Source organism: Volvox carteri (genome assembly GCF_000143455.1).
Source record: "Volvox carteri f. nagariensis unplaced genomic scaffold VOLCAscaffold_8, whole genome shotgun sequence".
NCBI lineage: Eukaryota > Viridiplantae > Chlorophyta > Chlorophyceae > Chlamydomonadales > Volvocaceae > Volvox > Volvox carteri.
This window is the reverse complement of record NW_003307551.1, coordinates 466,864-519,232: the sequence shown is the minus strand read 5'-3', so window position 1 is coordinate 519,232 and position 52,369 is coordinate 466,864. Positions and strand designations below refer to the sequence as shown.

At 53.2% G+C, this 52,369-nt stretch overlaps 5 protein-coding genes across 5 annotated transcripts; 4 read left to right on the top strand and 1 right to left on the bottom strand.

Annotated features, from left to right (window-relative positions):
* Positions 1 to 1,641: 1,641 nt before the first annotated feature.
* VOLCADRAFT_88173 (uncharacterized protein) lies at positions 1,642 to 7,617 on the bottom strand (the record flags this gene model as incomplete). Its single annotated transcript, XM_002947803.1, has 7 exons — positions 1,642 to 1,689; positions 3,620 to 3,967; positions 4,102 to 4,195; positions 5,500 to 5,571; positions 5,848 to 6,064; positions 6,124 to 6,351; positions 7,605 to 7,617. The coding sequence occupies 7 exons, from the start codon at positions 7,615 to 7,617 to the stop codon at positions 1,642 to 1,644; spliced, it is 1,020 nt and encodes a 339-aa protein (XP_002947849.1).
* A 1,362-nt stretch (positions 7,618 to 8,979) lies between these two features.
* Positions 8,980 to 14,638, top strand: VOLCADRAFT_88172 (uncharacterized protein; the record flags this gene model as incomplete). The annotated part of the gene is made up of 12 exons (XM_002947957.1): positions 8,980 to 9,016; positions 9,285 to 9,387; positions 9,419 to 9,487; positions 9,611 to 9,642; positions 9,916 to 10,044; positions 10,503 to 10,667; positions 11,590 to 11,640; positions 12,944 to 13,072; positions 13,465 to 13,629; positions 13,692 to 13,758; positions 13,966 to 14,042; positions 14,499 to 14,638. The coding sequence occupies 12 exons, from the start codon at positions 8,980 to 8,982 to the stop codon at positions 14,636 to 14,638; spliced, it is 1,164 nt and encodes a 387-aa protein (XP_002948003.1).
* A 10,413-nt stretch (positions 14,639 to 25,051) lies between these two features.
* Positions 25,052 to 27,159, top strand: VOLCADRAFT_88171 (uncharacterized protein; the record flags this gene model as incomplete). The annotated part of the gene is made up of 3 exons (XM_002947956.1): positions 25,052 to 25,684; positions 26,313 to 26,630; positions 26,782 to 27,159. The coding sequence occupies 3 exons, from the start codon at positions 25,052 to 25,054 to the stop codon at positions 27,157 to 27,159; spliced, it is 1,329 nt and encodes a 442-aa protein (XP_002948002.1).
* A 6,599-nt stretch (positions 27,160 to 33,758) lies between these two features.
* Positions 33,759 to 36,493, top strand: VOLCADRAFT_88170 (uncharacterized protein; the record flags this gene model as incomplete). Its single annotated transcript, XM_002947955.1, has 5 exons — positions 33,759 to 34,427; positions 34,554 to 34,592; positions 34,986 to 35,000; positions 35,459 to 35,776; positions 36,116 to 36,493. 5 exons carry the CDS (start codon positions 33,759 to 33,761, stop codon positions 36,491 to 36,493), a joined length of 1,419 nt encoding a protein of 472 aa, XP_002948001.1.
* A 1,986-nt stretch (positions 36,494 to 38,479) lies between these two features.
* Positions 38,480 to 43,119, top strand: VOLCADRAFT_88169 (uncharacterized protein; the record flags this gene model as incomplete). Its single annotated transcript, XM_002947954.1, has 6 exons — positions 38,480 to 38,528; positions 38,889 to 39,451; positions 39,755 to 40,072; positions 40,415 to 40,759; positions 41,913 to 42,097; positions 42,996 to 43,119. 6 exons carry the CDS (start codon positions 38,480 to 38,482, stop codon positions 43,117 to 43,119), a joined length of 1,584 nt encoding a protein of 527 aa, XP_002948000.1.
* Positions 43,120 to 52,369: the final 9,250 nt, after the last annotated feature.

Here is a 52,369-nt window from a genome sequence, read left to right as displayed (position 1 = left end):
TGAGGATCCCGGATTGGAGGCCCTACACCCCATCTCCAACCAAGCCTCGACACTAGGGTTTGAGTAACCGACTCAATAGGGGGCACCATCGCTTCCCTAGATTCTACACTCAGCGGCAACAAAAGACTAGCCGCCTGTCTCCAATTCGCTGGAATATCATCTAGAAGAGCGGCAATAGCATCCATACATTCCTGCCATTTACGATAGGTGCACAGGGATTTAGCTAGTGGGGTTTGCGGTTGGAGGTATTTATCCACTATTTGATGCCAAGCCTTGCGTATTGCTAGGCCTGCTTGGTCCGTTGCATTCATAACTCCATCCAAGGCCTCTCGCGCGCAAAGAACATCTCCCAACGTATGCAATGCTTTACAGCCCAGGAGGGCTTGATGACGAAATTCTAGTCCCGGGCGGATGTTATCTAACTGGACATTCAATTTTTTTTCTGGAAGAACAGGGTTTCCCCACAATGGCAAATTCCAACACCACGCATTAGGAACTAACGGGTGGTCATCAACATCTTCCACTGGGGGAAGGTATGCCAACGCTGTCACAATGCGCTGAACATCGTTTGGACGTGTGCGAGCCCCTTGTCGCTCGGTTGAACGTGTCGCGCATCTAAGCGTTTCTGGCTACCTTTTTATGGTTTGTAGATTGGTAATTTCCCCCGTACAATGTATCACAGAGGACTCCCAGAGGACGTCGTACACCTGGCCACATTTCTGCAGGCGTGGGAGCTGCTGTATATTCGCGAAATATAGCTTAGGTCTACGCGCTTACCTACTTACCAAATAACGAGTCTAGTGGCCCGGAAACGGTATCTGTGTCGAGAGTTATCGGTATGCAAGGTAGGCGTTTACGCAGTAGCAACGAAGATTCAAGCCCGGCAGTAAGTCGGCTACAGCGCCATTTTTCTCCGTTGTGCCATTTCGTAGATCGTTAATTTGATTTTGATAAAGCCTTTAATCGTCTGAATTGTAATCTGTTATGGATACGACTTAGAGAACGGGGCGTACCAGGCTATAGACTCACGACTATCCAAGGTTGTTACGAAGGGATAGGGTTTGCAGGTGGGAATGTGTAAGGATACTAATTATGCTTCATGGTTAGGCGGGTTATTGTGTTTGGTCGTTACAGACAGACAGGTAGACAGACAGACATAAAGACAGCACAATATACCTACAACGCGATGGAGCGACAACACTAGCTGCAACCCTAAGCGATTTGTGGCCCGAGCCGGAATTGAATCTGCAATCATTCGATCACAAAGTTTTAGGGAGATACAAAAAATTGTGGGTAATTTATTTTCAGTTGTCGCGTGAAAGCGTGCTTGCTGAAGGCCTTCATGAGAACACGCGCAACATACAGTTACTAACGTCATGCGATTGAGTTTTGCCGGTTGGCGGTATAATAAAAGATACAAGTTACAAGTTCCGCACGAGTGCGGGGGTGTCCGTCAAAGCCAGGAGGCCATGGACTATATATATTAAAGGTTGATTCCACCGTACAACCGACGGCGGTTTTGGGTCCTGCTACCCAGACCCCTCCTCATCCAACCACCTGACATCCGTAGAGATAAGCCAGCCACCGCCACCAATTCGGCATGCTAAACTTAGTCCATCAACTAGACCTCATCTCCACACTTCAACAGAGCAATCCGTAAGCCAGTATCTCCTGGTCAATGTCGGGCGCCTGCCCAGGATTTGAACCCACAATATTCATCTGCTAATTGTATCACCAGACCAGACCACTATAAGTTTTCGACTTCTGCTTCTAGAAGCTTGGTAGCCCAACAAAGGCAGGTGGCTGGCAGAGGTTAAGACCTGACTACTGCTCCTGGAGTATCCGGGTTCAACTCCGCCTGCCAATTCCTAGGGTGTTTAAAGAGTGTTGAAATGGGAGGTGGCTCCTCATCTTATGGACGGTGTAGGACATAATAATATCAGCTTGCGAGCCGACCAGGCACTAAGTTGCGGCGCCGTTGATCCGCTAGAATTGGTTGGATGCTGGTGGTGAGTTGCTGAACCCAACGAATACATTCTGAAGTCAGATGGGATGAATGGATTAGGGTGCCCCTCTAGCAGGGGAGAGCAGGGAATCGCCTCGGGAAGGAGGCCACTGGTGAAGCTTAACCACCCTGTAACAACATCAACAACTACAACAATAAGTCCACGTCAGGGTAAATCTGGTTGCATCACTCTGGGAAAGGTTTTCACCCGTAAATTCATGTTTACCCGTAATCACGTGGTCTTCACATGTAATTACCGGCCAAGAAAATTTGTAAACATGCTTATTATTAAGTTGCCAAAGCATTCCTTTTATAAGGAAGAACATAGGTGACATTTTCTTGGTTGCCCGTGCTGGAATCATCCACAGTTTACATTACCCGTAATCACAAGGTCTTGACCCGTAATGCCCCAAGCCATAATGCACAGCACCCGTAAAATTTCACGGGCTTAATTGCGACGAAGACGTGTTATGTGTGTGTGTGTGTGTGTTACATGGTTGGGGGTGCGTGACCCCATACCTGTAAGATTACCCATACGAGCCGAGGGCCCAAGGGTAATACTACAACGCCTAAAAGCCACGGAGGAAAGGAAAACACCGCACATCAGCCCAGACTAGCGTCTAAAGGGGGTAATTGAGTTTCGGTGAGCCCACATATGTTCCAATTTCCTCGCCAGACGTGCGGGTTCCCATTGCATGGCCTCCAACATGCTCTGTTGATGATCGAATCCTTCTTCAGCACGAATATCATTATAGGCTGGGCATTCCAATAACAGGGGTTCACATCCTCAATTCGGCTATTAGTACCACAACAGTGGCAAAACCGCTGCCCCCTGGGGGACGGGGTACTTGCCCCTTCATGCTCTTGTTTGGCCCCAAAAGCCCAGCAACCTAAAACGAAACCTGCATAACCTTACTAATATGCTTAACCAAGAAATGAAAAACCCTTAGCATGTGTTGGCACATGACGGCTGCGGCTCCCGAAAAGGGCAGCCCCATCCAGTGCTTATACTTCGCCACTGTGATCCATCTTCGTATTTGCTGAGCGCATCTGCCTGCTGCTGCTGTTCCCGGCTGCGTGGGTACCACACCACTGAAATGTCTGTGTCCGTATCCGCGCAGAGGCGATGGATCTCCGCCACTATGGGCAGGCAAGCGGCGTTGCCTTTCATCCCAACCATGCAGAATTCCGCCGGTTGGCTGTCCGTCTGGTATTGCACTGTCCGGCCGTACAACAGGTTCGGTGCCTGCTCTCACAACCAGTGCAAGCTGTACAGCAGCGCCCGCAGTTCTCTTTCTGTGCTGCTAAAGTCATTCCGCTGCAGCCGCTGGGTTTCCTGCATATGCATATGCCGCACGCAATACCTCGGCCGCCACACAGGCAGGCTTGCCTGCCTAGCTGACATGAAAATTGTCATTCATCGCTCTCGCAAGGATAGAATGCGCCTCGTCCTTGTTCCTAGGCAACCACAGCGCTCAATAAGCTTATGCGGGCTGCGTATGTTGGAAAGTGAACATGTGCATGCGAAGTGCGCGTGCGGATCGAACAGTTCAAAACCCGCTGCGCTCTTGGTTGGGTCTCAAGTTGCCGTGCATTACCGTATCGAAAGCGTACCTGCAGCGCCTGAGGGTGTAGATGATGTTGTCCTCCTCCACGACCAACAGAATGTCGTAACCCCATAATGTTGAAAGCGAAAGCCTTGACAAAGTGATGGTGCAGACCCGTGCAAAGGTTGGCTGGATGGCGAATGTAGGCGAACTGCGTGCCTTTGGGGATGGACACGGTTCCATTCTCGAAGATAGAAGCGGCGCTGCCATCCTGTGAAATAAAAAAGTCAAACTCGGCCAAGCCCTCGCTGCCGAGGATGGCAGGAATGGCTCGGTGTATCATCTCCATCCGCTCGAAGCACATGTAGATCACGGCTACTTTGCTGCGTTTGGTGAAGTCTCCAAGAAGCCCCGTCTGTGCAGCCACAGGGTCCGCGAGCAGGGAATCCATGTAGGCTGCAGCGAGCGCCGGCTGCGACACCTCATCAAGAATCTGAGCTGAGAGCTGTGCTGCCCCTCCTAAAATACTTTGCGAGATGTCCGCCGCACCTGTTGCTGCTGTGCTGGTGCCCGAACCCTCTGTTTGGTTTCCGGCTTAAGGGACATCTGCTCAAGACCCTGGTTCAACACTGCAGTTGCGAGACTGAAATTTTATAGGGGAAGATATCAGAAGCACAGCAAGAATTGATTGGCTATGGTACTATGAGCCGTGTCACCAAGGCGACTGCCATGTCGCGTGCATGGTCATCGATAGGCACCCGCCCGCCCGCCTCGCGAGAAGCAACAACACAGAGACAGAAACACCTTGTGCAAAGCATGGTAGCCCACAGAACTCAGGACAAGTCCAATATTCTTGCGGCTTCATGCATCTGCGTGACAAATGCCCATGCGCAAACGCAACTGCGACCTGACGCCAAATGAGGAGTGGCCTAGGCGAGATCATTCCGTATTTAAACACCTATGTTCATAAACACAAGATGCAAGAGATGGTATTGGGTTGCGTAAGACGAACGGTGTTTCGGTTGGTCGATCCGGGCCGGAAGCCGTTCAACTGCCGGCCGGACAGTTTGGCAGCCAGCAGAAAAATATTTTAAAAATGTTTGGCAATACTACCAAAAATAACAACCAAACTAAGCAGCACAAAGTTTGTTTGCGGAGTTGTTGATTCTTATCGAGCCGTCCTTATGACCATTGCTTGTTCATTATGAGGTTTTGAGGCTCATTAAGTAGCCTGATATCTAACAACTGAACGCATTTGATACAGGGTTCTGCCGACTTGTATGTCGTACGTACCGTATATATCCTAACGACAAACATTTTTGGGACAGCGCCCGATTTCTGTTACGTTCCAGAAATATGTGAGTGTTCATTACGCTATATTAACAGTTTAATGTTGCGACGCAGATATCCTGGGCACTGGCGTGCTGGCGTGGTAGTCTCAGTGCATTGCGATGACTGTGTTGAATCCTGTCCGGTGGCTCCCGCCCTTGAACAATTTGAAGCTATAAAACTGTAACCTTTGACTGAGGTCAGCATACGTTTTTCCAACTCAGTTTAAGCTCATAGGTTTTATAGCTCCAAATCGGGCGTGGAAACGTTTGATGAGTTGCGGCTGTCTGGTAACATGCAGGTTCAGCTGAACCCGCCGACGGTCACAGGCCATACCAACAGACCCTTCCATGCAGCAGCGCAACGAGATCGTTTTAGGAGTCGTTGTAATAAACTTAATTTGCAGAGATCAGGGTTGGCTATCGCGCAAGGCCGCGGCGGATTTCAAATTCGTAATAATTGCTTGGCGAAAGCGTCTTCGTTTGTGGCGTACTCTTCATATTAGCAATGCCATCGTGCAAATATAATGGCGTTCAAGCGATTATTCGTGCGCTTATCGGGATGATTTGATGGGGGGTTGTGGAGTCTTAGGGCCCCCCCTTTACTCATAAAACCCACCTCATCGTCCACTCGCGTGCCGGAGAATTTGAGTCAATTGACCCGTCAACCGCTAGCTCCCTATGCACACACCTGCAACACAGTGGGGTGTAGAACCTGTGTGTGTGTGGCCCAGTTTGAAAGATGCCCAATCCAAACCCCCCTCTATGTGATACCAAATACTATGAGGATAATAGTGCCCACGCTGCAAGTTAGGCAGGATATATGAGTTGCTCGAGTACGGGCACCAATCGTTTCCCTGGGGCATCTCATCTCCAGGCATATGCACGGCTAGGCGGGGGCCTAGCCACCTATTGCGACGCAGATAGACCTCATACTGTAAGACTTTCGGCTTCATCGACCACTAACTGCTTTGTTGTTCCCTTGGGCTCCTTTGAGGCTCGGTACACTAAAGTCAAGGCCTGCATTAAGGCGTGCATTAGGCTTGGACCTGAACTCCTGGTTGGACATGGGATTAAGCAGGGACGCCCTTCAAGAGTGACCCTCTTTGGACTTTTAATTGTGATGCTCGTCCATGCACTACATTCTGATGTGCACGGTATTATCGATTGCTGGCTGCGCCTTCCTGAGTGGTGGGCGGTCCTAAGGGTGTCACCGGGTGTCACTGGGTGAAGACCATCTCACCAACCTTTTTTTTGTTGACACCCGATGCATCCCTAGTGGCAATTACTAGCGCGCAAGCCCGGTACCTGCTCGGCTTAGGGCTAATGATCGCCGGGAGTAAGGCTTCACTTCCTGCATGGAGCAGTTGTCTGTCAAGGGAAAGGCGGTCGCTTGGGGCCTTGCTGCGCTGCACCACTGTAACAAGGTTACAACCATGACCAGCCCTACAAAGATCTCGACGTGCCCGTCCTATCGTAGGGGACGCAGGTGGGGGGACCCAACTTCATCAATGTGAGCATTAAACGCGCTATAACGCTAACCCAATTGTCGAGGAACAGCGTGCCTCCATGTGAGTGATCTGTGGCAGGTGCACGATATCCCAAAAACTTTACCTATCCCTATCGCGAGCTATCACTACAGAGGCCACTACAGTTCCATTTGGCTAACCTTATTCCTAGCATCTGGAACTCCTGGATGAAGAGGCCTGGCGGGACAATAATGTGCCACCTCAGGCTGGCGGTTGGGGTTGTCACTGATGGTTGGCGTGGATGGGGAAGGTCATTGCCTTTCTGGCCAGTATGGGTGCATCAGCCCCCGGAGGCCTACAAGGCGATAATTTGGATTGGCCACTATGCTGCAATTAGATAGCCTATCGGTGATAGGCTAAAATCTTTTCCTAAGCGGCTTGATGCGAGGTGGACCCTTACTAACCCAGAGGCATTCCCACTGGAATCACCGGGCGGGGTCATTAAGGTATCAAGTGACTCTGCAGGCGGAAAAGACACTGCTGCAGTTGCATGGCAGGGGATTCGCCATGGTTATGAGCTCTGTAACGGTCCTGCCGTACAACGGCGTTGTTACACCTGAAGGGAATGGGGCCACCTCCTGACAAGGAAACGCGGCGGCTGACATGGCTCACTCACACCGGGGCTGTGTTTGCCTCGGCTTTTGCACCGGTTGGCCCTGCGTTTCGGGTAAGGCTGTTGGGAGCTTGAAGCTTCAGCTTAAGTTAATAATGGATTAGGCAAAGAATTGACAAGATGCTTATTGCTTAACTAGGCAAAGAACTAAGAAGATACGTATTGCTTGGTCTTGGACCCGCTCAGTAAGGAGGTAGTGCGAGTGCAGTATCTGTGCTGCGATGGTGGTTTCTGCACGCAGTAGTTTTGGCTTGGCTGAACTTCTATGTTTGGAGATCTGCTGTTGTTTTTGTGCGTGTCCTTTTGGTGCGGTCTTGTCGGTATCGTCTGAGGATGAGGATACCTCCGAGCCTTGTGTTAAGGCGGTCCTCAACACAAATTGCGGACGCGATGTATAAGCGCTCACATGCTTGCTTTCGACTTGCAAGTCGTCAAGTACCGAGCCGTAAGGACCCGAAGTTATGCGACATATGCTGCAGAACTATATGTGCCTATATAAAGGCAAGCCTATTAATGTTTAGCTTATTAATATGGCTTACAATGTGTTATGTCTTCACGACTTTACGGCGGCTTGCAACGCACGTGAGCGCTTCATAACGTATTCCGAAAATACTTTTGAGGACCATCATAAAGGAGCGTTTAATTACTTAGATAAGTTGCGGGTCCTGGCGAACCGAGCGAAGAAACGTTTCACAAACGTTTCACAACTGCGACCGCGAATTCGAATGCGAGGAGAGGTGAAGCGACCACGAATACGGTCGCTGAGGGGAGTGCGGAGGGATTGAGGAAGATGTCGCTGCTTGTCTCGGATTCGTGCATGGCCTGTGCTTTTATATTGTTGTGCTCGCACGGCTGCGCGTGACGTGGAGATAAATAGTTCGGTCTCGCCGCTCGCCAGTCGTCCCTTAATTTGAAGCTTCCACTTCAGTTTCCCGGCGTCGTTGGCGTGTTCATCTGTTAGCAGTCCCGCACTCACGACATTGACCATCTAACCTAATGCATGCACAAGCATATTACCATATGGCTTATGATCGTACAACCAGTCATCATTTTCACATATCTCGCAGTCAGATATCCCGCAGAATGGGCTCATGTGTGCCGCAGTCGTAATATCGCTTTGATCCTTGTTTATCACAAACCTGTTCACTAGGTTTAAGGCCATTCATGGCTTTACGCGAAGCAGGTACGGCTGCTTCCCGCCACGCCCGCCCGCCACGCATGGATGGCCACCGACCATCCTCTCTCATACATTTCGCCCCGCTACATGGGCAGAACGATAAGGATAACATGCATCAAGTGGCAGGCGATATGCTTGAAGTTCAATGCAACTCTATTGAACATTCGACAAACTTGTACGACGGCGTGTATTATTAGCTCCAAATATGCGTTTACCTTTCGGTCGCGTCTTGTAGAGTATTGAGTGGTGTGAAGGACGCACGCACCAACCAGCTGTGCGCACACACGTTCCCTCTCCCTTGCGAACGGTTTCCGGTGCTCGACGCAACACACATTTTTCATCTTTCCAACCTAGGACACCTGTCGGCTTGAACGGCAATACTTTAGTTTATGAACGATAGAGCTTACTGAGAACTACGGGCGATCAGCGAAGGTACGCTTCCAAGGGTGCCGACGAGTTGGTTGGTCCTAATCACGATAAAGCACGCTTTATGAGACAGCGAGCGCTGCTATTAGATATGCATGCGTTTGAACCGGTATGCACATGTGCGCACACCACTACTGTTATGACTGCTACTACTACTTCTGCTATTCCTGCTTACTGATTATGATACGGAAGTCCCCGCCTTTATTTGCGCGACTGACTGTGCGTGTGGCAACAAAAGAACATGCATCCGTTTTGGTCTGCATGCTCAGATTCGTACGTATCATAGTTGCTTGCTAGACCTCTGCTGCTGCTAGGAGCTACCCACTACCCGCTACTGTTGCGCTGCTAGTAGCGATGGCTCGGCTAGTTTCTCTGCTACCCTGTGCTGCAGGTAAGCAGCTTGCTACCGCAAATCCACCTACACCGCCCTGCCACTCAGTTAACACACGTGCTACACCACTGCTGCTGCACTTACGGCATCCAAAGGCTCTTGCCGATATGCAGGGGTTTCGGGTTTTGTGCTTAAATGGCCCCGGAAACCTCACTGGACCATACCTGCCCTGCCTCCCGCCTTCCCCCTCCCCTTCCGTACTATTGCGGCGGCCTGCCACGCCCTCGCTCACTTCTTCTTCCTGTCGCCAACTCGCTCCTTGTCCAAGGCAAGCAGAGGAGCAGGCAACTGCCGTACCGCGATGATGTGGAAGCTAAAATGTCTGCTGCTGATAATCTCAGCACTTTTCATCTCTCAAACCTCAGCCCAAGGTACGTAACGACCCACCGTTCCCGATATCAGTCGGTTCCTATCGGTTGGCTACTTGTTCGTGGTAATCACGCAGCAGCAGCTAGGTGCCACGATTAGATGGTGCGTAGTTGAGTAATGAAACTTCTTCTTGCCGCTGGGTAGTACAGCAACCATTTTCACGGACGCGCTGACTCCATATGTCCGCATTGGTCCGCTGCTGCGCTTCTGTAATAACGCCACCAGGCCCGCCACCTCAAAGCACGAATGTTTGGCAGGTGTACACCAATCCACATTACATTGGGTGCAGGCATCGCATGGCTCATACACATAGCCACCTCGCTACATACCGGGTGCAAGATGGATTGCTCAGCGGCGCTGTCGTCCACGCGGCAGGATACATGACAATAACAAAAATAACAAAACACTTTTTATTAATAGTGATAAAAATAATAGTATAATGGCGCCGGACCGATGCTGGATCCCAATTGATCCGTTTGACGAGAAGTCTGTCTGTCCCTCACGTGATTGCTTTGCGTTGCAATCCATAGCGGAGGGATATTACATCGGCTGCTACAACGACAGGAAGAGCAACAGCAGTCGCCTGCTGCCTGTGTTCCTCGCGTACAACAAGCAATTTGTGACGCCGTTGAGGTGTGCGAGCCTCGCACGTGCTGCAGGTGCGTGGGCTAACACACTCTCCCTCCCGCCCTTGCCGCCTGGCGAGTCCTGCATGTGTCCCCGACCGAATGTAGATCTTTAGGCGACCCCTCTGTATCTCCAACCCTGCTGCGGCTTGATACGCCGGATAGCTAGACAAACGGTACCCGCGGGTACTCGCGAGAGTGAGATGCCAAGGGGATTTTACTGCAGTGCTGCCAGAGTGCCCTAAGTTTTTCAGGTTGTGCTCTTCCACGTACTAAACATTCAACTCCCAGGCGCTGTGCTGGACTCCGAATCCAACTAGCTGTGCATTAAGCCTTGCCGTTTGACAAGTGCGCTGCACAAGGGCAGTGCAGCCGTAGTGCGCTGCGACATAGCTCGTGTATCAGTAAGATAAAACACGTGGGGAAACCTCCTCTCGTTAACCTCCAATCTGGACGGTGCATGGTATTCTTGGTGCTCAATACATGCGCAGGCCTTAAGCTGTACGGTGTGCAGTTCAGGGGCCAGTGCTATGGTGGGAACGACCTGGCGCTGGCTACGTCTCTCGGCGAGAGCGCTGCCTGCACCATGAACTGCACAGGCGATAACTCCAAAATCTGCGGAGGTACCTGGTCAAACAGTTTGTACTCGCTCGTCGGTGAGTCATCAGCGAAAGTGCAAAGCTGGGGGATTTTCCATGTTCCGATTAAGAGTCAAAGTGTGGAAGTAGTTCTCTGAGGGGACATGCACCCGATAGCCCTTATACAATCCTACTTCACAAATGAACAGCCTGTCTCTAGTTCCACATCTACCTGGCTGTGCATTGGAACGATTCCGTCGCCAGCAATTCACCAAAGTAGGTCGAGCATATGCCGAACCACCAGGACGGCTAGGTGCGTGGCATATCTTCGAGATACGCTAGCTGGCTCCACTCGAGCCCGCGCCCGTTTGAGCAGGAGCTCACGTCTAGGGCTCTCACCCAGGAACTGTGAGCACTTCTGCTCACTTCAGGCAGAGTCACTACACTGCTAAACCGAGTCTGTGTATTCCGTCGCCAACCTGCCACCTGCCACCTTCTGCAGAGCTTCCACCTCCACCTTCTCCGCCATCGCCACCCCCCTCCCCAAGCCCGCCGCCGCCGCCCCCTCCACCACCACCCCCACCACCTCCTTCGCCGCCACCTTCACCACCACCAAGCCTGCCCCCCCCGCCAGGTATGGTATGTTGAGGGATTAAATTACAGCGAGATAGAGGATGTAGGTATAAACCTGCAATATCATTATTAAACAGCTGCTACCCAGCAAAACAGTGATGGATGGCTGAGTCTAGGAACACTTGACTGCTCCTGGTGAACTTGTACAGCAGGAGACAATCCATGTGGGTCGGCTGTGATCAGCCTGCTACTGGTCTGCCGCATGTCAATAACGAGCCAACCCGCACGTGGCAAATGACTGGTTCGGCAGAACAGTGATAATGCAGCAGGCAGAAACTGGCCCCATTACTTTGCCCAACCATTTTTACCGACGCGCTGACTCCATATGTCCGCACCGGCCCGCTGCTGCTCTTCTGTAATAACGCAGCAAACCCGCCACCACCAGGCCCGCCGCCTCCAAACCCAATTCCAATTCCAGGTACGTTGGGTGCAGGCATTGCTGATTACATACATACATACACAAGGGTTTGGCACTACTGGTAAGGCGCGACCATTGCCCCCGGGAGATCCCGGGATCGATACTCGTTAGGGTTAAAAGTCCTTCCGATGGTGGAAGACATTACGCCCCTAGTTGATGGACGGTGGTGACCTGGGACAAAGTTAATCTGCGAGCTGACCAGGGACGGAGATGGGCCGCTGTCGACCCGGCAGATTCCGTTGGATGCTGGTGGTGGGAGCGGAACCTGAGCGATCCACTGAGAAGTTGACTTGAGTGACTGGATGAGGGTGCCCCGAAATACCGGGGAAGGCAGGGTTTCGCAGGGTAGCTGCCACGGGCGAAGATACACCCCCCTGTTTCACACATCATACATACAGCCATGCGAGCCACCTAATGGCAGCGAGATGGATTGCTCGGTTTGCACTGTTTCACGGATCTAGTAGAGCTAGCTAGTGACAACACTGACTGGATGTGCAGCCGCAGCCAGCCGCGCTCGGGGTATTATGCACGGAACCGGATAGACGACGACAATTATGGCGATCGAACCACAGGGGGAGGTGGCAATTTCATTTACCCCACGCTTCCAAACAGGCAATCATATTCCGCGAAACCTTTTTTATAATTTTATTTTGTGCTGTACGGCATAAGTTGTGGGCTCCCAAAGTTGGTTGTACAGTGGGTTCGGAGCCTCAGCTAATGTTTTCAGGGATCCTCGGAATTTCTTAACTACCCGCCGGAAGGCAGTTATGAAATCACAGTTGTAGTTCGTTGAAAAACGTCACAGATTACGGTTACTAAATACCCGTTTAGTGGGGTTTCTGGATAACATCTGGAGCATGTGGCTCAGATGGTGTGCGAAGGCTTGTTTAGACAAGTCATGGCAACATCGGTCAGAGAGAAGAGGGATCATTCTCGAGGGTTTTGTGGTGCTTGGGATGTGGATTAGGAAGGAGGTACGAGGAGACGGTTTTTTGTGAGCGATGTGCACCACAAAGAGGCAATCCCTGGGTTTCGTTGACATCTTCAGTTGTTTCGTGGATTGAAATATATAAGGATCATTATATGCTCTTTCGCTGATGTGATTTGACAAACTTTATGTACGACGTGCAGTACTGGACAGCAGCAGGGTGGGTAGGTGGGAGGGTCCCTACGTTGATTATGTTGCGCGGGGTACGATGATAAAGAGCCTCACCTTGCTGTTCTCCATGTCCCTGCTGCTCTATGAACCCCGGTCACTCCGTCTGTCTCTCGCGTTCCCCCATTGCTCGCGTCGTCTGCATAGCGGAGGGAATTCCCCTGGGCTGCTACAACGACAGGAAGAGCAACAGCAGTCGCCTGCTGCCTGTGTTCCTGGCGTACAACAAGCAATATGTGACGCCGTCGACATGTGCGAACCTGGCACGTGCTGCAGGTGCGTGGGCTCACGCATACACCGATCAATCTGCGACACCGACATTCGCCTCTCCCTCCCGCCCTTGCCGCCTAGCGAGTCCTGCATGTGTCCCCTCTGTATCTCCAACCCTGCTGCGGCTCGTTACGCCAGATAGCTAGACAACGAGAGTGAGATGCCAAGGGAATCGGATTACTACTCGTTACACAGCTGCTATTCCAACTAGCTGTACATCAGTCGGTAGCTTTTGTATGAGTCAAGACACGTGAGATGCGGAAAGAATTGAAGCAATGCCGCTGTAGCATGTGCAGCAGTATATATGGTATTAATATGCGAGGGAGAAATGTTCTCTCGTCTACCTCGTTATGCACGTATGGTGAATATTTGCTGCGCACGTTTCGTACAATGCGCAGGCCTGAAGCTGTACGGTGTGCAGTTCCGGGGCCAGTGCTATGGTGGGAACGACCTGGCGCTGGCTACGTCTCTTGGCACGAGCACTGGTTGCACCATGAACTGCACAGGCGATAACTCCAAAACCTGCGGAGGTTCCTGGTCAAACAGCTTGTACTCGCTCATCGGTGAGTCATCAGCGAATGCAAAGCTCGAGGACTCAATTCACCCACAAACAGCCCGCCCCTAGTACCGCATCTGATTGTGCACGTTCGTTACAAGTGCCACGCGCAGCTGCTAATTAGCAGCTCGCCTAGGTGCGTTCGCCTTACAAGGCGAGCGCACCTTGGTGTGTGTGTGTGTATCTTTTTGAGCTGCACCTTTTGTATGCAGCATTCACGCAATGATCATGCATCGGTTTTCTTGCCTGCACCAGTGAATACGCAGCAGGGTGAATTGCACCTGCATGCACCTCCTAATTGGCATCACTGCTGTTGGTGCCCCTGTGCGGCTGCCCGCTGCAGACCCTGCTCTCCTTCGTCGCCTCCACCGCTGATCCAGCCTCCCAAGAGCCTAGGCACCGCACGAGGCCATTTGGCAGGTCGGTGTGTGTGTCGATATCGCACAAAATGCTGTGAAGCAGTATGTATCATCACACCAAAGGCTATGATATCCCAGGTAGCAGGTAGCAGTTGGTGCAGCTGTCATGCAGGTATTTGTGTGTGAATAAGGTGACCCTGCAACCAACCCAAATAGTGAGAGGCACAGAATTGCGATGCTAGGTTGCGTGTGTACATTGGCCATGCATCAATCAGCTCCTACGTAATCCTTGCGTTCGTTCCTATAAAGGTGATGCCTGGGTTATCTTCCGCGAAGGGTAGTTGGTCCAGATCGACGTCAGCTCAAGCCAGCCAGCCGCCAACCCTGCTGCCACACAGCTAATCATCACCGCCTAGCCCGCCATGCGCACACCCACTCATGCGTGCTCCAGCCGGCAGGTCTGATAAATGCATGGCCTTCAATTTCCCTTCCATCCCCCTGCTGTTCCGGTGTGCAGGTAGCTTGGGGCATTCGTCTCACTCCGCTTGGGCAGTGCTCAATCCGCGAAACTGGACGAGCCGACGCCTGATTGCCATCATACATGTACCAGCAGCTTCTTGCCGGGAAGATGGGTTTTATCTCAAGCGATGTATGTAATATACTAATTATGGAATGAGGCGGACAGCAGGCATTATTGTGCTTGGTATTGCATTGATGTCTTAATAGCTTGTACAAAGCTTTTGATCCCGGAAAGCGCATGTACCAGAGCGCTTGTTCATGCATGAGTGCTATATATGGTGGCCCGCTAGCTTGGCTTGTTAGGTTTGTCGCAATGAATGTCGCGTTTTTAATGCGCCAGTCATATATTTGTATAGCATCGTATTGTAGTTTATTCATATACTATGTCCATCCCTAGTCTAGCTTCTGGCTTCTAAGCTCTTCGGCCTCTGGCTCGTTCTGTTGCACCTCTCTGGGTAACACAACCGAGGCCTAACAGACGCACACACACATACATACGTACATATTAAACTATTGAAGTTGCTGCGAGGCATCTTGTTGTTTATTGTGTGCAAGCATCTTGCTTGTCCCCTGTTGAGATGCTTGTCGTCGGTCGTACATCTAAGAGCGAGGGTGTTTACACCCGCGATCCGATCGGATGGAGAACTGTCGAAATTTTGGAAATATAATATCACATTAAACAACTTCTAATCCCTGCAGTGTTTCAAGGATTCGGAATAAGTCACCGATTACGTCCCAAACTCAGAAATGAAGCATAAATAAATAGACGTTAGGATATGAGTACTTCGCAACTTGCTGCCTGCTCGTGATGAAGGGCAACAATTGGAACTGTCAATTGCTGCTGGGTTCCCTAATAAAACCCCACACACAAGCTTGCTGACCGTGCTTGGAATGGTAGAGACGGGAAGCGGGGAGACCAGCTGCCAAGGGCCCTTACACTGCAGTAGAACACAGCCCCAGCCAACCACGGCCGCGCGACTGCGGCCCACTGGCAACCACACCACCATTGCGCGGCCCACCAACACACCCCTACGGGGAAACACGCGCGCGACAGAACGACACACAACGCGAACCCAAAGAACGCCCAACGGCCACCTGGACAAACTCATGCACTACGACCAAACTTCCGGAACCCTAGAAGGGCCCGGACTGAGCTCTCCAGCGACAAGCAGCACCCCTCCGGAGCTCCCAAGGCCGCATGTCTAAGCTAAAAGACCCAACCGCAACGAAAACCCTCCCCAACCCTCCCGCTCTCGGCCCGCCGATTGTCCAGCCGCCCCTCAGCGGGCATCCGCCACCAGCCCGCCGCTGGCCGAGCCCGACGCGGAGGTGTCTGCGATTGACCAGCGAAGAAGGGAAAGGGGGTGGCGAGGGGGATAACAATCGCAACGCCGTGGGGGAAGGTGGGCGGGAAACTGTCAGCTACGAGCTGAAGCTCTACTGAGTGAAAGGCAGAATGCTTGTAACGAAGGAGCTGAAGCGTGATATACTCGCCACTCAAATACGGTTGTACGACAGTCGCACAGAACCAGACTTAGAGACTCCGATTGCTTCATTCAGTCGCACCTAAGTCAAAAATTAATTCGCCATGTGGATTCCCGGTTGCTTTCCGTCTGACGGCTACACGTCTGGCTGGGCATCTAGACGTGTATGCTTCCAACTGCTCATCAAGAACTCCGATAGAAGAAGCAATGGCCTATTCATTAGCCATTCCACTCGTTCATCTGCCTCACGTAGCCCTTGCGAAGCCTTTTCCCATACGTCGTGCCCCAGAAAACTCAGAAACCGGAGGACTAGTGGCCCCCATCCGCCCCCTTCCGGGTTGGGGAGAGCCTCTATGATCTCCTGTCGCACAACTTGGTGTGCCACAGACCCGCGCTGTAAACGGACACGGTTTCAAAACCTTACAAGATTAATCTGCTTAAAAACGTGGCAGTGTAGAGGTAGCCGTGACAATTCAGCGAACAGGAGGCGGTGCGCTGGTCTGGCAGCTCCCGCAATTTGCCGCATGAACGATACCTGGAGCTGCAACGCTCCATCCTTCAGAAATGTCTCGAAGGGCCCCTCCGCAAGGTTACTCGGATCACTCCGCCTCCTGAGCCTATCCATGTTGATGCGAAGGGTTGCCGTGTCGCCCTGTGGCCTGCTTGGGTAACTTGTCAGGCTGTCGTGAGTAACAGCTGTGGCCGGTCTGAGGTCGCATGTTAGACTGAGTAACAGCTTTGGACCAACAGCTTTGGACCTGTCTCGGGAGGCCCGTCATAATGGCTATTAGGTTCTAGCGTACTGATAGCTCTCGTCCTTTGGGATAGGCTTTCCAAGCCTTTATAAGTCTCTGTTGTTTATCGGGGAAGTCCTCAGATTCACACGTTTACGCCTAGGCAAAGGGGCTTTCGGTGGTAGGTCGCGGATCTCCCGAATACGTGTAACGGCTAATGTCTCCTTAGTCGTGTCTGCTAGGTCCCTGTGAGATAGCGTCTCACCAACAGGTTATGAGCCCCGGGTAACGGTTCCCGGCGGGTAATATCTGTAGTTGCTTTTAGCTTGAGCAGGGAGGCTCGCTAGGCAACCGACATGGGAAAAGGGTGTAAGACCGTCCTCTTAGCGGACGGGTCTAACTACTCACAGTGGCTAGGAGACTTCAGTGATTTCCTTGCTACATCCAAGCTGCGGAGCTATATGACCAACCCGTCGCCACCGGGACGCAATGCGCAAGACGCTCTGGAGGAAGATGCCCAGGCGCTTGGCTACCTGCGTCTATCCTGCGAACTGCCAGTAAAGCAGTTGCTCAGGAACTGTCAGACGACCCTCGCCGCCATGCAGCTCTTACAGCTGCAGTTCCGTTCTGCCTCTCAGGCCCGGCTAAGCCTGCTGGAGCCGCAGAAGCAACTGCGCATGGGCGACGACGAGACGACCGCTGACTTCATTCAGCGGGCGGAGCAGCTCCGCAGCGACATTATCTCGGCGGGCGGCCAGTGGGACGAGGCTGCTATGCGTCATGCAATTCTCCACGGTCTGCCTCCACAGTACGCTATTACTGTCGAGTTCGCGATGTATTTGCCCAACTTGACTACCCCGCAGCTCGTGTTTATGCTGCGGGAGAAGGAGAACAACCTGAAGGCTCAAGCAATCAAGTCCGGCCTGGTTGGAGCTGTTGGCCCTGGTCGCACCGCCCGTGGAGTCCGCGGTGCTGCCGGCGCCTCGGGCGCCGCGGGGGCCATCGACACCTGCCGCTACTGTGGACAGCCTGGGCACTACGTCCGTGAGTGCCCCGTTAAACTGGCGGACGTGTCCGTAGGCCTCTACCGCAGCAATGCGTTTGAACAGCCATGCAGTACTGGCGCCGGCAGCAGTGGCAGCGGCAACCGCCATCGTGATGGCGGCGGCGGAGGCACCAGCGGCGGCAATAACAGCGGGGGCGACAGGACGCGAGAACGCGGCCGTTTTAGACGCGGCAACGGCCGCCGCAGCGGCAGCGACACTGCTGGCGGAAGCAGTGGCGGCGGCGGCGGCGGTGTAAGCTCACGCCAGAACCGTGCCACGGTGCTGGTCGTCGGTGGCAGTGGCAACAGTTCAGCAGTAGTCCTAGACTCTGGTTCACCTTACCACCTTACAGTTGACCGCTCACTGTTGCACAGTTACGTTCCTGCCGGCTCGCCCAAGCAAATTAAGTGGGGGAACAACCAGCTAGCCGACGTCATGGGAACAGGGCAGCTACTCCTACGGACACGCGATGGAGAAACCGTCTTGCTACGCAACGTGCTCCATGTCCCCAGCTCGGGACTGACGCTCATGTCTGTCGACCTTCTCGTGACGCGCGGCTGCTCAGTCACGTTCGGCACGGACAAGGCGGGCCGCCGGTTCTCGCGCGTAGGCCTGCCGCACGGCGGTTCGTCTATCACCGCGTGGAGCGAGCGTGGGCATTACGTCATGGACGTGGACCTGCTGGCGCCGACCAAACGCGCCGTCAGTGCGCTCGGCGCTGCGGAAGACAGAGCCGGCGGAGGTACCAGCGCTAGCAGATTTGCCGCCGGCGCCAGCAGCAGTGACGCCGGCGGGGACCAGCCGGCGGGGACCAGCCGAATGGTGCCGGCAGCAGTGACACCGGCGGAGACCAGTCGAACGGCGCCAGCAACGGCCAAGGGCAGCTGGGCGCCCTTGAGTGCTCAGCCGCCGAACTCGCAGCAGCACAGCGCCTGCACCGCCAGTTCGGCCACCTTGGTTACCGGGCGTTGGAGCAGCTTATCACCAAGCAGCTGGTACATGGACCACGGGTCACTCCCGCGGCGCTGCATCAGGCAGCAGAGGGTGTCTGCGAAGCCTGTGTCACAGCGAAGACTACAGCTACAGCTCACGTCAGCCGCGGTAACCGGCCTCAGCATGTCCTGGAGGTCGTACACTCTGACCTGTGCGGGCCCATGCCGACCACGGGCCGAGGAGGGGCTCGCTACTTGCTAACGCTGCTGGACGGTGCCTCCGGTCTGTCTGCCGTTCGCACACTGGTTAGCAAGAACCAAGTGGGCGAAGCGCTGCAGGACATGGTGACGCAGCTGGAGGCTCGCAACCCGAATGGTGCACGGGTCCGCACCCTTCATAGTGATAACGGTGGCGAGTTTGTCGCCGAGCAGCTGGCACAGTGGCTATGCCAGCGTGGCACTGCGCATACCCACTCGGCGCCGTACACTCCGGAGCAGAACGGTGCAGCGGAGCGGCTCAATCGCACGCTCCTCGACCGTGTGTGGGCTATGCTGTACGATGCCGCGCTCCCCGACAGCTTTTGGTCGGAAGCTGTGCTATACGCCAACCTCCTGCGCAATGTTTCCCCCTCTCAGGGCCGGGAGGCTACGCCGTGGGCAACTTATCATGGCGTCACCCCCGACGTCAGTCACCTGCACACCTTCGGCTGCCTGGCATACGTCCGCGTCCCAACCAGCCAGCAGGTTAAGCTCGGTCCCCGCGCAGAGGCGGGAACCTACCTAGGACCAGAGCGCGGCACGGCCGCCCACCGCGTCCTCGTCGACGGTAAGGTGACTGTTAGCAGCGACGTCACCTTCGACGACGACCTCCGCGGCCTGGCGTCTCAACGGGCGGGCACCTCCTACGGCGCTGGCCCCGCCCGTCCTGGCAGCGGCGACCCCGTCGGCGGCTCTACACAGCCCGCCACACCGCCGCCTCCAGTGGTTGCATCGCCCCCAGTGAACCCAGCACCCCCCCCCCGCCCCAACACACGCAGCCAACGGCAACCTCTTCACCCGCCGCTGGCCACGGTCTGCCCAGCCAACAACAGCAGCGGCGGCGGCGGAGATTTGGGCAGTCCACCGCTGCTTAACAAAGCGTCGGGAAGCACAAATTATGCTGAGGCAGGCGACGGCAATGCGGGCGGCGGAGGCAACAGCGCGGTGCAGGAGCCGCGCAGTTATGAGGAAGCGGTGGCGAGTCCGCAAGCGGACAAGTGGAGAACTTCGATGGATGACGAGATTCTGTCGCAGCTCTCCAACAAGACCTGGGAGTTGGGCACGCCGCCACCCGGTGCACGCATCCTGGACTGCCGCTGGGTCTACAAAATCAAACAGGAGCCAGGCGGTGAGGTACGCTACAAGTCGCGTTTAGTGGTGAAAGGCTTTGAACAGCGAGCGGGCATAGACTATGGAGAGCTGTTTGCGCCCACTACGCGTGCAGCCTCCCTGCGGGCACTTCTAGCTGTGGCAGCAGCCAGAGGTATGACGGTCCATCAGATGGACGTCAAGACGGCCTTCTTGAACGGTGACCTGGCAGAGGAGCTGTGGATGCGACAGCCCCCAGGTTACAGCAACGGCGACCCGTCACAGGCGTGCCGGCTGTTAAAGTCTGTTTACGGCCTCAAGCAAGCCCCACGTTGCTGGTACGAGAAGCTGGCAGCGGAGCTGGGCAAGCTAGGCTATGAACCGTCTGCGTCCGACCCCGCGCTATTCGTCAAGCGGGGGTCCGATGGCTCAATCGATGTGCTCGTGCACGTTGATGACATGCTGGTGGCGGCGGACAACCCGCAGTTGGTTGCGGCCGCCAAGGCGGCCATAGCTGGTTGCTTCGCTGTACGAGACCTTGGAGAGGCGCGCTACTACCTCGGCATGGAGATCGTCCAGGACCGCCGCAACCGCAGCATCATGCTCACGCAGCAGTGTTACGTGGAGCAGCTGCTTCAGCGCCACAGCCTGGAGAACGCCAAGCCACGTGCCACCCCGCTACCCCAGGGTACACGGGTTCTGCCAGCCAGTGACACCCAGCCGATATTGACGGACAGCAGTGGCTACCGCGCGCTGGTGGGAGAACTAAACTACCTCGCTACCAGCACACGCCCAGACATCGCACACGCTCTGAGCATGCTGGCGCGGCACATGTCCGCCCCCACCAAAGCGCACATGGGGCTCGCTCTGGGTGTGCTGCGTTACGTCTCTGGCACTCGGGCGCTTGGTCTACGTTACTGTGGCGACGCCAGCAATTTCTGTGGGTACAGCGATGCAGACTGGGCCGGCGACCCAACCACCCGCCGGTCCACCACTGGCTACGCTTTCTTGCTCGGTGGCGCGGCGGTCAGCTGGAGCAGTCAGTTGCAGCGCACCGTAGCTGCCTCCTCCGTGGAAGCCGAATACCAGGCCGCAGCAGCAGCCGTGCGCGAGGCGTTGTGGCTGCGCAAGCTGGCGAGCGATCTGGACCTTTCCCCGGGTGCTGTCAACGTCCAGCTGGATTCGCAAGGCGCGCTCAGCCTCGGCAACAACCCCATCACGTCGGTGCGCTCCAAGCACATCGACGTGCACCATCACATCGTGCGCGAGAGGGTCGCGCGTGGTGAGGTGAAGCTCAGCTATTGCACCACCGACGACATGGTGGCTGACATCCTAACCAAGGCACTGGGCGAGGTCAAGTTCGTGCGCTGCCGCACAGCGCTGGGCGTCACTTAGATCGCCAGAGGAGGAGTGCTGAGGGCTTTGAGGAATTGTTTTGAGCTAGGCTTTAGGGGGGTGCTGAGGGTGCGTGAGCAGGCGCCCGAATGGGCAGGTCAATGCCCGAAGGGGCGCCGTAGGCAGTGCGTATGGTGCTGTACGGCACTGTTTTCCCTGTTTGTGTTTGAACAGCAGCACCAGACCGCATAGCCATCAGGCTGAAGGCTGGCAAGCTGCGTTTGTGTTTGTTGAGTGGTGAGCAGTCGGCCTGGACCGCGGACTTGGTGGCCGAGCTAGCTCGTCGGTGCTAACAATTTGTAGTAAGGCCCCTAGTGCGACACGAGGGGGCGTGTTGATGCGAAGGGTTGCCGTGTCGCCCTGTGGCCTGCTTGGGTAACTTGTCAGGCTGTCGTGAGTAACAGCTGTGGCCGGTCTGAGGTCGCATGTTAGACTGAGTAACAGCTTTGGACCAACAGCTTTGGACCTGTCTCGGGAGGCCCGTCATAATGGCTATTAGGTTCTAGCGTACTGATAGCTCTCGTCCTTTGGGATAGGCTTTCCAAGCCTTTATAAGTCTCTGTTGTTTATCGGTAACAGTACCTCAGATTCACACGTTTACGCCTAGGCAAAGGGGCTTTCGGTGGTAGGTCGCGGATCTCCCGAATACGTGTAACGGCTAATGTCTCCTTAGTCGTGTCTGCTAGGTCCCTGTGAGATAGCGTCTCACCAACATCCAAGACTTCTGCGAACATAAACGGGCCCCACAGTTGACAACCGTACAATAGCATCATGAATGTGAGTCTTGGAGACGCAATGGCCAATCCTATGGTCCAAAAGCAGCGCACGTTTATGCAGTCCACAGTAGGGGCGTTTCCCTCTACCACGAGTTGTCGCAGAGGCCGCTCCAGTTCTATTGGGCCAATCTTGTACTGAGGTTTTGGAACTCCATCGTTAAGAGGCCGGGAACGCTGTGCCATCAGGGGTTTGTCACCGACCTGGACTTGGGATTGGAGGGTGTTACTGAGTGCTGGACTAGCAAGGTCATAGCTTTCCTTACCAGCTTAGGAGCGAAACCCCCCTAGCATGCGTGGTAATGACCTCATAGCGCATTACGCCACCCTTAACTTTTTTCCAATACGGAGCATACAGTTTGCTAAGCGGCTTGATGCACGGTGTAAGTGTCCGGATACCCTGGGTGGCCGCTGCGCTTTCCCCAGTAGCGGTACCGATATCAGAACTGGATGGGAGCACCCCCGCCTAGGGGTGCGTGTCTCAAGTGGCTGGCGCACACAATAGCCCAGCGCTTGCACCAACCACACATGCGTTTCCGGTTGGGCTGTTGGGAGTTAGAGGTTAACCGACCAAACGGCCGTGAGCGCGTGCACCGCGTGTACCTGCAGGCTTTGTGACTGTGGAGCGGTTGAAGACGAATTGCATGTTTTCGCGGAATGCCCTGCTTACACGAACATACGGGCTAAGTGCGAGTGTGGCATCGTTTTTCAAGGGCGCAGCATGCGCACCATGGTGACCGAGCCGCTGGCCCTGGCGTTGGCCAGGCACCTCTTAGAAGTCTGGGAGGTCAGGCACGTTGCGCAAAGGCGCTTCACGCTGAAGCGGACGAGGGAGGGTGATAATGGGCCCCCGCGTACCCGCATTAATAGCAATGTGCCGTCCATGTGCCCCCGGATTTTACAGACACCCCCGCACGTGTGTGAGGTACTTGTAACTTATAACGTTGCATGTGGCTGTGGCTGTCTCTTCGTTCGTACCGCCTGAGCAACTGCATGCAGCTTGCCTTACTGCCTACCCACCAATCAGGATTTAAGGTTTCTTTACCTGTGCTTGTGCATCTTGCCTTTTGATATCTGGCATTGGCGTCCATGCGTGAAGAAATTAGCTCAATGCATGTGCGTACCGCAACAAACACTAATTGGATCAAGATGCCTTTCTTCTTAGAGGCGCTTGGTGGGAGACAACAGTCTGTTGTTCAGTAATCGGGTACTGCGGGTCCGTACCACAGTACCCGGAGCCGAAATTCGGCTTAAGGCCCCGGCTGCGGATCCCTAATGACGTAAACTTGACCAAAAGACGTGTATTGCGGCCCGTAGGACACCGCGCTGAATTTGAACTCTGGACTTCAACAGCATGCGGCCGGCTGTGCGAGTGTCGATAGCTCGGCGAGCAACATTAACTTCCTGGCGCAAGCCCAGAAGAACTTCTTGTCATTTGCTGATGTGGTGCTACCATGGCTGCTTCCACTGCTGGGTGAACCCCGCCGTGCCATGTGCAGCGCGCACAAGCACGGCGACGAACAGAGGCGCAAGGCGTGACCTTGTAAAACAATCGGACTGAAATGTGTACGGAACGAGCAGCGCTTCTAATGCTGGCTTTTTTTGGCGCCGGAAGCCGCTCCAGAATTTATATTCAGGATAAATGACCTCGATGATTGGGTCCGCTTAAATAGCCAAGCTAGCGATCAACAACATCACACGCCGTAAACCTGCAGCTGAGTCCTAGCTCCGCTAGCTCCGATGTCACGACAAGGTCAAATACGAGGTCAAATACGAAAGTTCGTCAACTAACTGTGAAACATTATAGTTAGGTTTACTGACCGAAATTATGCCATCAGGCAACCGTAGAAACCGATTTGCCGACCCCTGCTATCTACTCTTACTCTGTAATTCTGGTTTCCGTTGGCCAATCGGTTGGCCATCTTTTTACCAAACGCAGCATATGCTTGTGTCTTGACATAACCTTTCGCATAGTGCTTGTATTGTACAGACTATGCGGATGTTACACGCTACTATATCATCGGACATACGGAAAGAGAAACACATTCTTCTGGGTCACTGCAGACCTTGTGATTATGCATAGAGAAACAAATTTCTTATTCGAGCCTGGCAGAATCGAAAGAACATGTGAGAGCAGCAGCCCAAACGTCCTGGATGCCCAAGATGCGAAAGCACAAGAACTCCCCAGAGATGACGAGCCCTAAAGGTATGCGAGTATTCCGAGAATTAATTTCTGGATTTGAATCCAAACACGTACAGGAGACGCCACGCTTGCGCTTTGGATCACTAGGCCATTGGCACATTGCACTGTGCGAAGGGGAGAGAGAAACTTCCAAGACATAGGGGAAAACCTTGAGCATGCATTTGGGAGATTTGTTGGCAGGAAGTATGGCTGAAGGCGAGGCGACGCCAAAACCCTGAGGTCGCGAGGCCAAGGCCAGACATCGTGGCCTGTAACGCCATGCGAATAATTCAAATAATGTACTTGTCACGTACGTTTTATCTGCATGCTATCTGGATTATATAGAAGCTCCCGTAAGGATACTATAGTCATAATTGCCCAACGGGCTACAGATGTTGAACCTCGACTAGGCAGGACAAGTTACCCCATCAATTTAGAAAGGTACTACACAACGTATTATAGTACATTAAGGCAATTACTCAATTTTATTGCTGCTTATTTTGGTGAATACGTGGGCTCCGGACAGTTGCGCAGTCAGCTATTTTAACAGCACCTGCGCCGTGCTAGACGTGCATAACAGCGAAATAGTTATATTAATAGTAAAGAGCAATTTGAGCTACACCTTCAGGCAGGGGCTTTGGGGTGGCTATCAGACAAAATGACCGTAACATTGCAGCCGCATTTCGCGCAGGACAGGCGTCCCCAACGTCTTTTGGTAGCCCTTATCGCATGTTTCATCCTCCAGCTTTATGATGCAGACGCAGCAGCTAGGCAGCTTTCTGGGCAGGAAGGTGGTGCCCTCTATCGGGCAGGATTTCAAAATGGGAATATCGGAGGGCCAGCACGCCGTTTGCTACGGGTCTCCGATCGCAGTCTTGAGGAGGAGAGGTCGCAGCCAGCGCTCGCTGCAGCCTACATGGATTCCCTGCTCGCGGACCCTGTGGCTGCACGGGCGAGGCTTGTCGGTGACTTCACCAAACGCAGCAAAGTAGCCGTGATCTACATGTGCTTCGAGCGGATGGAAATGATACATCGCGCCGTCCCAGCCATCCTCCGCAGCGAGGGCTTGGCTGAATTTGACTTATTCATTTCCCAGGACGGTGGAGCTGCGTCTATCTTCGAGAATGGAACCGTGTCCAGGGACGCGCCGTTCGTTTATATTCGCCATCCAGCCAACCTTTGTACGGGTCTGCACCATTACTTTGTCAAGGCTTTCGCTTTCGACATTATGGGTTACGACATTCTGTTGATCGTGGAGGAGGACAACGTTGTACATCCCCAGGCACTGCAGGTACGTTTGTGTTAGCTGGCTGCTTAAAAGGCCAGCTACTTAAGAGAAAAAGCTTACCTGGCAAATAAGGATGAGATAGCGACTGAACCGATAGTGAAGATGTCGAGGGTTTCCCTTGGGGTGTAATAGTCGCATGTAGTCCGTTTGAGGCGCGCGGATCAGATGCCGTACGATAGTAGAGGTTCCTTCATAAGAGGATTACCCCTTTCGGAGAAGCCCCTTTCGGAGAAGGATTACTACATATAGTCCTGGCCGTGAGCGGGCAGATGTGTAGGGGTATATGTGAATTTAATATCGAGGATCATATTAATGAGGAATAAACGAGGTGTGTGCTGTACTGTACGACAGCACCGACAGCTTTTGGTGCGGTAATACATAAGCAGCGGCACGGCAACCACTAAAACGCTAACACATGATGGCCCCAACCTTCATTTTTTCCTTCCTTTTCCGGCGCCTTGGCGAAGGGTAGCCTAGCTGGCAGCACACAAATGTCTGCCAGTACGCCGCTTGCCTAATCGTCCTTTCGCCAAGTGCCTGAAGCATATCCGACCCAGCCAAATCCATACATGCATTCCCTCAATCCATTAATGTTGTTCTTTGTCCCGGCCCCACCCCACGTACCCGACAGCTGCTCCGCCGTATGGCACAGCTATCAGTGGCCGAGCAGGATATTGGCATTGTGAGCTTGCTTGATCTGGACATGTCACCATTTCTGGATGCCGAACGGTTCGCCGAGGGCCTTATCCAGACAGTTGGGCATATGGGTCATTTATGGGTCTTCGGCCTGCACCGCGCCAAGTACAATGCTGTGCGTGCCTGCTTGCGTGACTACTACGAGGTCATCAAGGGCCATGACTACCGTGTGAAGCATTTACCTCCACTACGCGACGCGATTCAGGGGTTGATGAAGGAGGAAGGCTTCCCAGTAACCACCGAGCTATCGCAGGTGTGAATCCAGGTTTGGTTTTGCGTAATTTGCATTTCGGAATCTGACGCTTAGCTGAATATCTTGTACTTAACCATGCACTGTCACATCCTGATGCCCACCTAATCCCACATCGAAGTCCGAAACCGAAACCCACACCTGCGCCTCACAGGACCGCTGGTTTATCAACTCTCTATCGAAATTTGGTTTCACGAAGCGCTACCAGACGCTCTTCCGCTTCTTCGAGCCCATCGGTAGCTACGGCCTGCATTTCCATATGAACGAGTCGCTATTCTACGAGATGTTTGGGCGTGGCATGTACGGTGGTCGCATCGATCCAAATGCTGCATTTGATGTCACCAAGGATCCCGCCGATGGTGACGCAATCAAGGCCACCGTGCAGGAACGGTTAACAGCCCTGTTCAACAAGCACTGGGCCGGTGCTGCGCCGCCGCCAGATCTGATGAACACCACGTACCATGGCATCCTGGAAGGCCGGCTGAATGGTCTAGAGGTCGTCAGGGACATCATGCGCGGACCGCATCATTAGAAGGCAATTATCATATGCAAGCGATTGCGCGCCCATCATGCATGGCCCATTGTGTACATGGATACAGGATTGGCGTGAATCTTATTCGTTTCTGTTGGGAAGATCTCTATAGCCTTCGCATGGTAGCTAGGAGGCCTTGAGGCATCGGACTTACTTAGCTACCGCTCCATCTTGCCTGCCTGCGGTGTGGATAAATGCATCCCAATGAATGAACCTGCTATGTTATTAGGTCGGCCGTGCGGTACCAGTTGTGCAGTACCAAATTGCTCCATTGAAGTGGAGTTAAGAGTCCATAGATTTGCGTCTAGATGGTGCGTGTGATATCATTAGGCACTGTGGGCGCCTGTCTGTCTGCTGTTCCCGTTCCAAGAGTAGTAGTGAGACATAATAAGCTTCTTAGGGGATAGACATGCTATGTACGCGTTGGCTGACAGACGACTTGTGTACATGTACCTCGTTTTGTGAATAGTACGTTCTGCGGCCCTGAAGCTTTATGTTGCAGTCGGTATGCGTGCATGTACAAACTGATACACACGTACACGTACACCGTTTCTTGGACCACACACGTGCCACTCTGTGCTGCCATCGGTGGGGGAACGACTCGGGGCTTCCTCTGCGCGCTGGGCGCTTCACGGGGTTTAGCGGATGGTTGCTTGGGCATCCATCTATGAGTGCCTACCTTCGTCCAGGGCTTCATTTGCATGCATGGTAGCGAGCGAGCTTGAATAGTGTGGGTTGTATGCTGCATGAGCGTAAGGAGTTTCCTATCTATCCCATTAATGTTGTTGGCAGGTGGCGACGAGTGTTTGAGATGTGCATGCTTCCAGCCAGAAATCAGGTGCCGTGTACGTTGCAAACAGCACTATCGAGTGCTAATGCTTGGCTTTGCAGGGTTTAGGTAGGTTGCCCCAATTTGCTGATCTAGTCCTCGTCAGAAACGCCCGTGTTGTCGATATTGTTTCGTGTAGTATACACATAAGTCATATGACGCAGGGATACAGGATTGTCCATCGACGCATAAAGACTGCCGCGGGACTATTGCCTGCGTGATGAGTACTGTTCACTCCAGCAGGCAGCAAGCAACGCCCAGAACGACGGAGAGCTGGGCCTTTTGTGGAACTGGTGGCGATGTGTGTTGATGATGGGATGACAGCCATCCCACAAAGTGTGACGATTTGTGCCACCTTGGTAAAAATGAATCTGCTGCGGGTCGCAATGGATTTGAAAGGACGGTCAGATTACATTTTAATATATATCAGATCAGAAGATTACCTATTTCGTCTCGGTGCTTTCATTCGCGTGCGTGTGCAGATTGACGGCCAGGCGGCTCATTTGCTTGCCTGAAGCTTAATTGGATAGCAGGGCAGGAATGTGCTGACGTTTATTGCAGGCAAGGCGGTGTTGTGATTTGTCAAGAGTTCGTCCCATGCGCCTATCTGTGCCGGTTGGGCTTCATAGCCCAGGTATGACTATGCTACCAAGCCAGCCAACTTCATATGCTTTGGACTCCACACCAGGCGCACAGTAGAATTACAGTCCCTGAAAATTTCTAGCATGTGCATGACCAGCAGCTAGCCATGAAAGGGGAGCGGAATGTTTTAAGATTGACTTCGTAGCTTCAAAATTTTGGATCCTAAGCAAACGAGCGTATTGGCCTCGGATGTTTGAGGTGTTTGGCACGTTGGGCATCATACGGTTTTCCTGTCATTGTTTCAGTTACACACACGGCTGCATGTCAAGTCGCCATGTGCAGTTTTATTCTCATTCGTCTCACACGCACATGAGGCGACGCATTGACCGGGTAGACTTCAGACCTCAGGAATCTGCACGGTGCCAGGTCAGGCCGGCGGACGCGCCAGGGAAGACGTATAGGCCATGTGTTAAGCAAGTGGCCGCCAGGGGGCCACTCTCTCCCCCACACACGACTCCCGGTCATGACTTGTAGGTGGAAAATTCAGCTGAGTCTTGGGGCAGCTCTGTGCGTGGCCACCGAGGATTCTAGTAGGCGAGCTAGGGTTTGTGCGGGTTTGTTCCCGGACGTGTCCATCCGGGCAGATGATGCCCGCGACCGCAGAGCATGGAGGCAATGGTGGAAGGCTGCGCCGTGCAAACCTTGCTTGCCAGTTTCATCGAGCAACCGCATCCCATGAAAGTGTCGAAGAGGTGGAGCGTGACTGTGCAATTTGTGGCAATCTCTTACCCACTGGAAAGGCTCGGCTGGCAGGGTTATGTGGTTATGGTTTATGGTGGAAGCTGGAGTACGTGAGCATAAGACACCCCTTGTGGACAGCAAGCGCGTCTCTGTACGGCTGTACGCAGACGATGTTAGTCTGCTAGCGACGTCACTAGAGCGAATGTCTGAGTTGCCACATCTTGTGGATTGCTCTGCGAAGCCTTTGGGATGCGACTAAATGTCTCAAAGTGTGAAGGGCTTGTTTTCACATATGTTGGCACCAAGCAGTCGGAACTTTGCGAGAGATGTCAACAGTTACGACTATCTGTAACACAGCAAAGGCGTAACACGGGATGCTCAGATTGGCCTTGTGTCGTTACACTATCAGGCCAGGTAATACCTGCCAAAGATAGCGTTCGCTATCTGGGCTTGATATACGGGCCTGAACGGCCTTTTGGTGCGTGCCGCCAGCAGTTATGTGATACAGGACGCTCCGCTATGCTTTCCTTGAGCGCAAAGCTGGACAAGATGAAGCTGTTCGGCCCTGGCGTGCGAATGCGGTGCTTTGCAACACAAGCCCGCGCAATTCTGTTGTATGGCTGCCAGGCATGGGGCCCTTTTGCGCTGGCAGAGGTCGTAGACAGGGCGGGAAGGCGGCGGGATAATGCCAACCTTGCGAAAGGCATGTTCGAAGCTTGTTTGAAGGATAGCGCAGTCCAGCTGCAGATTATGCTCATGAGGCAGGTAGTGGGGGCGGCACGGCCATCCCACCGGTTGTTGTATGCGGGGTTGGCTGAGCTCCCCCTGCAGTATTATATGGTGAAACAGATCCTCCGTTTCAAAAGCAAATGGGGTCCATTGCTCATGCAGTCTTCTGGCAGGAGATAACCAAATGCTCAGACCAATCCGGAATGGGAGGGTTGGGGAACCTCAGTGTTACGACTGTTTTCCTTCTTGTAGCGCAATATTTGAAGCGGATTACCGCAAGAAGTCGTGGGGGTAAAGAGCGTGTCGACTGGTTGTTGAGTAGGCCTCTCCCCGGCACTACAGGAGCGTTTGATGAGCGGCTGGGACCATGCGTGCCTGACTGTCTTGCCAGAGGAGTACCCATCAGATGGGAAGCAACCGAGAGTGCAGATGGCGAAGTATATGCACTGGAATGGGCTGCCCTTTTCGGGAGCCGCAGCCGTTATGTGTCCAACACATGCTAAGGTTTTCATTCCGCGTTTAGCACATCGTAAGCTAATGCAGTTTCGTTTATGTTGCTGGGCTTTGGAGGCAAACAGAGCACGAAGGGGCAAGTACCATCTCCCCAGGGAGCAGCGGTTTTGCCGCTGTTGTGGCACCAATAGCCAAGTCGAGGATGAAAAACGCGTGTTATTGGAATGCCCCAGCCTATAATGATGTTTGTGCGTAAGAGGGATTTGATTATCAACAGAGCATGTTGGAGGCCATGAAATGGGAGCGAGCACGTCTGGCGAAGATGTTGGAACGTATGTGGGCTCACCGCAACTCAGTTATCCCCTATGGGCGCTAGTCTGGGCTGATAGTGCGGTGTTTCCTTTTCCCCGTGGCTTTTAGGCGTTGAAATATTGCCCTTGGAACTTCGGCTCGTAAGGGTAGTTTTACAGGTATGGGGTCACGCACCCCCAACCATGTAACACACACACACACACGCGCGCGCACACACATACACACACACACACACACACACACACACACACACACACACACACACACACACACACACACACATCGTCTTGAGTATCAACCAGATCAGCTAGTGTCTCAATGAATAGTCCAAACAACTCCGTAGATAGAAGACACCCTTGCTTCACTCCTTGCTTAGACTCAAATTCTCCTCCCACTTTCTCATTCACCCTGGACACCTTCTGGTACACTTTTCTAAGAGCATCTGGCATGGGGCCGCCAATCCCCCCTTCCTGCAACCGAAGCCACATATGCTCACGAGGCACCCTACCAAAGGCCTTCTCAAAGTCAATCTGTACTATTATCAACGGCGGCTGCCCCGTGCTCCTATGCCGCATGACCAGGTGTTGCCTGACAAAGGGTTCACGAGCGGTACCCAAACCCCGCCTGAAACCCGCTTGAAAGGGTGCTGTAAGTCCAGTGCTTGCCAGCACGTACCAGATGGTTCAGAAGCACTGATGCATAGCACTTTACAAGTGCTCCTCCAACTGCAATGCCCGATAGTTTCCTGCCACCAACAGGTAACCCTACTTCAAAATTGGGGATACCACCGTTTTTTTAAACTGCTGTTGAAGGTCGCCAGTTGCCCTGATATGCTCTAACAAAGCGTGCAGCACTGGGACAATGCAGTTTACCTCCGGTCCCCGCCTGCCCTGCTTGTCCACCTGTGGGAGGCGTGCATAAAGGTAAAATTCCGACGGCGCGACAAGCCCATGTGCCTTTCCGTTTGGTAATCTACCGACAGCGCGCGCTACCTCCTCCAAGGTGAAAGGCTCATCCAGGATGCTGGCTGCCCGTGCCCTCCTGTCCACGACAGTCCGACATGCTTGCCAAGCACCCTCTCCCAAAGGGGCCCCAGAAAAATTTAAGGATGCGAGTTAAGGATTCGATGTGCACCTTCAATAACCATCTCCCCAACTCCTCCATTTAACAAGGTGGCAAAGTGATCCCGAATTACATGCAAGTCATCAATTGCACAACGCTCCCTGAGTTGCCCTCCCAAGGCCCGCCATAATGCGCGCTGGTCGTGCCTGCACCTAGCCACGAACTCATGCATTCTCTCTGCATTGTATGCTGCTCGGACACAACGCTTGGCGCGATTTATTGCGCTGCATGCCTCGCGAAGCGCTTCCCACAAAGGCCCTGACTTGTTCCCAAACCTGCCAGGCCCAGCCGCACCCTGCAAGCAAGCATGTGTTGCCGGGCGCTTTGGCATTCTTCATTCCACCATAATGCACCATCCCCCGCTTGCGTACGCTCAGGCCTGCGACCCGCAAACACTTGAATCAGCAGCTCCCGCAGGAGGGTACTAATGCGCTCCACTGACTCCGTGCTGTCGCAGGTCCCATTCGATAGGTCCGTGTTCTAACCCATTTAGTGCATGCATGACCCACGATCCCTCAGTAAACAAAGCAGCATAGTCACGATAACGGGAAATTTCAAACACTGCTCGCTTCTTTCGGCAGCACCCTGCGGCACTCGCCTCGGTTCCTCCCACAACTAGATCAAGCACTAGCATAACTGGACGGTGGTCAGTCGGGAACCAACCATCTAGCGCGAGCAGCTCACCCACCCGCATTCGAAGGGCAGGACAGAGAACACTGCCGAAGCAACAAAAAGATCGATCGTGCCCGCAACTGCTTTACCCTTAGGGAAGGTCAGACGACCCTCCAAATCCCCAGAAACAAGCCCATTTAATACCAGCAGTCCATCTGACCGGTACAGGGCACCCAACTGGTGCCCAGCAAATTTGCAGGGGAGGTCCTCACTCCTACATCCAGGCACGACTCCATGGCAGGGTTATAGTTGCCGATGCTTCGCGGCCGCTGTACAGCACATGCGCTGGAAATCTCCGACTAATACCGCAATGGGATGGGATGCACCGACCGGTGTTACGCTATGCACGCGTATGACGCTCAAAAATTGAAGTTTGTCACCCGATAAAAATAGGATCATAAGGTGAGGAAACTTTAATTGACTGGAATTGTTGCTGCGAACGCAAAACCAAGAGCTGTGGCTGCTCGCCTTACGACGGTGGTGTTGAATCCAAAGTTTGTAACGAAAGGACAGAGCCGTTCAAATGGAATCAGCGCCAGAAGGTCTTATGGCAGAAAGAATTGCTGCACAGGCGAGGCGCCGCCAAAACGTAAGCCTTAGGCGAAGAGTTAGGTGAAGCATGTTTGCGCTCCATCAAGCCATGGTGTTAGCACATGGATCAGGTAGTTGCCCTCATCTATTATCCTTCCTAAACTGACACGCACCTCAAAGATTTTAGCAGCTGAGTTTAACAATGCCAACTGCTAAAACGCGTAAAGGACACCATTTTTAGGTGAGGAATTTGGCAGGAAAATCATGCCTTCGAAAATTCTACGGTGAACCCGCAGCCAAAAGGAGCTCGGCTTAATTTCGGTTGAGTGTCTTGCAGTACGAGCCACAGGGTTTGTGGACCTCTGAAGCCAAATCTCACAAGACATGACTTTCAATGCTCAGATTCAACCACTATAAATTGCTGATGCTTGGGCTGAAATTAGCTTATGCGAAATAAGCTGATCATGCCTCAGTTTTGCATGCAGACCGGTATCGCATACCGGCCAGTGTCAAGGAGGATTATATAGATGCTGTAGCGGTATGATATTCAAGTCATCGATTCCACAACAACAGTTAATCGCGTAATCCATGCAGTCATCAGTCCTGGCGTTTCCAGGCGTCCAACGAAATGGCCGCGACTTTGCGGCTGCGCTACGCTCACAGCTTCTGCCTCCATTGCAGATTACTATTTGCGGCGTTCCTTGCATGTTACGCTGTTCAGATCTATATCACAGCTGCGGCGGCAGGCCCGCGTTTTGACAGGCGGGAGGCTGCCCTTCACGAAAACGGATACCAAGGCATCTGGGCAGCAGCAGCCTCTGAGCCGAAGGCCGCGCAAAACACTTTCGGAGGGACAGCACAGGCTTCCGATCGCGGTCTTGAGGAGATGTCGCAGCCGGCGCTCGCTGCAGCCTACATGGATTCCCTGCTCGCGGACCCTGTGGCTGCACAGACGAGGCTTCTTGGAGACTTCACCAAACGCAGCAAAGTAGCTGTGATCTACATGTGCTTCGAGCGGATGGAGATGATACACCGAGCCATTCCTGCCATCCTCGGCAGCGAGGGCTTGGCCGAGTTTGACTTTTTCATTTCACAGGATGGCGGCGCCGCTTCTATCTTCGAGAATGGAACCGTGTCCATCCCCAGCGATATACAGTTCGCCTACATTCGCCATCCAGCCAACCTTTGCACGGGTCTGCACCACCACTTTGTCAAGGCTTTCGCTTTCGACATTATGGGTTACGACATTCTGTTGATCGTGGAGGAGGACAACATCATACACCCTCAGGCGCTGCAGGTACGCTTTCAATATGGGTGATGCGCGGCAACTTGATACCCAACCTAAAGTGAAGCGGGGTTGAACTGTTCGAACCGCACGCGCACATGTTCACTTTCCAACATACGCAGCGCTGTGGTTGCCTAGGAACAAGGCGCTTTCAAGGCGCTTTACTTAGCCAGGCAGGTAAGCATGCGCAAGCCTGCCCTGCGTGGGGGCCGAGGTGTGGCATGCGGTATATGCAAGCAGATTAACAAGTTACGAATTACAAGTTCCGCACAAGTGAGGTTCTCCGTAAACGCCGGGGGTGCCATGGACGGTAAATCTTTTTTAGTTCGGTTACGTGGTGGACCATCATCGTCTTCCCTCGTCCGCTTGAGCACGGAGCGCCTTAGAGCAACGTGCCGGGTCTCCCAAACTTCCGAGAGGAACCTGGCTAGTGCCAGGAGTGGGGCCTCGGTCATAATCGTGCGCATGTCACGCCCTTGAAACGCGAGGTCACATTCGTACTTAGCCCGTGTACTAGCGTACGCCGGGCATTCCACAAAAGCATGCATTTCGTCTTCAACCGCCCCGCAGTTGCAAAGCCTGCAGGTGCGCGCTGTGCACTCACGGCCGTTAATCTTTAATTCCCAACAGCCTAACCGGAAACGCATAAGCACTTGATGTAAACGTTGGGACATGGCGGTTCCAGCGTGGGCCAGCCACTTATGCCGCGTACCCCTAAGATGGGCCGCCCCCATCATCCAGTTCAGATAGCGACATGCCTTGACACCGGTACTTCCACTTGGGAAGGTGCGTGGAGCACCTAGGGTATCCGGGCACTCCCAACGGGAGTCGAGCCTAGCGAACTCTTTAGTATGCTTCCCACTGGCAACCTAACGGTGGCGTAATCCGCTATGAGGTCGTCACCACGCAGACCGGCTCTGGGCTCAGCTCCAAACTCTTAAGGAATGCTAGAACCTTGCTCGTTTAGTCCTACGTACACTTATAACTCCGCTCACCCCGTTAATGCTGTCCTACCTACTGTCCCCAAACTATATCTCCCGCAGCTGCTGCGGCGGATGGCACAACTATCTGTCTCTGAGCCAGAAATCGGTATTGTGAGCCTTCTTGACATGGACATGTCGCCGTTCCTAGATGCCGAGCGCTTTGCCGCGGGCCTTATCCCCGTGGTCGGCCATATGGGTCATTTGTGGGTGTTTGGCCTGCACCGCGTCAAGTATGAGCTCGCGCGTGGCTGCCTTCGGGACTATTACGACGTGATTAAGGGTCATGAGTACCGCGCGAAGCACTTGCCTCCCTTACGCGAGGCGATCCAGGCACTGATGCAGGCAAAGGGCTTCCCGCCGACAACAGCGCTGTCGCAGGTGCGTTAGGGCGTTGTGTCGATATGTATGTCTGACCCACAGCGTTTTCCCATACGGATCGGCCGATGACCAATAACCCACATGCATGAACGCTTCGCTGACATCGGGGGATCTAGTCCCTATCTGATACACCAGGGCACGATCTCCAGATGACCAACAATGTACGGACGGCAGGTCCCACCCCGAGGTATCCTTTCAGCAAAAATGAAAGCATAGGATCAGGATTGATCATCAGCCAAGCCATTAAGTGTTGGGTGTACCTGATGATGGGAAGTAATCTGGGTCAGACGGACTGAACGGATGCTTGAATCGAACGCTTGCATTGGGGTTACCCCGCAGGACCGCTGGTTTATCAACTCTCTTGCAAAATTTGGTTTTGCAAAGCGCTACCAGACGCTTTTCCGCTTCTTCAAGCCCATCGGTAACTACGGCCTGCATTTTCGTATGAATGAGTCACGATTTTACGATATTTTTGGGCATAGCATGTATGACGGCCGCATCGACCCAAATGCAGCTTTCGATGTCACCAAGGACCCCAATAACTGTGAGGCCGTCAAGACCTCCGTGCGCGAGCGGCTAACGGCCCTTTTCGGCAAGTATCGGACCGGAGCGTCGCCTTCTGAAGTACTTGTGAATAACACGTACCATGGCATCCTGGAAGGCCGGCTGAATGGTCTGGAGGTCGTCAGGGACATCACGGGCAAAACGCATTATTAGAGGCAGAGAGGCATGTGCGCCCCCATGTAACGACGCAAATGCCAATCTGAGTTTCCCGAGTTACGCCTTTGCTGTGTTACACCCCACTGCATCCATCATGTTACGGTGCACATGCCTGGTGCAGCCTCAATCAAGTTTTGGTAGCACATACTAGGGCCGGGTGTATTAGGAGCGATCATTGCTCTAGGGTGAATTTGTCTCTTGTCTCATCAGGCAGCAGGATGCATCAATGTCAGGATTTCACGCACGGTACGCGTGAGCGTTAATGCTTTCGAGTTAATCGATGGTTTATGCAGGTGTTCGTTTGAATAAGTATTTCAGTATTGTTCTGGTGCTATGCATGTTGTCAAGCGGTTTGTATGCCAGCACTTCAACATGCACGCGTTATGTGTGTGTGTGTGTTACATGGTTGGGGGTGCGTGACCCCATACCTGTAAGACTACCCATATGAGCCGAAGGCCCAAGGGCAATACTACAACGCCTAAAAGCCACGGAGGAAAGGGAAACACCGCACATCAGCCCAGACTAGCGTCCAAAGGGGGTAATTGAGTTTCGGTGAGCCCACATACGTTCCAACATCCTCGACAGACGTGCTCGCTCCCATTTCATGGCCTCCAGCATGCTTTGTTGATGATCGAATCCCTCTTCAGCACGAGTATCATTATAGGCTGGGCATTCCATTAACACGTGTTTGTCATCCTCAATTCGGCTATTAGTACCACAACAGTGGCAAAACCGCTGCCCCCTGGGGACATGGTACTTGCCCCTTCATGCTCTGTTTGCCTCCAGAGCCCAGCAACATAAACGAAACTGCATTAGCTTACGATGTGCTAAACGAGGAATGAAAACCTTAGCATGTGTTGGCCACATGACGGCTGCGGCTCCCGAAAAGGGCAGCCCAATCCAGTGCTTATACTTCGCCATTTGCACTCCCAGTTGCTTCCCATCTGATGGGTACTCCTCTGGCAAGACACGCGTTATGTTCGCGGGCACTAGGCGGCACGGCGTGACATCCATGCGATGGCGCAAAAGCCGTAGTATTAAACTGGTCCGCACAAAGGGCTTTATCATAGGGCTGCACAGTACAAAATGGACGGCTAAGATGGATTTAATGAATGGAACGATGGCCCATTAGGGCCCATGTCCTTTACCCTGTAGTCCTGCATCCTGCCGCTGTAACGCGTAAATAAAGAGCCTCGGATATACACTTATTATCACACGGAATAACAAATCTAGGCCATATTGGTGTTTCGCTGTTGCAAGCCTCACGAGCTTGTACAGCATCAGCAGGCCAACAGGCCATAAAACCTTTGAACCGCTGAGGTGGACTAGAACTTTTCAAGGTACATTCAACTAAATTTTTCAAGAGAGATCCTTAAAAAGGTTTGAGAAGGCCTTACATTTATGTCAAACTATACTTTCAAGAGCAGCAGCGGATTTTTATTCGACTGCCGCTGTAAACCACACCTTTCCACAAGTGATGCTCATGGACAATGATAAATATTTCCATAACAATTATTTTCTAATAATTTTTATAGCAGATTGTGTCTTCATTTTTGGCGTGCAGAAGGTCACCAATTAGCTTTTGCGATTAAGAATTTGCTTGGAGGACACGCCTCAGGAACAAAGGTCTGAATTTGCGAAATCATAACTTTTATAAAATATGTGAACAAATCATCAGCTTGTGTCGTAATCTACCCCGGAAAGTAAGGTTCCGGACCGCTGTACGACGGCTTCCAGAGCCTTTCCAGGCTCTCGCTATCGCACCGTTCAAGGGTGAGGGAAGACCAATTGCCCAGCTTAAATCAGGGAACATAGAACCATGGTTTGACTGCAAATAGCCAGAAGTCATGGCCTCAGGGGTAGCGACTTAAGAGCAAATGTTCGAAGTGCGTACTATAAACAGCACGAAAGTTAGTTTAGCAGTAACAAGTTTTACTGAATGGTTTTTCAACTTAAAACTTCCATGTATGTGGCCGACATGATATGCTTGGTTTACCATCCAGCAAAACCACCGTCCGACAGCAGGCTACAGGTAGGTGGGCAAACCGAACGCCGTTCATCCTGTGGTACAACTTCGCCTTCACTATATATATGGTTTCAAGAAGATCATCACAACGCTCTAGCCATTTTTGCGTTAGGCGAAAAACGTTTATGCAGAGGCAGGTACTCGTCTCTCACGGTCGCAGAAAGGTTTTTCCCTTAGCTTGATATTATCAAAAGGAGCTCCTTTGCGTGTGCGTCCGTGTCGAAGCCTCCTCGGGCGGACATCTATCCAAGAACATGACTGCGACATTGCACCCGCGTTGCTTACGCGGCTCCTGTCCCCATCGCCAACTACTCCTAGCGGCGCTTCTGACATATTATGCCACACATAATCAACTCGTAACCGCAGCGCGGAGCCAGGGTGTTGACCGGGAAGTTCCTACCTATCGCCAAGCCGGACACCAAGCAGAAGATGTAGGAGTAGCTACAATCGCAGCGCTGGAAGCAAATCAAAACACTTTAGGAGGGACAGCGCAGGCTTCCGATCGCAGTCTTGAGGAGATGTCGCAGCCGGCGCTCGCTGCAGCCTACATGGATTCCCTGCTGGCGGACCCTGTGGCTGCACAGACGAGGCTTCTTGGAAACTTCACCAAACGCAGCAAAGTAGCTGTGATCTACATGTGCTTCGAGCGGATGGAGATGATACACCGAGCCATTCCTGCCATCCTCGGCAGCGAGGGCTTGGCCGAGTTTGACTTTTTCATTTCACAGGATGGCGGCGCCGCTTCTATCTTCGAGAATGGAACCGTGTCCATCCCCAGCGATATACAGTTCGCCTACATTCGCCATCCAGCAAACCTTTGCACGGGTCTGCACCATTACTTTGTCAAGGCTTTCGCTTTCGACATTATGGGTTACGACATTCTGTTGATCGTGGAGGAGGACAACATCATACACCCTCAGGCGCTGCAGGTACGCTGACGACCTGATACCCAACCAAGAGTGAAGCGGTGTTCGAACCGCAGGCGCACTTCGCATGCACATGTTTGCTTTCCATCATATGCAGCCCGCATACGCTTATTGAGCGCTGTGATTGCCTAGGAACAAGGACTCGTCGCTTTGTATCCTTGCTAGACCAATCAGTGCCTTTATATATTTTAGCCAGGCAGGTCAACGTGTGCAAGCCTGCCTGCCTGCAAGCAGGCCGAGCAGTTAAAATTCCGCCACCCCATTAATGCTGTCCTACCTACTGTCCCCTACCCATATCTCCCGCAGCTGCTGCGGCGGATGGCACAACTATCCGTCTTTGAGCCAGAAATCGGTATTGTGAGCCTTCTTGACATGGACCTGTCGCCGTTCCTAGATGCCGAGCGCTTTGCCGCGGGCCTTATCCCCGTGGTCGGCCATATGGGTCATTTGTGGGTGTTTGGCCTGCACCGTGTCAAGTATGAGCTCGCGCGTGGCTGCCTTCGGGACTACTACGACGTGATTAAGGGTCATGAGTACCGCGCGAAGCACTTGCCTCCCTTACGCGAGGCGATCCAGGCACTGATGCAGGCAAAGGGCTTCCCGCCGACAACAGCGCTGTCGCAGGTGCGTTAGGGCGTTATGTGTTGATATGTATGTCTGAATAACATCGCGCTCCCGTAGCGATCAGCCGATAGCTGGTAACCCAGATGAACACTTGATCAGGGTTGCCGAATATCCACATCGGATCCCTCTTGCTTGCGACAGACGTTTGACGATCGCGATCCATATCCAGCAAGATCCCATCATTTTAGCTAGGGTGCGGCCTTGAAATGCTTGACATGCAGCATTGGGACAGCCGTGCAAATGGACAAACGACTCAGTGGTCTGATCGACAGGAACAGATAAAAGTTTTGTTTGCCGCCGCTGCTTGACCTTCGGTTGCCACCTCCGCACCGTACCCCGCAGGACCGCTGGTTTATCAACTCTCTTGCGAAATTTGGTTTCACGAAGCGCTACCAGACGCTCTTCCGCTTCTTCGAGCCCATCGGTAGCTACGGCTTGCACTTCCGTATGGACGAGTCGCGATTTTACGACATGTTTGGGCATGGCATGTACAGTGGTCGCATTGATCCATATGCTGCATTTGATGTCACCAAGGACCCGCAAAATGTCGAGGCGATCAAGACAACTGTCCGTGAACGCCTAACGTCCCTGTACGACAAGTACTGGGACGGAAGGCTCCCGCCGGATGCTGTAGTGAACAGCACGTTTTATGCCCTGATCGAGGGCCGGCTGAACGGGGCAGGGAGGGTGAGGAACATCATGCGAGGGCCCATGTAGATGCAGGGAGCCGCCCAAGTGGAATCCTGGACACCGATCAAGGTGTCCGTTGGACAACAGACTAAAGCGGCCGGAGAAAGCAGGGCTTCATCCGCCCCGATGTGTGTCACTGCCGGCCAGGGCATGAACGAACGAAGCAGCCAGATCCTGCCAGAACGAGGTCGTGCAGCAGGAGTACAATAATGGATGGATGCTCTGCACCCTGTTTATGGTGCGTGCACCGGTGTCCCATGCATGGGCCATGGCACTATCAGCTCGTGTTGTGTGGTGAGGTGTTGTGTCATTCAGGTGGTCCATGTCCCAATGGGCAATCTATGTATGACCACAGCTGTTCGTGCATCGTGACGTGTTTAAGTGTTATTGCAAGTATTTCGCAGGCGTTTCCTTCATGGTGATTTTGGGCGTTGCAATAGTTGGGGTCTCGAGACCCCACAAGCGGTGCAGCTCATCTGTAGGGCTGCCTATTCAGGCACACCGGTCCGCGCTGGTTGATTTCGTTGAGGGCATCTGCTGTCGTTATTGCGTTGTGGGTTGGGTATCATGCTGGGGATGTCGCGGATGCGACTGAAGTGAGCCCTCGTGCTACCCATGCTACGGTATCGCGTATGAGGCTGAAGTGGGGCCGGTTGACCCATGCAGAGGTGAATGTCCTAAGGGCGCGAGGGCCGTTGTTTGCACATCGTGCATGTCACTGAGCGCACCGGATGGTCTATCCTCAGGTTGACAGTGCTGGCTGCGATGAAGCGGAAGTCATGTAAGAGGTCAGAGAGTTCATTAAACAGTGGTAAGATGGACCATGCTGGGGGCCCATGAATTTGACTGAGGTGAGCCTGGATGGCTCGTGCGGGGAAGCTATGCATGCGATCGAGGCTAGGCTCGAAGGCCCTTATGAGGATGTCACTATTCCGGTTAGTTCACTGCGACTTCCCCACATGAAACGACCGGAGGAATAAGGTATTATCTTCGCAGCGAGGAGCCCAACGGGCCACATCTGGATAGCCCGAGAGTAAATATGTTGAACAAAGACACTGGGTATGAGACAGCAGGGTGCCTGCAGACGGCAGCGGCACTTCTTTTCCGAGAGCATCGTCCTCCTCTCTTACATTGCGCTTGTGGAATTCAGGCTATCCACTTCTTTCTTAGACGCAGCTCAGCAACTTCCGAATCATACCTTGCCGCCGGTGACAATTTCTTACCGAACGTCGTCCACTCTACGCTGGACTTCACCATGCAATACATCAGCGTTACCAAAGTTCGCCTTTGTTGCCGCGTTGGTGGACGAGTTAAATTCCCACAATTCCCATGCAGGTGAGTTTGACACTCATAACACCACCTGCCACTCGCCCAGGAACTGCGGGTGGGTTGGCTGGGGAAGGCATTTAGGAAGTGTTTTTATGCGTGGCAGGATGCCGTCCAATGGCCCGGGAACTTTGGTGTCCTCGATTTAGTTTTAGTTCCTGGGCGAGAGTTTAGGGCTCCGTTCTGCTGCCCTTGCGCCTTGTTCGTCGTGGGCTCCTGGTTTGTGGTGACTTGATGTGAGTTACGTAAGCGGATGGACGGAAGCTGTATGACCTTTGTGTGAATGTGGAGGTAACTGGAATATCGCCGACATGCTGCGCATGAGCCTTAAACTGGGCAGCAGGGCACAGGCTGAAGTGTCACGGATGCGACTGAAACAGACTCACAAGACCTAACATGAGTCGTCGAGGATATGTCACAAATGCTGCCTGTTTGATATGACTGGACGCCCCGTGCTGAGATGTCGTGGACGCGACCAAAGTGAGCCAGATAGTCTATGTGGAAGGTCGCGGAGGTGACCAAAGTGGAGGATGACCCATGATGGGTCTGGTGAATGGGTGTAACACCAGGCAAAGAGTACTCAGGGAGATGCGAGGGGAGCTGATCCCTTCTTACATTCCTCCCCCCCTCGAGCGAATGTCCTCGGGCACCCCCGGGCATATCCCGTAGGATTTTACGTTGCTTGAGATCCCGTAGGATTGTGAGTATGTTTGTTATTGTGGAATTTCGTCAGTCCCCGTCCGAGATAGAGGACTTTGTTTTTATTCGGCTGGTAGACTTCTCGCCCACCCGGGCATCCACCTTTGGTATGAGCATGCTGCATCATGCCTGGTGTGCGCTAAGTTTGCAACCGGAATCGATCCGGGGTATTCCCACCTCCTAGCAATTCACACCAATGTAACACCAGGCAAAGAGTACTCAGGGAGATGCCAGGGGAGCTGATCCCTTCTTACAATGGGACTGAGATGGGCGGGACGGCCAAGGCTAGGGTTGCGGATACGACCAAGGTGATGCTGGAAGGGAAAAGCTAGGATGTTGACTGTGGGAGATGAACGAAATGAGGCGTGAGAGCCAGGGTGAAGGCGTATGGTAAGTGTGCTAATTCTATTGCTAAGACGAACGTAGGGAGGCTGAATAGACGAAGCTGTAGTGGGTAAGGGGTCAAGCTTGGTGGCCTGTGTAAGGTGTTGCGGATGCCACTACAGTGGGGCTGGGAGCCTGACTCGAGAGTGTTACGTACGTGACTGAAGCTCAACGGAGTAATACTTACAGAGGTGCTGTGAAGGAAACTGAGGTACGACTGGCAAACATACAACCACAGGTCAAAGATGCGATTCATTCAACGATTGGCAGAAATTGAGGGAGAAGGAAGGGACTGTGTCCCTGGCGGGTTGACGTGAATTTCCCAGGTGAAAATGATCGGAACCAGGAGCTATTTCCTTCGCAGCACAGGCTGGCTCGATGGACAGCCTGAAAACTAACTGCCATGAAGAAAGGAACTTGAGGTGAGACCGCTGGGGGGAGGGTGCGGGCGTCCGAGGCACCTATGAACCACCAGCTCTGCCGGCTCCGGTACCAGCACACTAGGCGATTGTCCCGACTGGATCAGGACTTATTCGGACGGACACTGCACACTCAGCGGGCGCGCGGGGTGGCCTGGTGAATCGGGACGATCGCCCGGCAATGGAGAAGTTGGACGACTTCCTGCACATCCGGGTGGAGATATCCTTCATGTATTAACGAGAGCTTTGGTCTCTTTCCCTGCGATTACCAAGGATTCATCGTTTTTGTTTCGCTTACTTGCTGGGGGGTTGTGCAGGACCTGCGGTCTCAGCAGTTTCCCTGGCCATCTCTGGGCAGATGCGGGCGGATACTTTATGTTCAGTGGAAGGTGGCGATGGCCAACGGAATTGAGAAGATAGCCCAGCAATCGAGAAGTTAAATGGTTTCTGCAGGTCCTGTGAGAGGTACAGCCCAGCGACGGGCCCAGTTGGCACTCATCAACCAGTACCTTTCGTGTACCTGATAGGGGCAGGTCTGAGGAGTACCTGCGCCCAACAACGGTGCCCTGGCAGCATGACATCCAATGGGAACTGTACAGAATTGCTGCTTGGAGGTCTCACCGGACCGCATATGCCAAAGGGACCCCGCTACAGATGCAGGAGGCAACACAATTAATCGGTACAGCAGGCACACTAACCGCCTGGGGAGGGAGCGCACAGTGTGGGACCAGGGACCATTCCCCAGTGCGCTGTACAGGTGCTGCCGGGATGACACGGGTATGACACATTTGTGTGTGTGTGTTACATGGTTGGGGGGTGCGTGACCCCATACCTGTAAGACTACCCATACGAGCCGAAGGCCCAAGGGCACGTTCCCCATAAAACCCCAGAAAGGGTCGACCCACCGATGGAGACCAAAAGGGTAGTTGCCCGAGTAAGGTGTGGGAAAGCCAGAAATAAACAATCGTACCAAACGCCCTTGCCTGGGAATGTTTTTCAGCTAGGCGGCTGAAGAATGCATTAGCATCTTTCTGTATGAGGAGGGGCGAAGGCCGATTCAAACGTCATTGGTTGGCCCATCAGGAAACCAGAGGCAAGGATGCCGTGAGGGGAGAAGGGCGCTCCAAAACGTCAAGGCCTGCCCAGGCGCAGGGCGGAATCGGAGGACATACGCCAGGCTAGAGCCGAAGGGTCATCCGCTGCCGGCAGACAAGCGGAAAGGGACATCCGGTCCGAATCCAGGGACCCGGTCGGGCAACAAGTGGATTGGCGAGCCTTGGGGAAAGACGTTGGCTGCAGAACACGGAGACAAGGCCACGTCACTCAGAGGCACGTTCGAGTACAACGCGGCCTCAGACCCAGGAGCGATAGTGGCATTACGAATCGAAGAATTTTTGGGCTCCGAGGACGGCAGTCAACTTTTGTGGGGCGGCGCAAAGAACTTATGGTGATCGGTCTGGCGGACGCGCTGGAACAGTTTTTTCTGGCGGGTAGGGCAGGATCTCTGCGATGGATACACGAATCGCTGGAGGCGAGGCTACGATGTGGACTGACACCCCTTATCGAAGAGATAGCAGAACAACTGGCAGCAGCCTTCCGAACAGCAGCGGGGACCTATCAGGGTGTGAGTCCAGTTTTCGGGAGAAAGTGTACAGTTTCCCCATTGATGACTACCGCGTGTCAGAGGAGAGATGCGGGGCCAACTTAGGTGACTTATAACGGGTGCCCGGGTGCACCACCCGGGGGTGGTCGGGGGGACGCGGAGACGAGAGTGAGAGAGTTGGAGATACGAAATGGGGAGAGTTTACGGTGGGAGCAGGAGTAAGGCGAGGCAGAGAGGGGGGCGCACGGAGCGCGGGTGGCCGGGGTGTTTTAGGTTGGCAGGGGGATGGAGGGTGGGATGCCGTGCGTGGTGAATGGCGCTCGCTTAGGCTGAGAGCGTTACAAAGGTTGTAAGTGAGCCCTTCGTATCATACGGATGCTCGCCCCAACTAATCCGGCCCTTACGGTGGCGGGCTCTTTGACTTCAGAAATACTGTGTACGGTGAAGGTGGTTGCTAAGGTTGTACGGGTCCAAAGTGAGACGAAGGTTGCATTTGGTGGGAGAGGAAGTGTGAAGGTATGTTTTTACCACAGATATTTAAGAAGCTTTATAGAGATTTGAGGCGTTTATTTGGCCAGGATCAGACCAATCTTGCCATCGTTCGGAGACAGTCGGTGTGTAGGCGCACCGCTTCTCCCACCCGGAGAGGAATCGTCATATCCCCCCCCAGTTGCGGTGCGCCTAGCTTCCCTCGTGATCGCTATCGGGCGATGCCCTTTCGGAAGAGATAATGGTCACGGGATGGTTGCAAGTCGAACAAGTGGGAGATACAGAGAGGGGGTGCTGAAAGGGCAGGCAACGGCATCGGTAGACTTTCACTAGATCTCCAGGCAAGCGAATTTCTTGCAGGTTCCTGTGTCTACCTTCGCAAACTACATCCGGCAGCTTGCAGCAACTCGGCCAGCAGCACCAGGTTGAGGGGGGGGAAATGGCGAATGAATGGCGAATGGCGGTGGTGAATGGCGGGGAATGGGAACCGGGGTGTTGGCGGCAGTCCATCGCAGATAGCCACTCAGCGCCAAGAATTTGTTCTACTTTAGGGCCACAGCATCCGGCTCAGCATGACCCTGCCGGATGAGAATCTGGTGATAAGTGAGCGATAACCGTGGACCGGCAAATCTCCCAAGGACTTCCGCAGTACGTCACCACATCCTAAGGATTCCTTCAAATCAGCAGCTTGCAGGTAGTGCAAAGGTTAAAGATGACCCATGCACAAAGGCGTTGCATGGCAGACGATTGGGACCCTTGGGGTGAGGGAGGGCGTCAGCAGGCTGGGGGCTGTTTTTTTGCAGTGTGCAAGTGCTTAAAGTGTTGCGGCCTGAGCTTGGCCGATGGCTATATCGCGTCCCTGGCTAGGTGTGCTGTACACACATGTGACTGACTGCTTGGTGGCAACTGGCACTGCGTGTTATGAAACGGTTGGTGCTGGGGTGCGTGTAACTGAGGATAGCAGCCACAAAGCAGAAAACCTAAGGCCCTACCTGCCAGTGGCCCTCACAGTCACATCGCAGGTCACGCGCCGCAGCTTAAACGCCTTGACTGGACGAGTCTGTACGTTGTGAACCTCTAGGCTAGTGCTGGTTGACGTTCAGGGGTTCCGCCAGCACGGCGTGATACCCATGCAATGGTGCAGAAGCCGTATGAGCAAGTTGGGCCGCACCTAGGGCTTTTAACTTAGGGCTGCGCGGTAAGACATGTGCAGCAAGACATGCACGGCTAAGGTGGATTCCATGAACGGCACGATAGCCCATGTCGATTTGCACTGGGGAACGAGGAAGGCACCATGCATTTCCGAAGCCTGCGCAGCCTGCGGCACAAGCCAAATAGTCAAGCAGGGGACATAGGGGGAGATTACCCAGTAAGCAAGCATCCTCGTGTGCTCAATTAATCTCGCATATGGCATAGAACATCGTACGTATAATGATTCATTTTATGCTTCGCTGTTGCAAAACTTCGCGAGCTTGTGCACATCCAGCAGGCCAACAGTCCATTAACCGTCGAAGTGAACTAGAACATGTTCAGGGTTAGTTGAATCATATTCTGCAAGGGAAGACCGTGCGTAGAATTAAAGATATGCATTCGGGAACAACAGCGTCTTTTTGCTTGACAGTAAACCTCCCCTTTCTAGGTAATCTCCAGAGACCAGAAATTATATTTTCCATACTAGAGAGAGATTTAATCTTTCGCGTGCAAAATGTCGCCAAACAGCTCGCAATCGAAGTGCCGATTTGAACTTGTTTAGGTGACATCACTTAGGAGCAAAGGTCTGAAGCTGTCAATATAAATATCTCATAACCTACGTATACAATCCTCATCTTTTGTCATAGCCACGATCCGGAAAGTAAGGTTCCGGACCGCTGGACGACGGCATCCCAAAGCCTTCCCACGCTCTCGTGCAAATCAAATAGAAGATTAAATGCACCGATTACATCCGATAGCACAAAACCAAGCTCTGAATGTCAAGAGCCAGTGGGCATGGCATATGTTTGAAGTGCGAGTCGCACTGTGCGAGTGGTAAAGAGCACGAAAGAAGTGTAACAAGACAAGAAAGAAAAAATAATACTGAATGGTTTTAAGCCTAAAACCTCCATGTGTGCGGGCGACATGAAATGTTTAGTTTATCATCCAGCAAAACAACTGTCCGACAACAGGCTACAGGTAGGTGGAAAAACCAAACGCCGTTCATCCTGTGGACACCTCCGGCCTTAAATATATATAGAGAGCGGTTCATTGAAGATCATCACAACGCTCTGGCCATTTTCGCATTAGGCAAAAACGTTCATGTATGCCCGCTGTAAGTCACACGGAGGCAGGTACTCTTCTCTCACGGTCGCAGAAACAACTTCTCACCTTCTTAGCTTGATATTATCAGAAGGAGCTCCTTTGCGTCTGCGTCCGTGTCGAAGCCTCCTCGGGCGGACATCTATCCAAGAACATGACTGCGACATTGCACCCGCGTTGCTTACGCGACTCATGTCCCCATCGCCAACTACTCCTAGCGGCGCTTCTGACATATTATGCCACGCAAAATCAACTCGTAACCGCAGCGCGGAGCCAGGGTGTTGACCGGGAAGTTCCTACCTATCGCCAAGCCGGACACCAGGCAGAAGATGTAGGAGTAGCTACAATCGCAGCGCTGGAAGCAAATCAAAACACTTTAGGAGGGACAGCACGGGTTTCCGATCGCAGTCTTGAGGAGATGTCGCAGCCGGCGCTCGCTGCAGCCTACATGGATTCCCTGCTGGCGGACCCTGTGGCTGCACAGACGAGGCTTCTTGGAAACTTCACCAAACGCAGCAAAGTAGCTGTGATCTACATGTGCTTCGAGCGGATGGAGATGATACACCGAGCCATTCCTGCCATCCTCGGCAGCGAGGGCTTGGCCGAGTTTGACTTTTTCATTTCACAGGATGGCGGCGCCGCTTCTATCTTCGAGAATGGAACCGTGTCCATCCCCAGCGATATACAGTTCGCCTACATTCGCCATCCAGCAAACCTTTGCACGGGTCTGCACCATTACTTTGTCAAGGCTTTCGCTTTCGACATTATGGGTTACGACATTCTGTTGATCGTGGAGGAGGACAACATCATACACCCTCAGGCGCTGCAGGTACGCTGACGACCTGATACCCAACCAAGAGTGAAGCGCTGTTCGAACCACAGGCGCACTTCGCATGCACATGTTTGCTTTCCATCATATGCAGCCCGCATACGCTTATTGAGCGCTGTGATTGCCTAGGAACAAGGACTCGTCGCTTAGTATCCTTGCTAGACCAATCAGTGCCTTTATATATTTTAGCCAGGCAGGTCAACGTGTGCAAGCCTGCCTGCCTGCAAGCCGGCCGAGCAGTTAAAATTCCGCTCACCCCGTTAATGCTGTCCTACCTACTGTCCCTAAACCATATTTCCCACAGCTGCTGCGGCGGATGGCACAACTATCCGTCTTTGAGCCAGAAATCGGTATTGTAAGCCTTCTTGACATGGACCTGTCGCCGTTCCTAGATGCCGAGCGCTTTGCCGCGGGCCTTATCCCCGTGGTCGGCCATATGGGTCATTTGTGGGTGTTTGGCCTGCACCGCGTCAAGTATGAGCTCGCGCGTGGCTGCCTTCGGGACTATTACGACGTGATTAAGGGTCATGAGTACCGCGCGAAGCACTTGCCTCCCTTACGCGAGGCGATCCAGGCACTGATGCAGGCAAAGGGCTTCCCGCCGACAACAGCGCTGTCGCAGGTGCGTTAGGGCGTTATGTGTCGATATGTATGTCTGAATAACATCGCGCTCCCGTAGCGATCAGCCGATAGCTGGTAACCCAGATGAACACTTGATCAGGGTTGCCGAATATCCACATCGGATCCCTCTTGCTTGCGACAGACGTTTGACGATCGCGATCCATATCCAGCAAGATCCCATCATTTTAGCTAGGGTGCGGCCTTGAAATGCTTGACATGCAGCATTGGGACAGCCGTGCAAATGGGACAAACGACTCAGTGGTCTGATCGACAGGAACAGATAAAAGTTGTGTTTGCCGCCGCTGCTTGACCTTCGGTTGCCACCTCCGCACCGTACCCCGCAGGACCGCTGGTTTATCAACTCTCTTGCGAAATTTGGTTTCACGAAGCGCTACCAGACGCTCTTCCGCTTCTTCGAGCCCATCGGTAGCTACGGCTTGCACTTCCGTATGGACGAGTCGCGATTTTACGACATGTTTGGGCATGGCATGTACAGTGGTCGCATTGATCCATATGCTGCATTTGATGTCACCAAGGACCCGCAAAATGTCGAGGCTATTAAGACAACTGTCCGTGAACGCCTAACGTCCCTGTACGACAAGTACTGGGACGGAAGGCTCCCGCCGGATGCTGTAGTGAACAGCACGTTTTATGCCCTGATCGAGGGCCGGCTGAACGGGGCAGGGAGGGTGAGGAACATCATGCGAGGGCCCATGTAGATGCAAGGAGCCGCCCAAGTGGAATCCTGGACACCGATCAAGGTGTCCGTTAGACAACAGAGTAAAGCGGCCGGAAAGGCAGGGCTTCATCCGCCCCGCTGTGCGCCGCTGCCGGCCAGGGCATGAACGAACGAAGCAGCCAGATCCTGCCAGAACGAGGTCGTGCAGCAGGAGTACAATAATGGATTGATGCTCTGCGCCCTGTTTATGGTGCGTGCACAGGTGTCCCATGCATGGGCCATGCCACAGTCAGCTAATATTGTGTGGTGAGGTGTTGTGTCATTCAGGTAGTCCATGTCCCAATGGGCTACTGCGCCCACTCGCCGGCACATGAATGGAACGGAACATTTATGCCAAAACCGAAATGCGTTGGAGCATGTTAGAAACGCATCTTGTGAGTTTTTATGTTTTTCGAGTGGAGCGTGTGTATGTGATGACGAGGCCACTAATGGGTCACATGTATGTTTTCATATGCACGGCACTGCGTGGCTCGAAGGGATTCCCTGCCTAAGCGTTCCCGGACATTTTGTGCCGGTGGCTGCCGGATCACGTTCCAGGCAGGGTTGCCTTGCTTTGGGATAATCATTTTACCGCCAGATGTTCAGTGCATCGTGACAGCGTTGGCATATCTCCTCCCAGTTGAAGATGTTGACGTTCATCTGTTAGTTTCTAATGCGTGGTGTTCTGTGTGTATGTTACATGGTCGTGGGGTGCGTCCCCCGTACCTGCAAACCGCCCAACACGAGACTGGCTGTCAGATTGCCTATAAGCACCGTCCCAACTCGCACTTCAGACAAATCAAGAGATAAAGGAGACTAACGAACGAAGGGAACGATAGAGTTGCGGTGGGACCACATACGTTCCAGCATCTTTGCCAGACGTTCAGGTTCCTGCTTCATGGCGTCATTCATATGCTGTGTGTGTGTGTGTGTTACATGGTTGGGGTTGCGTGACCCCATACCTGTAAAACTACCCTTACGAGCCGAAGGCCCAAAGACGCCTAAAAGCCACGGAGAACGCCTAAAAGCCACGGAGGAAAGGAAAACACCGCACATCAGCCCAGACTAGCGCCCAAAGGGCATAACAGAGTTGCGGTGAGCCCACATACGTTAACGTTGGAATGTTCCAACATCCTCGCCAGACGTGCTGGCTCCCATTTCATGGCCTCCCAACATGCTCTGTTGATGCAAAAATCATTGTAAGCTGGGCATTCCAATAACACGTGTTTTTCATCCTCAACTTGGCTATTGGTGCCACAACAGCGGCAAAACCGCTGCTCCCTGGGGACATGGTACTAGCCGCTTCATGCTCTGTTTGCTTCCATAGCCCAGCAACACAAACGAACGACGTGCTACACGAGAAATGAAAACCTTAGCATATGTTGGCCACTTAACGGCTGCGGCTCCCGAAAATTTAAAGGGCATCCCCATCCAGTGCTTATACTTCGCCATCTGCACTCTCGGTTGCTTCCCAACTGGTGGGTAATCCTCTGGCAAGACAAGATAGTCAGGCGCGCATGGTCCCAGCTGCTCATCAAACGCTCCCTTAGTGCCGTTATCACCGCTCCTTTGGGGAGATGTAGCAACGTCCAGCTAGTCATAGAAAACTGAGTCTGACGGCTTTGGTTGCGTATCGTTCCGGGCATAGCAGGAGGTCGAATATTGCCATATCGTTAATTAAAAACTATAAACGCGTTGAGAATGGTCATGTACATACGGCGCACCGCGTAAAGACTGACGAGGAATGTTTCGACCGGGCGACGTAAAAGCAGGCGATTTGTGTCTGACGATCTAGCTCCGGTCTGAGAAATGTTCTATGAAAAATATCCTGTACTAGTTTCTTCTCAGTTTCCTTTGGCCGCCATGAACCTGGCCAGGAGCTGCGTAAACGGGTAGCTACCGTTGTGTAATGAGCAGTTGCTGCGCGAAAAGGGTAGCTACGTCTTACGTTGACCATACGACAGTTGTACGAATGGCGGGCGTGTTTACCATATATAAGGCGCGGCCTGACCAATGTTTTCCAAGGGATACTCTAGTCATACAACTCCCGAGCACGGTAGCAGGACGCACCGGCCAAGGCAGTTTGTAACGGATATCGCCTTCACTTGGCGTGGATGACTCCCACCCATTTTATCTTGTCAACAGCCAACCAGGTTCCAAGCTGACATTGGGCCTAGTGGCCAAGAAGCAGTAAAACTCTGCTCACATCAGGCTCACAACCACACCT